This window comes from Artibeus jamaicensis, unplaced genomic scaffold (genome assembly GCF_021234435.1).
Source record: "Artibeus jamaicensis isolate MK-2021 breed Jamaican fruit bat unplaced genomic scaffold, CSHL_Jam_final contig_490, whole genome shotgun sequence".
Lineage (NCBI taxonomy): Eukaryota > Metazoa > Chordata > Mammalia > Chiroptera > Phyllostomidae > Artibeus > Artibeus jamaicensis.
In genome coordinates, this window is record NW_026521861.1 from 2,891,718 (window position 1) to 2,963,806 (window position 72,089).

The 72,089-nt window shown below is 41.6% G+C and overlaps 2 protein-coding genes and 1 pseudogene across 2 annotated transcripts; 1 reads left to right on the top strand and 2 right to left on the bottom strand.

Moving 5' to 3' along the window:
* The first annotated feature begins 7,884 nt into the window (after positions 1–7,884).
* On the top strand, positions 7,885–19,862 carry INA (internexin neuronal intermediate filament protein alpha). Its single transcript, XM_037159352.2, has 3 exons — positions 7,885–9,021; positions 16,188–16,312; positions 17,872–19,862. The coding sequence occupies exons 1-3, from the start codon at positions 7,957–7,959 to the stop codon at positions 18,185–18,187; spliced, it is 1,506 nt and encodes a 501-aa protein (XP_037015247.2). The 5' UTR covers positions 7,885–7,956; the 3' UTR covers positions 18,188–19,862.
* Positions 19,863–30,960: 11,098 nt separating this feature from the next.
* PCGF6 (polycomb group ring finger 6) lies at positions 30,961–53,234 on the bottom strand. The gene is made up of 10 exons (XM_037159494.2): positions 52,797–53,234; positions 52,038–52,137; positions 51,843–51,939; positions 51,008–51,063; positions 50,848–50,907; positions 49,642–49,750; positions 43,477–43,504; positions 41,004–41,102; positions 35,175–35,261; positions 30,961–32,169 (listed from the first exon to the last, which is right to left on the bottom strand). Exons 1-10 carry the CDS (start codon positions 53,157–53,159, stop codon positions 32,113–32,115), a joined length of 1,056 nt encoding a protein of 351 aa, XP_037015389.1. The 5' UTR covers positions 53,160–53,234; the 3' UTR covers positions 30,961–32,112.
* Positions 43,678–46,762, bottom strand: LOC119059695 (40S ribosomal protein S12-like; annotated as a pseudogene).
* Positions 53,235–72,089: the final 18,855 nt, after the last annotated feature.

Below are 72,089 nucleotides of genomic sequence, written 5' to 3' on the forward strand. Positions count from 1 at the left end.
CCATGAAAAGAAATTAAGTTCTAGTGAATGCTGCAGCATGGATGACCCTCAGAAACATTATGCTGAATAAAATAAGCCAGGCACAAAAGAGCAATTGTGTGATTCCACTTACATAAGGTACCTACAATTGTCAAAATCAAACAGATAGAATGTAGGATAGAAGTTACCAGGAGCTGGGGGGACAGGGGCGTTATTAATGTATGAAGAGTTTCTGTTTGGGATGACAAAGAACTTTTAGCAATAAATAGTGGTGATGATTACACAGCACTGTGAATGTGCTTAATGTAAATGAACTGCATGCTTTAAAATGGTTAAAATAGTAAAAATCACATTTGTATATTTTACCACACACCCAAAGGCCCTATTAGGGGTACAGCATGATGAAAAGAACACCAGCTTGGAATGAGAGAGACTGGGTTCAAGACCCAGCGCTGCCACTTTGTAGCTGTGTCACTTGAGGCAAGTTACTTAGCCTCTCAGTGTCTCCAGTTTACTCATTTGGAAATCAGATAATAAAACCCTAGGTTTGTTGTGAGAAACAAAGATAAAGCATACCGAATCATTACATAAACATCTTTTGAAAGTGAGTCTAATGACTCTTGCTATGTGTATGTGGAAGAGGAGACATTAGGCCTCTGTGCTCTCGTTTTAGGAGAGTCTGAGGCTTCTCCTTTGCCTGTGTGCTGAGGACACACGATGTGACTGCCTGCAGAGTCCCCAGACTGCCCCGAAGGCTTCTCCTCTCCACTTCATCCAGTCATTCCCTCCTCTGCCCTCGCTGGGCCCCCCTGCTCTGGAGCCCTCTTCTCCTCTAGTCCCCTGGAGACAACCCCTTAGCAGAGATTCTTTCCTCATTCAAACTGGAGTCCCCTTGATACTTTTCTCAGAGCAGTATCTGTAGTTAGGCAGTTCTCTCACCAGGGAAGAGAAAACTTGATTTATATAAGTATGCTGAGTTGAACTGAAGGTCTTGTTAGGGATGGGCCGACACGTAGGTGCAGGAAACGCTGGGGCTAAGGAAGCCCTCTGATTTCTTTCTGTCTCCCACAGCCAGGCAGTTCATAATACTGGAATATTTGCTGACTGGAATCCTTTCTCTGGGCGTCAGCAAAAGGCAGGGGGTTGACCGAATGGTTTCTCAAATTAAATTTCATTCGGACATTTTGTGAAGTCTAAAAAGTAGGCGCCTACTCTAGGGAGGCTGGGAGCTGTCCACGGTCCTGAAATGTGGCTGAGCCGGCACACCTTCCCGTTTCCCCTAATTCTGGAGCACTGGCAACTGCAGTTCAGCAGAGATAATTCTGGGAAGGCTAAAAGCATAGAAAGAGAGAGAAGCACACCAATACACAGAGCTTTCTGGATGAGCTTAATAATGCTAAGGCCAAAGCATAGAAACTTTTGTTTCGATTTTATTTTTAAATAGGAATGGTCACCAAGAAACCCAAATCAAATGCCCTCAGGAAAAATATGGAATAAAGAGGAGGAAGGTCTATGCATTAAACAACACAATGCAAAATTGTGTAAATACAAACTTGTGAGCGAAACTACAACCACATGGATTGATGGGTCACCATGAACCGTGCCATAGCAAAGGGCTCATGGCTCTTTATTTTTATCTTCTGTGTAGATAGAAACAGTTTGATTTTTATGGAAAAAGGACAAACAGGAGTATGACTTAGCTTGATTTCATGTTCTTTTATGTGTCTTTTAAAAAAACATCCTGCCTATGTTCATTGCAGCATTATTTACAATTGCCAAGATTTGGAAGCAGCCCAAGTGTCCATCAGTAGATGAGTGGATAAAACAACTATGGGACATTTTGGAATGTCCCATATACAATGGAATACCTCTCGGCTGTCAAAAAGAAAAGAAAATTTTACCTTTTGTAATGGTATAAGTGGGTGTGGTGAAATAAGCTGGTCAGAGAAAGACAAATACCATATGATTTCACTCATATGTAGACTCTAATGAATAAACTGAACTAACAAGCAAAACAGAGACAGACTCATAGACAGAGAGCAGTATGACAGGTTTGGGGTGGAGGAATTCAGCAAAAAAGAAAAAGGACTCATAGACATGGACAACAGTGTGGTGATTGTGGGGGTGGGAGGGGGAGGGTGGAGGTAGAATAGGATATAAGGGGGATAAATGGTAATGGGAAAATACAATTAAAAATTATAATTAAAAAATAAAAATAAAATATTCCCCTCTCTGTAGAAAGTTTGGGGCATGATTCTCCCCATCCCCATCTTAATGATATGTCCATGCAAGCATCTTTTAGTGGAGGCTAAAGAAACTTGGCTGAAAAAAATAAGTAATCTAAAACAGAGTATTTAGCATACATGGTGAGCAATCACATACACGCTGCCTTAAGTTGGGTGTGTTAGGTGGTCCTTAAGTTAGGACCTCAAGTTAGCCATAACTCTTCAAGTAATTGTAAGCCACCTTAAGGATGGTGACCATTTCTCAGGCCTTCTCTCACACAAACAACATCAAACATCCAGTAGCTGTTCAATAAATGTTGGCTGATTGATTAAGGCAAACTAGAGATTAAGTCTGGATTTCACTCAGGTAATGTGTTTTCTTTTTTAAAAAATTAGGGTGCCTGCCCATTAGGGAAAATTTAGAAATACGCAAAGTCCAACAAGAAATTGATTTAACAAATTGTGGCACATCCGTACAACTGAATACTGCACTGAATTATAAAAATAAGTAAACATATCTATATTACTGATGTGGCAAAATGGCTACAATTTATGGAGTGAAAAAAGAAAGTTCAAACCACTATAAATAGTATATAAAATACATATGAACTTACATTTGTAAAAAAAAATTAATCGAGAAAGTGACACTTTTTATCACTCCTATTCTCATTACAGTAATCCTAGCTAGCTGTCATGAAGCTAGGGTGCAGTAAATGCTCCCTGACTATGGTAACACCGAGGACTTGGAATAGCACTTAAAATGTTCCCAACAGAGTGTGAATTCTGACCTTATTCTGTTACTCTAGAGCAAGCAGGATTTTCCTGTTGTTGGAAGGGAGGAAGGGAGAGAGGACTTCACGATTAGCCAGAGTTAAGAGAGGTTAAATGTCATTGAGTCAATCCCAGATTTGGGTAATACTTTCTTTTTTTTTTTTCCCCTTACTTTACCAATTTACCTATATACCTATATATTAATACATTTTCCCAATTTTTCAGTTTGCAAATTTCAAACCTAGAGAAAAGTTGTAAGACAAAGATAATAAACATCTGTATTCACTGTTAATTTTTTGCCAAAGTTGCTTGATCTCCCCCTCTCTTTGTGTGTATACTTTTTTTGCCAAAATATCTGAGAGTAAGTTATATAAATCATGATATTGCAATACTATGTAGTTTGGTATGTATCTCCAAAGAATATTTGCCTATATATATATATATATATATATATTTTTTCAAAGAATTATTTCTTACTTTGAAAATTCACAAGAAGTTGCAAAAATAGCACAGAAAGTTTCCAGGTATCATTCACTCAGCTCCACTCTCCATGACAACATCTTATACAACCATATTACATTATCAAAATGACACTAATACAACAAACAAATTCAAGTACAGACCTTATTTGAATTTGTATTGTTACTAGGTTTTTCTCTCTGGCTTTCTCTCTAGTTCTATTAATTTTTATCACATATGTATATTTGAGTAACAGAATTTTCCATTTTCCCCACATGGAAAACTCATGTTGTCCCTTTAGAGTCACATCCTCTCCACAACCCTCACCCATTAACCATTGATATGTCCTCTTATCACTAGAATTTTGTCACTTCTAGGACATTACACAAATGGAGCCACATAGTACATAACATCCTGAGATTAGTTTTTTCACTCAGTAGAAAGCCCTTGCAATTCATCCAAGTTGTTGTAAATTATTCATCAATAGTTCATTGCTTTTAATACTGGATGTATCACAATTTGCTTATCCATTCACTTATTGAAGGTTATTTCCTATTTTTTTGCTATTTATAAAAAAGCTGCTATGAACATTCATGTGCAGATTCTTGTGTAAACATAGATTTTCATTTTTCTAGACTAAATACTGAGGAGTGAGATTACTGGGTCATGCAGTAAATGTATGTTTAACTTTATAAGAAACTGCCCAAGTGTTTTCCAGAGTGGCTATACCACTTTACAATCCCACCAGCAATAAATAGGAGATCCAGATGCTCTGAATCCTCGTAAGCACTTGGTATTGTCAGTATTTTGTTTTAACCACTCTAGTAGGTACATAGTGCATATAATTTTACTTTTAATTTGTATTTTCCTAATGGTTGGTGATGTCAAATGTATTTTCATATGCTTATTTGGCATCTGTATATCCCCCTTGGTAAAATATCTCAATTCTTTTGCCCATTTCCAAATTGGAATATTTGTTTTCTTACTGCTGTGCTTAGAAGTCTTTATATATTTTGGATGCAAATCCTTTGTTGGACGTGCAATTTGCAAACATTTTCTCCCAGTATGTGGTTTGTCTTTTCATTTTCTCAACAGTCTTTTAAAAAAAGATTTTATTTATTTATTTTTAGAGAAAGGCAAAGGGAAGTGGAGAAATATCAATGTGTGGTTGCCTCTCATAGGCCCCCTACTGTAGCCCTGGCCTGCAACCCAGGCATGTGCCCTGATGGAAAATTGAACTGGTGACCCTTTGTTTACCAGGCTGGTGCTCAGCCCACTGAGCCACATCAGCCAAGGCTCATCTTCTCATCAGTTGTGTGCAGAGGAAAAGATTAAAAATTTTTGATGAAGTCAAGTGTATTAATTTATTTTATGGATTGCATCTTTGGTGTCACACATACCAAAGACTTTTCCCAAGTGGCTGTCTAGGAAGTAATTAAGTAATTTTGACCTTTTTTTCTTTAACTAACATGTATTTTATAGCATGATAGATGCTGATAGAGATATAGAGATGTAGAAGAACTGTGGTCAAGGAGCTTCCAGTTCAGTTTAGAGAAGCACATACATAATTACAGCAGAAAACGGTAGGTAACTCTAAGCTATTTAGGGCTATGGGTGGGAGGAGAAGCGTTCATGGGAGGGAAGGATCACTTTACATTGGAAATGGCAGGGGAGGCTTCACGAAAGGAGGGGCACTTGAACTTTAACAATTTCAACAGGTGAAGTAGGGGCAGAGGAGAAAATTCCAGGAAGAAATAATTGCAGGAGCAAAGGAACAGGGATGGGACAGAAAAGTCAAGATCAAGAAGGGAGCTGGAGAGGCTAGATAATTCACTTTTGGATATTAAGTATTTGAACATCAGCGAGCATTCACGAAGAGATACCCAACAGACAGCTGGACATGTGAGTTCAGAGCTGGAAACTGGGAAAAGAGATTGGGGAACACCCACAGGTCGGACCGTGTGCTATACACATGCATCTCACAGCAGTGAGTACCCTCCTACAGAGCACTCGTCAAAATCATAATTAACAATGAGCTGTGTAATTAGTGGTTTAACCTCTCACTGTCTTGCTAGAATGCCAGACTCATGGAGGCAGAGTCCACATCTGCCTTATTCCCAGCACCTAATCCAGTGTCTTGCACTCAGTAAATATTAATATTGAATAGATAAAATAAGGTGATACTTCTAAGAGCCATCATTTATTGAGCATGCGCATGGCAGGCACTGTGATACGCTTTCTTTGCACGCATAAGTAATTTCATTTAAACATCACTGAATCTCCTGAGAGGTATGTCAGGGGTTCTCAAACGTACGTTCAGTGGAGCTGGGATAAGGCCGGAGAATCTGAATTTAAGTTCCTAGGTGCTTCTAATGAACAGTCAGGATGAAAACCACTCGGGTGGATGGTTTTATTGAAAGATTACAGATGAAGAAACTGAGGTTCAGAAAACAACAGTGATTCATTCAAAGTCCCATGGCGAGGAAGAACGATGAGGCAAAGCTGGATCTCTTAGGAAGAGGACTTTACCACAAAGCCTCCCTGACTCTGGGAGACCTAAAACTAAAAAAAAGGTTTATGAGAGAAGAGCAGAAGGCTGAAAACTGAGTTCTCAAAACAAAGGAGAGTGGTGAGCACGGTCCAATGCCACAGAGTGGCCACAGAGGATGTGGTACGAGGGGGAACCTGGTAATGACACACTAATGTGTCTGCAGTGCCTGAGTCTGATGTCAGAGGAAGGCAAAGACAGGGCAACCCCTCAGGAAACCTGGCCAGCTGGAAGCCTTTGTGGTTTGATGCTTCGCCAAGATCACTCCTTTGTAGTGCAGCTTTGTCTAAAATCATTAAAGCAAAACATCTTGGGCCTGTGGAGTGGGTTGCCAAGAAGTCTTACGAGGGAATCTCAGTTGGGAATGTCGAATAAGCTATTCAGAAAATGCAAACTGCACCCCACTCTGGGTTGTCCAGGGACACCACCCCTCTATTGGATCATTTGAGTCTTTTTTATTCTTTCTTCTGTTCTGTGCTCTGCCTTTGCAGTCCTGCTTCTGTTGATCAATGGAAAGAAAAAGAAAGGTGAAACTCCAACCAGGGCATTTTGTTGATTTCTAGTAGGCCTGAATAACATGGCTGCAATGAGATTGAACTACAGCCCAGAAGTAAGATCTTCTAATTATCTGTGGTTGTTACCACATGGCAGTGGGACACCTGCAAGCCACAATCACACTTGCCCCTCGAACTGTATTCTCTCTCCCCAAAACCAGCCCATACAAGGATGCGGTGGATAGTTTTCTACAATCCCATCACTAAATCCAACTCTTATCCTGTTGTCAGTGTGTGTGAAGCAGTGGCCCCTTTGTCTGAAAGAAGACAATAAAGGCAGTAGCCCCTGATGCTTTTCCAGCTCACAAAGCACCCCCCCACACACATCGACTAAATCCTCCACGACCTTGGGGAGGTAGGTGTTGTTTCTCCACATGCTGAGTAAGAGGCAGAAGCCACGATTCAAACCCATCGCCTTTGACTGTGGGTCCGATGTTCATTCCATTACAGACTAGTCTGCTAGTTTGTTACCCGCCCAAACGCTTCTGAAACCCACTTAGCCTTTTGTCCAAAAAGAGATCTCCACAGGAAGAGGTTCCCACAAACCAGATGATGATTTACACAGACCGAAATCTCAAATGCCTACAGGGCCGACAGGTAAAGAGAGGGGATTAAGAAGGTGGGGGTCACAACGGAGAGTGGTGGGGACCGCGTTGAACCAGAGAGCACACTCACACGAATGGCAGGGGCACCTCATCTGCGCCCACTGCGGCCATCCTGGCTCTTTCCTCCGCTGCTTTCTACTCTGCAACTCGGGCCCACGCGCACTTTATCTGCCTCCCATCTTCTCCCGGGGTTGTCGCAGGCTTTCTGCGCAGCGTCCCACCCCTGACGGTCCCGGGAGCTGCAGAGGAACAGCTGACGAGATGCTCGCTGACGCAGACCCACTTTTCCCCTGGGAACCCCAAACGGGCTAAGGGAGGGTACAAAGCTTCGCCCCACGGGTTCCTACTCTAACTGGTGAAAAGGCCTCACTCCTCAGAAGCTCCGGGGTGAGAATAAGCGTACGGACACCTCCCAGAAAACCCTAGGATGGGGTCAAAGGACGCGATGGAACCCTGTGATTTCCAGACGGTCGTTTAGGCAACCCCGAGTTCAAGGTATTTCCAAACGAGACGATTCTTTGGGAGGGACACTGAGGACAGGAAGCGACTCCTACGCAAACGACTTTATCCGGGCGCCCTAGGTCCGTCACTCGCGCAGCTGCGGTAGTCACTGCGCTTCCCCACCCCGATCCTGTGCCCCCCCTACTTCCCTCTCCGAGCCAGACCCGAGCTGGAGCTCCGCCCCGAGCGCGCCGCCCCAACCTCCCGCGCCTTAAAACCCAGCACACACCGCCCCGCCGCGCCCCGTCTGGCGCACCTCTCTTCTCCTTTGTATCTATAGCCGCGGTCGTTCTCCCGGCCCTGGTCCCGGCACCATGAGCTTCGGCTCAGAGCACTACCTGTGCGGCCCCTCCTCCTACCGCAAGGTGTTCGGAGATGGCTCTCGTCTGTCTTCGCGCCTTTCTGGGGCTGGCGGCGCTGGCGGCTACCGCTCTCAGTCGTTGTCCCGCTGCAATGTGGCTTCCTCGGCTGCCTGCTCCTCGGTCACTTCGCTTGGCCTGGGCCTGGCCTACCGCCGGCCTCCGGCTTCCGACGGGCTGGACTTGAGCCAGGCGGCGGCGCGCACCAACGAGTACAAGATCATCCGCACCAACGAGAAGGAGCAGCTGCAGGGCCTCAACGACCGCTTCGCTGTGTTCATCGAGAAGGTGCATCAGCTGGAGACGCAGAACCGCGCGCTCGAGGCAGAGCTGGCCGCGCTGCGGCAGCGCCAGGCTGAGCCGTCGCGCGTTGGCGAGCTCTTCCAGCGCGAGCTGCGGGACCTGCGCGCGCAGCTGGAGGAGGCGAGCTCGGCTCGCGCACAGGCCCTGCTGGAGCGCGACGGGCTGGCGGAGGAGGTGCAGCGGCTGCGGGCGCGCTGCGAGGAGGAGAGCCGCGGGCGCGAAGGCGCAGAGCGCGCCCTGAAGGCGCAGCAGCGCGACGTGGACGGCGCCACGCTGGCCCGCCTGGACCTGGAGAAGAAGGTGGAGTCGCTTTTGGATGAGCTGGCCTTCGTGCGCCAGGTGCACGACGAGGAGGTGGCGGAGCTGCTGGCCACGCTGCAGGCGTCGTCTCAGGCTGCGGCCGAGGTGGACGTGGCTGTGGCTAAACCAGACCTGAGTTCTGCGCTGAGGGAGATCCGCGCCCAGTATGAGTCTCTGGCTGCTAAGAATCTCCAGTCAGCCGAGGAATGGTACAAGTCCAAGTTTGCCAACCTGAACGAGCAGGCAGCGCGCAGCACCGAAGCCATTCGGGCCAGCCGCGAAGAGATTCACGAGTACCGGCGTCAGCTGCAGGCACGCACCATCGAGATTGAGGGCCTGCGTGGAGCCAATGAGTCCTTGGAGAGGCAGATACTGGAGCTGGAGGAGCGACACTGTGCTGAAGTGGCTAGCTACCAGGTAAGGAGTGCAGTGTAGGGAGTGGCATCCTGTCCCCTCCCACGCATACCCTCACTTTCCCCCACAGTTGTGGCTCAAGGAACTGGGGAGGGGAAAGAAGAGAAGAGCGAAAGCCTTGACTAGAGGCCTTGGCAAACAAAAAGCTCTGGGCTCTCCACTGATAATTTTAGGGGCCTGAACGCTCTTTTTCTGCCCCTCATTTAGGTCCCTTTCCAAAGCCCTTCTAACAAAGAAACCCTTTGCTTCTCTCCTTCAGAGTCCGAAAATCTAACTTGTGCCTATGTGATAGCAAGTGGGAATAAACACACTTAAGACCTGAAGAACAGTTAGTTCCCCACCCAGAGTAGGAATGTGCCCAATGGGGGTGGGTTACACCCTCTCCGGGTTTGGCAGTGCTGTGTCGACTCTCTGGCTTCTTTTGTTGACTTTGAAAGGCTTTCTGTGTACCCTAGAATCTTATTTATAGGGTATGGTCAGCCCTGGTGTTGGGGGAAGAATGCTGAATTGAACTGGGAAGGGTTCCACCCCATTTTCTTGACTTTCATCCTCAAGCGAGTAGAGATTGGGAACCAGGGAGATGGGTGATTGGGCTGGTATAATTGCCAGGCTCTTGCTAGACCCCTCCCCCACACACACACACACACACACACACACACACACACACACACACACACACACACACACACACGGTTTCCTAGTTGACAGACCATTGATGATACTTCTTCCTAAAGAAAGCTTTCAGCGGTTAGCAAACAGAATGGCTGGGGCGCTGTCCTCGGTGCTGATCCTGAGTTCCTCACATCTCATAAATGTGTCTCCCGTCGCATGTCCCAGTTATGACTCTCGAGGCAATTAACTGCTTTGATTTTTTTCTTCTGCAACACCAACACATCAGTCTTGGCTACCTGCAGTCAAAGGTCACCTTATGGACAGGATCAATTTTCATTTTCATGGATGGTTTAGCACTTAACAAAAAAGAATCTGCTCAGCAGCAGTGAGGTCCCACTGGAAAATGCCCATTTTCTTAACATTTTTCCAATCTAAGTGCATGTGATAAATCAAAAAGATGGATTCTGGCTTTCTACAGACCACTTATTTTCATCTCTGCTTATGCTGTAAGCTTCTTTGATTGGCACTTTCCTCCTTTATTTCTCCAAACAAAGGCCACTGCCTCTTCATTTTTGCAATAGCAAAGGTTCTGGGCTTCTGACCACAAGGGCACAGGGGCAGGAAGACAATGTAGAAAATAATCTAAACAGTGCAGTTCGGATTAAAGGTACCAAAAAAGCTCCTATGGGTAAAAGCTAATAATTCAGGAACTTGCAATAATTCATTCTGGCCAAGAACAAAGTTTATATTTGATTAAATTAATAAGGTTTGGGGAACATTAATAAAATACAAGAAAGGAGTGAAACGTCAAAAGTACGATGTTAGCCTGGAGATAAAGAATAATTATTGGTGTGCAAGTATTTGTTATTTACTATAAATGACTTCCTTTGATAAAGGAAGAAAGCTTGCTTGGATCATTTGTTTTATTTAGTTAGCAGTTACAGCACTATTCAAATAAAGACTTCTATTCTGCTTCACAATCTGTAACTTGAACTTTTCACTATGTGGCCCAGCCCCTGAATGTCTGTGTTAATCATATTTAGTTAATGGAAGCTTCACAGGATAAATTAGGTGATCTTCTGCAGGGCTAGCCCAATGTTTCTCCAAAAAGAATAGCTTACCCACAACTGCCACCTGAACTGGGCTTTGCCGTGTCCTCTGTTTGCTCGTCATAGCCCCTTCATTCTGTGCGTGAGGTGGTGACAGTATTGTCTGCCTTGTTTTGTTTGCATTGGAAGCCTTTCAGTGTCAGACAACAGTAGGGTCGTGTAGACGTAGTGCACAAGAAAAAAGAGAAGCAGCAGAAACTGCGGCACGTCTGCAGCTCTGCAGTGCTGCCCCCATCAGCGTTAGCTTTCAGGGCCTCGGTGGACCTGCTGATGGAGTGGAAGAGGTCAGATGACAGCTATTTCCTGCCTTTTGGGACCTAAGACTGAGGAGGGGCTCACGTCCTTAACCTGCAGATCCCAAAGGCCTGAAGCCACATGGGTGTGTAATTCTGGCTGTTCCAACAGTATTGGCAGTGCTGATGAAGATGAAAAGCTTCCTTCTCCACAATGAGATTCAGCCATTGTTTTCTTGCCCTCTCACCCCCTTCCTCCTCCCCTTTCACTGCAGTAACGAGAGGCTGTTCTCTTTGTTCTGCTTCAGTGATTAGTAGTAGGCCCACTTTCCTTTGCAAGCTTGCCACCGTCCAAGAGGCAGAGGAAGGCTCCATGAAAGTCACGTTTTCCCTGCCCCAGCGAGCCGGCAGCCTATTTGAGGAGAGAAAGCTTATTGCACTTTGAAAGGGGAAAGAATGATTCAAGGTGACATAGTAAATACACAATGGTGCATGAGAGGTCCAAATCAGGCAGCAGGAGAAGTGATGAAGAACTAAGGATTTTATCTTCAAAAGCCAAATGCAGCCACCTTCTTCAGCTGGAGCCTTTTCCATTTCTAAAACAGGGCAGTTCAGGTTCCTGCTTCACCACCATTAGGGCCCCCATTCTTCCAAAGATATCTAAGGACATTTTTGAAGGGTACTGGAGCCCCTGACCCTGCACTATGGTCAGTCTTCGAAAGCTAAAGCTTTCCTTGAAGGACCTTGCTGAACAATCAAGATCACCAGTATTTAATGCTCTCCAGGGAGAGGAGCCAAGTTTGCCCTCTTCTCTCCACTGTGAGATTGGAACACAGCCTAATTAAATAGCAGGCAGGGGCTAGTCCCTTGGAAATGGGGGTGGCAGTGCCTGCATGTAAATCTATAGCATTTGATAGATACATTTTGAAGTTAGAATTCAAGAAAAAAGCCACATGTAGTCTTTAACCCTTCCATGTGCTTTTGTTTTGTTCTTGCCCCTCCCTACCTCACTGGATTACAGTCAGTTGGGCCAGCACGGTAGCTCCTGTGCAAAAATAAATGGAAACTAGTGGTTCCTAAATCCACTAGTTTCAAAAGGTCACTTGAGGGTTAAAAAAAAAGATTCTCAAGCCCACTCCTGACAATATGGACTCAGTAGTCTGAGTAGGTGTGGTCCAAGGATAAGCATTGTCAATAGAAAAAAAAAAAAGCACTGCATCTTGTTGTTCCTCAGATTGATTTTGGGGTGCACAGACCTAAACCACATCTCCCAGTATAAACAAGTTCAAAAAGTGCAAGATTTTAAAGTATGGTAGGGGCAAAAAAAATGTGGGACTAAAACAAAGACAGGAGGGAGTATAAGGCATATGGGGAGGTCACATATTAAAAATCCTCTCTCCCCACCTATGTTTATTATGCAGAATAGGAATTCTGGATGGCTGCAGTCACTACTCAGCCAGGCTGAGAGTCCCCAAAAGTGATGAAATCCCCAGCTGTTTGTCGTTCCCCTTGGCTGCAGTAGCGTAGCCAGTTTTCTCTTAGCCCCAGCCCACATCCTTCCAGCCCTGAAGAAGATGCTCAGCACCTGTTTTATCTGTTCCAGGAGAGACCCCGGCTGGAGCTGGGAGTGCCCCTCCCCCGTTCCCTCCGGCTAAGCCAGCGGTAGGGGTGTGGTTGGGGGGAGGGGCAGACTGCAGCGCTCTGCTCAGACGTCGTGAGCAGGAAGCCATCTTTGGCAGAGCTTTTGAAGGGCGAGGCAAGACAGCCTGGTATAGGGAAACAAAGAGCGCAAACAAAGAGACGAGGCATTGAAGAGCAGTGATCAGCAGTCAGCATGCTTCCTTGTGAAAGGAGCAAAGTCATGCTTTGTGTTTACACAAAATAGACATGTGAAATGTGCAACATAGAAACTCAGGGAAATCTCATCCATCTAGAACTCAGCTCCCCAATAACCTCTTTTTCAGAAAACACAGCTGTGAAACAAAAATAATTTTTTTAAAAAGGACCTAATTAACGTGCTGATGAAACAAAAATATTTATCTCTAAATCACATAATAGGGAGTCAGCCCCTCTGGTGCCCCAGTCTGCTCATTCTTACTTCACAGGACTGTAAATCACCTTGTCTGGATTTCCAGCCAACAGCATGATGGAGAAGAAGGGGCCACTGGAGTCAGGCATTTCGAGGTGGGGAAGCAGCAGATCAGTTCTTGCAGGACAAAGAAAACCGATGAGTGGGAAACACTAATTCAAACGCTGCTCTTTGGGGTCATTCAGGGCAGAAATTAACACATGGGTATACCTCAGTTGACCTAAAAAATAAAAGACATCACAGAATTATAGGAAAATAATTGGATCATTATCATAACCCACAATTACTGAGAAAGGTTGAATTATGTTTAATGTCTTAATTAAGAGTGGTACAGCCCACTTCAGAAAGGCTTTTATTCAGACTTGTTATTTTTTGAAAAAAGTGAGTGCTCTTACCATTCAAGTTGTATTATACATTGCTTTCCTAGTTATCTAAGGGGTTCTAGGGAGGGCTCATGATTAATTTGTCCATATGATTTAAAAGGTAGAGAGTCACATGGTATGATATTAACAATAATAAAAGCCACTAACATTTATTCAGCAGTTCCTATTTGACAAGTGCTGTTCTAATGCCTGTTATCTAATGTAATGGATAATGGAAGCATACAATAATGTGAGGTGCATTAAATTGGAATCCCAAATTGAGAATCTCAGAACACCTCAGCAAAGAATAAATATTGTCATCTTCCATATGCAGAAATGGAAGTTTGAAAGAAACTAAAATAGAAAATGAACTGAGGCATGTTAGATATTTGTGGTAGGACAAGAAATGCAACCCAAAGACCCCGGTGAAATCCTTCTTTCCTCATGTATTTCTCCTACTTCTTTTTATCATCAGAACACTTCTTTCTTTTTCTCCTTTTTCCCTCATCCTAGACTCTTTCCCCCTTACCACAGTTACTGTAGATTCTTTTACTCCTGATCCTTCGCTGGTACACTTGCTTACATGTAAGTTTTACTTTGAATAGCAACCATCAAGTAAAATTTCTTGGTAAAAGGCCTTTTAAACCCCCATGATCCCTTAACACACTTTGGAACATCTCCATTGCTGTCCAGTATAATATGTATTTTCCCCACTGCTCATCACTCCTTGCTCTGTAGCTGTCATTTAATCAAATCTCTCCTTGCAGCATTCCTGTCAATATTTATAGAACAGGTAGGTGGTACGAATTTTAATTTTTCCTGCAGATTCTCTCGATTTGGAAGTTGGCACCACCCGATGTCTGAACCCTGCCTGTCACCAAGGCTTTATCATCCTTACACAAGGGCCCTCAGCACTTTCTTTCTTGAGGGTTCCGATAAGTTTATCTGCATCACTGTTTCATAAAGTAGCTCTCAGTCACTATGCTCCTCAGGTCGACAACGTTGCCACTGAATGACATGGGTCATCTGCCCACACCTCTTCAGGTTGTGAGGGAAGAAGCGTTCACGTGGCACCATTTAGCAGTTGTTCCTGGAGCATGCGCAGTGTGCGTCGTGCTGGGCTTGGCTTCCAGGGGAGAACCGGACAGAAGGGTCCCCGCCTCCAAGTAAATCACATTCTAGAGCAGGAGTTCTCGAGGAGGATCCGTGTGTCCCCAGGGGATGTTAGCACTGTCTGGAGGCGTCTCTAGTCGGCACCATCGGGAGGGAGAGTGTGCTGCTGGCATCTGTGGGCAGAGGCCCCGGATGCTGCTAAACACCCTGCAAGTCACAGCACAGTCCCCACAGCAAAGCATTGTCCAGCCCAAATTGTCAACGGGGCCCAGGCTAAAAAACCCTGAGATAGAGGAAGGTGACAGATTAAATTAGTAAACCAGTAAATGAAGAGGAGAAAATTTCAAATGATAAGAGCCAAGAGCACAGCAGCCACTTTGAAGTGGGTGATTTTTTAGAAAATTTGTCCTCCCACTGGTGGTAATTTTTCTTAAATATTCATATTAATATTATTGTTATTGTTATTATTATTTAGAGAAAGGGAAAGGGAAGGAGAGGCAGGGAAACATCAGTGTGAGAGAAACATTGATCTGTTGCCTCTTGTGCTCCAAACCCACAGCCTACCCCTGCGCCCTGACGGGGAATCGAACCAGTGACGTTTCACTTTGTGGAATGACACCCAACCAACTGAGCCACACCGGTCAGGGCACTTTTTCTAATTGTACAATGTTCCTACATGGGCTAGCAGCTGCCCTGGCTTGAGGTAAAGTAATGTGCAAGATCAGTGTGGAGAGAGTACTTAAGTTGGATATCAGGAAGAACTGTCTGAGTAGAGGACATTTGAAACTGAGTTTTGTGTGACATGGAGTGGGCCATGTAGACACTCCAGAACATTCCAAACAGAGGAAATAGGTAGCCTAAGGGGCCTGGGACAGTAACTTAGTAAGTCTAAGGAGCAACAGAAGGCCAGGCAGGGTCGCTGAAATATGCTGAGCAAGGGGGAGATGCTGAGCTTTAACTACTGTTGAGCTTTAACTATTCCACAGGCACTGGAGGATTTTAAGCAGGTAAACAGGGTTTGCTGTGTTGTTAAGAAATCCTTCTGGCTGCTCCAGAATCACAAATGTAAAGCTAGTATTTTCTATGCCTGGGTTTGCACCCAGAAGAATGTGGGGCAAAACTATTACATAAATGTAGTTTCTTTAAAAAAAACCATTATAATTTCAATCTGCCGTGTGGATAGAATTTTTTTTCTGGTGTATTTCTTCTTTCTCCTTATCTGTCATGTATAATGTTTTCAGTCAAGTGATCGAGCAGCAGACTTCTGGGAAACCATCAAAACGAATGGAGGCAGAGAAGACTTTTGTCCTCTCTGTGCTTCCTACATTTGGAATTTTCTGAATCTAAGTTCCTAGAGGGAGACTTTGGGTTATGGAAAGGACGTACAAGTGAGTTAGCACCAAATACAGTGAGCAAGGGAGGAATGGTAAGCATGTGCCCTCTCACCAAATCTCCTGGGGACCATTATGAAAAACTGCAGGTGCTGGGACCCCACCTCAGAACAAATGAATCAGATTCCGGGCTGGGTGGGGTGGGGTGGGGGGAGGTCTGGATGCTTTAATACGTGCTCAGGGTTGAGAATCCTCGCCTTGGAAATCTCAGTGAATTTCAGCCGATTTGGCCTAAACGTATTGGATATGTCACTTTACAGGATAGCATCGGGCAACTGGAGAGTGATCTGAGGAACACCAAGAGTGAGATGGCGCGCCACCTTCGGGAATACCAGGACTTGCTCAATGTCAAAATGGCTCTTGACATTGAGATAGCCGCTTACAGGTACTTCAAAGGGCATGCTCACCCGAGCAAATGCAGTCACCTGGGGCAGGGTGACCCAAACAAGTGGCTCTAATCTTTCCTGTTTTTAAAATATGTGTTGATTCTAGAGAGAGAGAGAGAGGGAGAGAGAGAGAGAAACACTCATCCATGCATTCACTAGTTGCATCTTATTTGTGCCCTGACTGGGAATTGAACCCACAACCTTGGTATATTTGGACGATGCTCCAACCAACTGAGCTACCTGGCCAGGGCTGGTCTTTCCTATTTCTTACAGGTGAGGGAGAGTGAGGAAAGATCACTGGCCCCTTGTGGGTGAGCTGACCCCTCTGTCCCTTGACTTGGTTATATCCCAGCTGCTCCTTACTGGTCCTGGTTTTTCGACTTACCTCTGCTAGGATTTGAGGGAATAAGGTGAGTACATAGAGTTGAAATAAACCCACCAGACTAACTTTAAAAGCAGGGTTTATTACAACATAGAAAGTCCTAACAGGTGAGGTATCCACCCGATTCCTACTCAAGGCAATATTCATGTGAACATTTACCTTTAAAAAATGTAATAACAGCAGCTAATAAAAGTTTTCAACTGACTACTATGAGGCAGGCATTCTATTAGGTACTGCATTATAAATGGTCCGGGGCTCAGGTCTTATCGTTCCCATTCTGCAGATGAGGAAACTTGAACCGTGGACTGTGTCAGTTGCTCATAGTCACCATGCTGGTAAATGGAAGAGCTCAGGTACAACCCTGGTAAATGGAAGAGCTCAGGTGCAACCCCGAGATCTGTCTGAGCATTTTTTCTTCTCTGCTTCTTTACACTATGTATACTACTCCAAAGCAAAGCTCCAAGAGTATTTGATAGTGTCCTGAGTTTCTGATTTTAAAGAAAGGATGCTAAAAAACTATTAGTTTTGAGAAACAAGGTGTTAGGGTCACTCTTTTGTGATGCCATGTACGTGATGCTAGCCTGCGAAAAGTCTGGCATCTGAAGCAGGTTCACTCACTGGTCTTTGACATCACTGGTTCCACTCTGTCTGTGCTCCCATGCACTGAAGAAGTGCAGGTCTCACGTTCAGGCTCCTTTAGGCACCTCTTCCCCCTCTGCGAACTTCACACCTCCTTGTTCCCTTTGCACGTACGATGGTGATTAGCAAAATTACTTTTCTCTGGAGCTTCGTACACGCTAAGTGCCAAAAATGGGGGTGACGAGGCCAAGGGGGATCATAGGTTTTTCCTTACTTAATTCACTTGTTTTAAGATGTAGGGTAGGTTCTCCTTTGACAGTGCTTTGAACACAGCTGGTGTGGAAGACGTGTGTGTGTATGTGTGTGTGTGTTGTGTACGAGTGAGCGTGCACGCACGTGCTGGGTAACTCCAAGTCTTTGAGCCTTGGAATTCAGTATTTATTCATTGCATCACAGTTACTCAATCTCATGAGTAACTGTGAAGTCTTTTAGAATCTCTCTGAAGTGAACAGGAGCTGCAGGGTTAATCAAGTTCTTTCTTTTAGAAAATTGCGAGTTGCCCTCCTGAGATTTTTTTTTTCTCTGTTCGGTTTACAGGAAACTGCTGGAAGGTGAAGAGACGCGGTTCAGCACCAGCGGATCAAGCATTTCAGGGCTGAATCCACTTCCTAATCCAGGTTATCTGCTCCCACCCAGAATCCTCAGTTCTACCACCACCAAAGTGTCATCCACTGGGCTGTCTCTTAAGAAAGAGGAGGAGGAAGAGGAGGAGGAGGCTTCTAAGGTAGCCTCTAAGAAAACCTCCCAGATAGGGGAAAGTTTTGAAGAAATATTGGAGGAGACAGTAATATCTACTAAAAAAACCGAGAAATCAACTATAGAAGAAAGTACCACTTCAAGCCAAAAAATATAATTCTGTTGCTTAAAAAGAGTTCATGCTTAAGAGGGGATAAATTGCATTTGACTTGTTAAACAGCCTATTCCTGAACCAAAACACCTATCGCCACTCTAAAATGTCTACAAGGCTTCAGTCTCACATTTAGCATCGAATACTTACAGTCTCTAATAAGAAAACCACCCCTTAGATCGGAGCAAACTGCAGTTCTAGAGCCATCCCAGAGGTGTTATCTAAGAACACGGCTTTCTCACCTAAAGCTCAGACTTTAAAGTGATAGAGGATTCAGGGACAGAGGAAGTACAAACTAAGGTGCTAAATCTGTGATCATCATCATTTGCTGTGAATTGAAATTAAAACCTAATTCACTCACTATAACCTGCCATGACCCAGCTATATAATCTCATTCTAGATACATAAAATATAAGATCACTGCCAAAGATAAACTCATGGTCCACACCCAACACCACTCACGCTAATGGAACCATTTCACAAATGATAGGTGTTTGTTTACTGGACACTTCTCCCGTCCCCACTCAATTCCATAGATCCTTCTATTCAGAAAAAAGAAAAAGGCTATTGTAGTATTTTTCCCTTTTAAACACATTTAGGTTCTTGTCAAAAGAACTTACCTGCTTTAGCTCTCTTTGCTGAATGGGTAAAATTTAGATGCATGTTGACCATATCTATGATCATATCTTTCCAATTCTGTAGGTTGAAGAAAAATGGCAGTGATAAATTTGAAGGGTTGCCCCCAGCGCATAAAATAATAAAGACTCCCTAGATTTTAGGCTTTTCAGCTCATCAAATCCACTTAATTAGGAAAAAAGAAAATCCTACTCAACTGAGAATGTAGCTTTTCACCTTAATGTTAGAAACGCAGTAATAGTTACCCCAAGATGTGATTAAGGTGACCTTAGATTTAGTAATAGAAGCTAGAAGAGGTGAGTATTTGTATGAATGGAAAGGTGAAGGTCTCACTTGTCTGTGTCAGTTCGTTTGTGGTGATAGAGTTAGCTGTTTCATGCCCTTGCCTTTAGACAGAACTCTCGTGTTCCCCTCCCACTGGTCTAGGTCCTGAAAAGGCCTTGTTTTCACTCTCCCACGCCTTTTGAAAGTGTTAAGTGTGGGTTACGTCATCACCAGGACACAATGCTACTGCCCCAAAGCAAAAGAAGTTTATTCTGGTCAATCAACACCACCAGCAAATACGAAAAGAAATCTTTCATTTTTCTAAACGAGTCTCGCCCAACAGTTTTCCCACTGCTGCGCGGTTGGTGGGCTGTCCCCCTGCTGTAGAAAGAGACACTCAGACCGAAGAAGGTGCACGCATGCTCCTGCCCACATGCTAGGAAGCCGACTCGAGCACCCACTTCTCATGTGCCCGGCTGTGTAGCAGCTGCCTTGCCCAGTCTTCCACACGTGCCAAGTCTGATGCAGAGCTAGTTCTCTGCCAGCAGCCACGTCACCAGAGCTACAGAGTAGCCATGTATGTCTGTCACACTTCTCCATTAAGAGCTCTGTGGTGATAAGGACATGATGCTTTTACGAACTTCCTCACGCTAGCACACGCTTCCATAGTTCAAGGAACTTGAAAGATACTTCTCTTCCTCCTTTCCCTTACTCCATCCCTGTCTTTACTCGCCACACTTACTGTAAAACGTAGTAAATTAAGAATTAAAAGTCACATGAATCCCAGCAATGTAATTTGTGTGTTGTGGTTTCTGCAGCTTCGACTGTGAAAAGCACTGTTTTGATGCAGCGAGACAACTGCCCTCCCCAAATAATTCGGAAACCTTCCCTTCTCTGTTCTGTGCGTCCGCCTGTAGTTGTCTCCCCGCCCCTGCCAAAGCCTGGGGGCTACAGGCTGCGCGAGCTTCAGGCTGGTCCGAAACACGATGCACTGGGTGAACAGTTCATGGCGGGGAGTGGGGAAATCAAATGCTGAAGGACACTGCATTCTGCGCCTGGATGACGCTTTCACTAGCTTACCTTGGTGACATTTCCGAGAACAGACTGGCAGAACACACACGTGATACAAAGTCCTTCAAAACAGTTAAGAATCTTGTTTCTTTGGAAAGGGGGTTATAGTTCTGCAGAACTCAGATATTTAGGTAGAACATGGGTAGCAATACTAGAATCTTCCTCTACTCTAATGGTTCTTAACCTACTTGGGATTGTGGACCCCTTGGAGAAAGTTATGAACCCTTTTCCCAGAAAAAATACACACACGAATTTTGTATAGATCAAGGAGCTTGTGACTCCTCCAGGACTATCTGTTCCTGGTGCCCAGAAGTCTGTGGACGCCAAGCTGAGATTCCCTAAAGCCGCGCCAGGTTCCAGGACAGAGACTGCAATGAGATGGATGAGTGTAACTCAGCAGATGCTCACAGGTGAGGCTGAAGCTTGCTGAATCCTGAACCGTACTGTTGTTCTCGGTCCACCCAGCTCAGGCACTTCCGGGCCACTCACAGATGCATTACTGGTGCTGCTGCCAAAAGGGGATGTTAGTCGTGCACTAACAACGAGGGTTTTATTGTAATCGAAACATCTTTTAGGGCCTATTGAAGAACAATAGTTGCATCAATACTTGGGTTTGCAATATAGGCATTGGTTGTTGCTTCTAAGAATACTATTTAGTTAATGAATCCTTCTCTCTGCCAAACCTGAGTCCCTTCATTACATTTATATAATCTCTGGCTCCAGTTAATTTGTATCTCCTGTTGTGAATGAGTTGCCACTAATTGTCTTGAGCTTATTTAAAAAAAATAAATAAAAGCATCTTTTAAGAGAAAGACATTAGAAGTATTTTAAAAGAAAGACATTAAAATTGGAACATTTACAGTAATAGGGAAACATGAGGCAGGGAGAAGGGAAGGAAAGCAAGTGATACCACCTGTTACAACAGAACAGGACAATGAAGTGAGCCAATGAGATTGCGAGGAGGCCTGTCTGCAAAGCACATTAATGATATCCAAACATGGCTTTAGAGTCATTGGATAATGAGAGTTTTAGATTCATTAGATTCATTATATGAAAAGAATGGTTACTTGGGCCCTGGCAGGTGTGGACAGTGGATAAAGTGCTGGCCTGCAAACCAAAGGGTCACCGGTTTGATTCTCAGTCAGGTCACATGCCCGGGTTGCAGGCCAGGTCCCCAGTTGGGGGTGCATGAGAGGCAACCACATATTGATGTTTCTCCCTCTCTCTTTCTCTTTCCCTTCACCTCTCTCTAAAAATAAATAAATAAGATCTTTTTAAAAATGGTTACTTCATAGATCAAAGGACTTCTGTCGACCTCCTAGAAGATTATTAGATTGCCCTCATGTTTTATGCTGATGCTGTACAGGCTTAATAGATGGGGGTTGGGACTAGCTAAAATTTATAAATTCTTACAATCTTGAGACTTACTTATAAACTATAATCACAGTTATAATTTATTCAGTAACTACTTATGTATCAGATACTGTACTAGGCAATGAACATAGAATTATCTCATTTAAAACTCACAACCAGCCCTGGCTGGTGTAGCTCAGTGGATTGAGCGCAGGCCTGCGAATCAAAGGATTGTGGTTCGATTCCCAGTCAGAGCACATGCCTGGGTTGCAGGCCAGGTCCCCAATGTGGGGCATGCAAGAGGCAACTCATCAATGTTTCTCTTGGACATTGATGTTTCTCTCCCTCTCTTCCTTCCTCCTTTCCCCTCTCTCTAAAAGCAAATAAATAAAATTTTTTCTTAAAAAAGGAATAGAGACTTGGAATGACAAGGTTAGCACCTTCCCGATGCCACACAGCAGGGAACAAAGCTGGGATTTGAACCTTGGTTTTCTGCAGGGTTTGCTCTTCTTGCCTATGATGCCTCTTTATGTAAAAGGAAGTCCCCTCACTTGAGGGAATAGAAATATTTTCATCTTCTTTTTCCCCCTTCCCCACCAGGTTTCACTGACGGCTTCTCAGCCTCAGAAACCCTGGCAGCACCGGGTCCCGCGGGCGAACTGCTGTGCTTCGCCGACTTCCTGGGCCTGCTGCTCCCTGCACTGCGTTGCAGTGGTGGCAGCTCAGAATGGGGCTCTGCACCCACCCAGCTGAGAGTCCCCTCTGCTCCTGCCAAGAGTTAAATTGAATTGGGGGCTAGTTACCTAATTTTTTAAGTTTAAAAAATAATTTTGCAAGAAATTCTGTAACTTGTTATCAAAGGGCCAAGAGCGAACAATTCCTCAAGAGGTAATAAATCCAGGATACTTGAAATTCATTTCACTGTACTGGCTAAGGGTGGGGAGGGCAAGATTTGAGCAATTGTCTGGAAACTAGATTCCAAATTTTATACCCAGAGGTAATGCAGATCACATATAGTCCTGGGGGTAAGCTCCTGGGACTTAACTGTGGACACAAACAAGAAGCCCAGAGCCATGGCTCTAACGGCAAGCATGAAACAGTTTTCTATGAGTGGGAGAACCCCCCCTCCAAACTGGAATTATCTTCTGGAGGGCAGGACCCTTATATTATAGGCTCTCTCCACTAGGTGAGAGTTCTAGAAACCCATCTGTATCAGTGTACCAGCTGGCGTTGTTGTGAGAGGCTGCATTTGGCTTCAGTGAATTTTTCCTTCGAAGACAGTGTGTTCGTCCATTCCATAATGGACGATTTACAAGCACCTCTGCCCACACTGTGCTGAGTGTTCAGCAGTGTTTGACCAGAACTGCCACGGCCCCTGTGGCCCACCCTCCCTACTTGCCTGATCTCACTCCAAATGACTTAAAAAGTCCTCAAAGGAAAATGTTTTGCAGATGTGAAAGAGATGAAACAAAAAGTGGCAGAAGGACTAAAAGGCATCAAAGTCAACGAGTTCAAACACTGTTTTGAGCATTGGGAAAAAGGCCTCAATAGGTGTATTACATGAAACACAGAGAACTTTGAAGGTGACTGAAGTTTACACATGTAAAAATATATACACAATTTTTAATACACAAATTCCGGGGCTTTAGGGGGTCCCCCCTGGTAAATGTATTGAATACTTTTCAATCCATTGGAACAGAAGGCAGAAGGGCAGTGCCAGGGCCAAGGGGGGAATGGGGAGTTACTGTTCAAAGGGAAGGGAGCTTGACTGCGAAGTGATGGAGATGTTTTAGACCTAGACAGAGGTGGTGGCTCTACAACCTTATAAATGTACTAACTGCCACTGAATTATTCACTTTAAAGTGATGAATATTCTGACATGTACATTTACCTCAATTAAAAAAATCCATTGATAGAGAATTTATGGGACCATCAGAAAAATATAATTACAAGGTCTACTCTACCTTCTGCTCCAGCTGAGACCATTACGCACAGCCACCCTGGGTCAATTCCAGCTAGAAGCAATTCCATTAGGACAACAGAAGCCAGAGCTAATAAGAATATTGATTTCAAAACAAAGCCTGAAGAAAAAGTCCAAAATCTCCTTGAGCATAAGTCACTTATGGGTATCCACCACTGATTTCCAACCAATATTATTTTTATTATAAAATCATCAGAAATCTCTAAGGTTCTGAAAAACATCTGAATCATAAGAATGCATTTTTAAAAAATCACATAAATTAGTGTACCTGAAAGCACGACAATTTAAAATGAAAATAACCGAGGGGCTTTGCAAGCTCTTAAAATAGAGCTTGTGTGTGAAATTGTATTTTTCTTTATAGAATACACATGACTGGCTTTGCTGCAGGTTCGACTTTCAGGTACAGGTGAGACTGATGTCATTGGGCCTTTTGCGATCTTCAGATATCTCACACGAATTTGCCATTTGCAGATGGGTGAGTGCTCCTGAACCAGTCCAACAAAGGACTGCAATCACTACATGACCGTGCCCATTAAAGGGTGAAAAGAATGGGTACTTCATAGATCAAAAGACTTCTCTTCTCTTCTATTGATCTCCTAGAAGATTAGATTGGCCTCATGCTGTATGCTGATATTGTACAAGCTTATGAGGTGGGGGTTGGGACTAGCTAAAATGTATAAATTCTTTCTTACAGTCTCTTGAAAAACACACCCACACACATACTCACACCAGGATTGTAACAAAACAGAGTGAGTCACACTGCAGACATTTAAAGATTTACATTTTTACAATGCTTCAGTAATTCTGAATAAAACTAAATAGAGAAAGTTCAGGCCACAAAGAAAACTGAAGATTGATCTTAGAGGGGTCTCCAGGCTCGCTTGCTCATTGATTAATTACTGCAGATCACCACATGGCTGCTCCTCTCCCCTAATGAGGCGAGTGGTCTTTGTTCTGTGTGAGTCTGAGACATTTCATTCAAGCTCTATCACGTGCTCTTAGAGGTTATAGAAGGCTCAGCAGAGTGCAACCAAAATCATTAGTATAAGCTCCGAGTTTGTGAATACAAACGGGAGCAGGTTCCAGTCACTGCTGGTTATTAAACAGGGCTACAAAGCATTTCCCCTTAGAAGGTCTTATTTAAAATTTTTAACTCACTAAAGTTCATCTGTTTTGCTATAAATATAAACAAATGAGAGATATAACTTCTATCTCTCATGATTTCCTGGCATAAAGATTCACACATGACATACAGAATTTCTGATGTCCTTCAGGGTGAGACAATCTTTTATCTCTATCTTGAGCCAGATTTGAGCTCAACAGAAGAAACTCCTTTCTGCCCATGTGTTCCCCAGTCTGCAAAGTAGAAGCGGCTGTGTCAAGATTAGAACTGGGGTCAAAGTGCCCTGGCTGGTGTAGCTCAGCAGACTGAGCACTGGCCTGTGAACTAAAGGTTTGATTCCCAGTCAGGGCACATGCTTGGGTTGGGGGCCAGGTCACCAGTGGGGGGCACTCAAGAGGCAACCACACATTGATTTTTCTCTCTTTTTCCCCTTCTCTTCCCCTCTCTCTAAAAATAAATAAATAAAGTCTTTAAAAAATTGATTACAAACGCCAGCCACTATTCTAAGTGTTTACATATTCATTAATTCTCATAATAAGCATTCGAGTTAGGTATCATCGCCATCTTTTCAGGTAAAAAAAAAAACTAAAGAGAAGTTACGTAATATGTCTAAGATCACATACGTAGCTTGCAAGAGGTGATGCTGGGAGTCAAAGCTGTGCAGTCATGTTCTTAATCACTACACAGTGCTGCCTCCCTGTCTTTTTTCAGGAAAAAACTCAGTTCATGATGACATTTGTCTTCTCCATCTTATTCAACCAGCTTTTCTCTTGGGAAAAATGTTATCTTAGAAACATCAGAAGAGAAAAAAAATCTTTTCTCATTTACTTGAAAATAGTATTACACTAAGAACCCTTGTAAAAACCACAGACACCATCAGAACAAAATAAAAATGCAGTTAAGCTCAAACCATAATATCCACTTTATGTAAGTAAGTTCTTGGCAAGCTTTTGGATCAATATGGCATTTCATTTGTGAGTGGACTATTAATCTCTAGAGGTAACAGAAGTTAGATTTCATCAGTCCAGTTTTGAAAAGAGGCCAATAACCAAATTCATGTACTCAACAACATATGTAAAAAGGATAAAAATGAAAACCCACTCTGAGCCACAGTCTACTGAAGAACACAGAGGTCAACATTCAAGGCACGTAAAGAAAACAAAAATATACAATGTCATCCTAAATACCATTCAGAAAAACTTGATTTGTACAAACATTAATATGTATGTTTCCTATACTCTTTGAAACCTTAATCTAATTTTTAAAAATTTTGGGAAAAGCCATGCTCATAATGAATAATGTACAACCACTGTAATGAATGAGTAAAGTAATGGCCCTCGCTGGGTGGCTCAGTTGGTTGGCTGCCATCCCACACATCAAAATGCTGTGTGTTCAATTCCCAGTCAGGGCACACACCTAGGCTGTGGGTTCAAGTCCTCGGGAGGGGCACGTAAGAGAGGAAATTGATTGATGTTTCTTTTACATCAATTTTTCTTTCTCTTTCTTCTCTCTCTAAAATCGATAAACATATCCTCAGGGGAGGATTAAAAAAAAAAAAGTAATGGCACAGAAAGTTCTTCACAATGTATTAAGTGAAAGGGAGTTACAAATTACTAGGTGTATTACAGTTCCATAGTTGCAAAAATATAATCATGCAGGTTAGAAAGTTAAACCACAAAATATACTAAATGTTAACAATTTTCTCTGGGTTCTTTTTGTTTTCTTCTTTCAAGCTCCTTTATATTTTCTTTAAATATGAATAGCTTTGTGATAAGAAATGTTGAATTAAAAACATGGTTTTTCCCCCCACATTTTCTGTTGTTCAGTAGTTGTCTCCACTTTCCTCCCACCCCAGTCACCCCCACCTCCCGCCCTTGATCCTACCCCACTTGGGTTTTGTCCATGTGTCCTTTATGCATGTCCCTGAAAACACTCCCCATTTTTTCTTTATTGATTTTAAAGAGGAAGGAGCAGAGAGAGGAACAAAGAGTTATTGTCCCACTTGTTAATGCACTCATCGGCTGATTCTTGTATGCGCCTTGACTGGAGGTAACCCTTACCCAAACCCCAACCAAACCCACAACCTTGGTGTATCTGGACGACACTCTAATCAGATGAGCTGCCTGGCCAGAGCACAGAAACATGCATATGTAAAAATCTGGAATTATGAATAAATATTTAAAAAATTCCTAAAATTTCATCAATTGGAAGCAATAAAACATCAACATCTATCTGGGTGCAAAACAACAACAAAAAAATGATGAAATTTAGAATCAGCATCTGCTAAAAAATTCCATTACCAGGGGTTTCCAAGATAAGAAAATATACCATAGAGGCTGCAACAATTATAACTCTAAAGGGAAAAAAATTGTTAATTAGTCACACATCTGACAAGCAATTATAACCTGGCGATTCTGCAAGAATATTCATCTAGGATTGAATCACAGAGTACACACTTCTGGCAAGCTGAACAGGACAAATAAATGGGTCAGAGGTGTTACTTCCAAGAATTCAGTCACTTTGGGAGAGTGACTGTGAGTGTGTGCCAGGCCTGTTAGCTCAGAATCCAGAGGAGGAATGGTCGGAGACTAGGTAAGAATGTATCTGACTCCATCATGCTAGAAGGGCAATGCCATGCAAACAGAGAAGCTCAGTGAAGCCCAAGAGCAAAGGAAACGGCTTGGGCTTCTACTGGAGAGACAAGTTGGAATGACGCTTGAGAGGAACTGAAAAACCTGCCACACATGCATCTTGTCAAACTACAACTGCCACAAACTACCCCTGCGGGCATCATCTCAGAGGGGGCTTACGCAAAACCCGAGGCCCTCAATCTGTGCCAGTCAAATCTCGCTTTAACCACTGAAGTTGGGCTCTGGAATCTGCACTTCATATACTCTCAGTTGTGCAGATTTGGGAATTCAGTTTCGTTTCTGCTGATGTTCCTAGTAAAGATTCCTTTTGAAAAAACTGACCTTATCTCAGTTAAACTAAATGCATGTTGCTAGCGGCCCAGCAAGGCTAACACAAAGCAAGACAGGGCATTTGTTTGTTCTTGCTTGTGCTTTTCCCTCATCTTAGTCTTCAACCCTCTAGCTCTTTAAAGACAACTACCAAGTATTGCCTCCTCACCCCTAAGTTTTCACTTCTTCAGGTAAACCAGAAGCAACTGCTCAACACTTGCTCTTGGTTTTTGGTGTCCGGGTCTCTCCCTCTCTCACTGCTCCCTAACTCACCTTTGAAGGGTGCTTCCCAGTACTGGACCTGAGGCACTGGAGACTGGAGGCAGGAAGTTCCTTCTTCTGAAACTGTATTTGTTGATACAGCCCAAGATCACACTGATTCGAAGATACAGATTTGTAAATCAATCAGCATTCTCGCTTAGTTCGCTGCCTGGTCGTTAACAACAGGCCAGATCCAACCAGTTATAAGCTGAGATTCTTGAAGGTCAAGTCCAGGATGGGGGTGGGGAAAGGGTAACCTTTTTTTGTGACTCTTATTTATCAGTAATGGCCTTTTGTTAAGATTCTGAGATGGGACTTCCGCCAAGGTGGAGGCATAGGTGGATGTGCCGTGCCTTCTCACACAACCAAGTTTAGAGACAACTAAATATTAGCAACAGAAAACACAGCCAGAACACGGAAAATTGAACTTTTCGGAAGTCCGTTAACAACAAATTCTTCAGCCTGACCGGTAAGGGGCGAAACCAGTGGCTGGTGAAGCGGGGTAGCACAGGAAAACTCGGTCAGACGGACTCAGGCGCGGAATCCAGACGTGCGGAATCCAGGCACGGGGTTGGACCTAGTGAGCGACCAAGTGAGCAACCGACCGAGCGACCAGGCGAGCAACCAGGCGAGCAACCGCGGAGGAGACAGCGGGGGAGCGGGGCTGCGTGTTGATTGTGGTCGCGCATTTGTGCGCCGGTGGACAGGCGAGGGAGTGGGCGGTTGGACGGGGCCGGTGGGTTGCCCCTGGCATGCGGCAGGGAGAGCGCCGCCATTTCCCTGCTCTGACCCCACCTCCACATACAGCATCATAACCCAGCCACTCTGAGTGGCCCAGCCCAGGCGAACCGCCTAAGGCGCTGCTCCTCACCCATCTGTGAGAAACAGCAGAGGGGGTCGCCATTTCTCCGCTCTGACCACGCCCCCACATAAGCGTCACAACCCAGCGACCAGGGAGTCCAAGGCGCTGCTTCTCACACTTAACGGTCGCAAACAGACCAAAAATGGCTCAAGAAGATCTCAAAGCCCCAGAACCTATAGATCTAAGCGATGAAGAAATAGCAAAACTCTCAGACGCACAGTTTAAAACACTAGTCATCAGGATCCTCACAGAACTGGTTGATTATAGCCACAAATTAGACAAATATATGAAGGCGAAACTAATTGAAATGAATGGAATTGCACAGGACACCAATAGCAATGAAAAGGAAACTGGGTCTCAAATCAATGGAGTGGACCAGAAGAAAGCAAATAATGGCCAAACAGAAAAGAGTCAAGAAGCAAGAATTCAAAGAAATGAGGAGAGTCTTAGGAACCTCCAGGACATCTTTAAACGCTCCAACATCCAAATTATAGGGGTACCAGAAGGGGGAAAGGCACAGCCACCAGTGGAAAACTTATTTGAACAAATAATAAAAGGAGAATTTCCCCAATCTGGCAAAGGAAATAGACTTCCAGGAAATCCAGGAAGCTCAAGAGTACCAAAGAAGTTGGACCCAAGAAGGAACACACCAAGGCACATCATAATTACATTAGCCAAAATTAAAATGGAGGAGAATCCTAGAAGCAGCAAGAGCTAAGGGGACAGTCACCTACAAAGGAGTCCCCATCAGACTGTCAGCAGATTTCTCAAAAGAGACCTTACAGGCAAGAAGGGGCTGGAAAGAGGTATTCCAAGTCATGAAATCCAAAGACCTACAACCAAGATTGCTCTATCCAGCAAAACTTTCATTTAGAATGGAAGGACAGATAAAGTGCTTCTCAGATAAGATTAAATTCAAGGAGTTCATCATCACCAAGCCCTTATTATCTGAAATGTTAAAGGGACTTATCTAAGAAAAAGAAGTTAAAAAACCATGAACAGTGAAAGGACAGCAAACTCACAGTTATTAACCACCACACCTAAAACAAAAGCAAACTAAAAGGACAGCTAGATCAGGAGTGGAAACATAGAAATGAAGATCTCAGGCAGGGTTAGCAACGGGAGTGGGAGGAAGAGAAGAGGGGAGAAGGTATAGAAAATAAGTAGCATAGACAGTAGATAGAAAATAGAAGGGGGGGAAAGAATAGCATGGGAAATGTAGAATCTAAAGGACTTGAGACACATGGTCATAAACTAAAGGGGGGGTAATGGTGGGGATGGGGGTAGGGTGGAGGGGAATGAAAGGGGGAATAGAACAACTGTAACAGCATAATCAATAAAAAAATTTAAAAAAACAGATTAGAACAGGAAAAAAAATTTTTTTTAAATCAAGAAAAAAAAAGATTCTGAGATGTGCAACACAAAGGCTATGAGCTTGAAGGAATTCTCCTTTCATTTTCATCTTGTCCACAATGTCTAATAAGTGATAAATTCTGACTTGTTCATTGCAGTTTATCAAATAATTATTTAATATTCTATTTAAAAAACAAGTATTTCCCATGTTACTGTAATTCATAAGGCCCGAGCCCTATCTTTGTATGCTGAGAACTTGGGCCACACCAGAAAGTTTATGCTAACACTGATTTATGGCGAATGCTTGTTTTCTTATACCTGGGGCCCTAAGACATGCTGTCAGTTTGACCACTGGGCAAGTGCTGCGGTCTCAAAGGCTGAATCAATCCCATGTGCACCACACGCTAAGGCTCTAAGGCTCAGGTGAACTTTCTCGGTTGGCGACACCTCATGCACGTCACACACAACTGCTGCATCTTCACTGGGAGAGGGCAACTGGAGCCTGTGCCTGGATGCTCTTAGACTCTGCCCTGTACAGCTCTTTCATTTGCTGATTTTGATCTGTATCCTTTTACTGTAACAGACTGTACATATGAATGTAATATGTTTTCTGGGTCTTATGGGACCTTCTATGAACCACTGAACCTGAGGGTGGTCTTAGGTATCCCTAACACGTTAAATGGGACAGGTATAAAAATATTAACTACTTGTGCAAGAAATAGTTAAGAAGCAATGAATTCCATAGTTGCCATTCTGTCCATTGTCAAATAACAGCATCTAGTATAATTACTTGAGGTAAAGATGCTTATAAAATATCTTATTTGAATGCAAAGTTTAACTTTAATTCAAACCTCCATCTCTTAAAGAGTTTTGGTTATTTTTAAAAAATCCCCAATAAGCACAAACATTTCAAAATAGGTTAAAATAAATTTTTATTAAAATTTTGTATTAAATGTTAGAAGAGATTAATACACAATTAACAAATCCTTTATAAAACAATTGCCAATTTTTACCCAATTGTAATTGTTTCTATGCAGACTTGGAAATAGAGTCTACAAAATATTTCTTTCAGAAAGCTATCAAAATGCTATTCTTAGGCAAAATAATGTTTAAAACTGAAGTCTCTGTGTGTAAGTGAGTGAGGTCTCAAGCACCCGTATTCTTTATCCCAGTGACAAAGTAATGGAAAAATGAACATTGAACTGACTGAGGAAACAATGATTAAGTATTCTGTAAACTTCTCAAATTTTTTATTACTTTCAGAAGCAGTGTCATTACAAGGTATCAATAATCATACTATGTACTCAAATAAAATGAATGTTAATGAAATTAACATTCTAGAAATAAAAATATTGTTGCAAAGAGGCACCCCTTGCTGTGAGATATGTTAAAGGGGTCTTTATTACGCTGAAGGCTCATGGTTTGGGCCGTAAAGCATACAGGAGACAGTCTCTTTACACAGAGTAATGATAACTTATCCCTTTTAGAAGTTAGTAACATCTGTTTAGTAGTGTTGCTGGTAAAAAAAAAAAAAAAGGAAAGATTCAAGTTCAAGTTCAACATATGATGGCAACACACAAAGTGGCCAACAGTTTTGGTCTTTGTGTGCAGGGGTGCCATCTACACAGTTTAACAAAGACTGACTTTTAATCTTCACTTCAAAAACCCACTTCTTTCCTGCCCAGCTAATACCACTCTAGAGAGTAGAATCCCAACCACCAACTTAAAAGTGATATGGCTCAATGAAGAAAATAGTAACTGATTTACATCAAAGATCTGGAAGCAAAATCAGTATCAAAGTATTTGAAATCACAAGGAATTTAAAAATACTTTGCAAATTTCGCCCTGAGCTGTGGATACTTTTGATATACAGCTGCTAGTAAAACAGATGCATCCCATCATTCCAAGTTGTACTTGTAAATGTTTATGATGCTTAGTGCTGAAAACAGGCAAGTTATGTCTCCCAACAAAGTGGTAGCAATTATGTTTCATGAAAATCTTTGGTGAGATGCAATCCTGCAGAAGCCACCTTGGTTTGCTTCTCCCCTCCTAATGCTCCTAGAATCTTCAAGTAATTTTCAGAGGGGAAACCACAAGACCATAATGAAGGACCAGAAGACCATCCTGCAAAGAAAGAAGTGTTTTGCAGTTATTTGAAAACTTGTTATATAAATAATCAAGTCAAAAAAATGGTCTGTTTTTCATAACCCAACACTAATGTGAAACTCTTGAAAAACAAAAAGGGTCCAACATAAATAAACTTGCTTTTTCACTCACCTCATCACCAAACACTCCCTGTCAACATGCCTTTTTAATAACTCTCAGGAGACAATTCTGAAACCACCAGGTACCCATAGTTAGTTCGGGTTGTTTATGGTTAAACAGCTGTCCAAAAAGAACTAGAAGAGATACACTTTTCTTTCTGCACAGACTACTTAACAGACCATCTAGGCATTAGGCTTCCCTAAAAAAAGACTCAATTATTATAAAGCATCATGGATCATCTGCTAAGAAATGAAATACTTACTTCCACATAAATGCAGCCCACTACCATTCTAAGTGAGAAAACTTTAGAACTCTTACCCATTTAATATACTATAATTTTATTTCCCTCTTAAAGACTGCTCAGTACAATTTACCTTTTGCTATGCAGAGTCATCACTATAAACAGTAAGTACACTGTATTGTAACACAGTGATGTCCTCAGTCAGGGATTGTTAGGCAACTTAAACCTATACTAAATGACTGCAGATTCCATACTTCTGAGTTTTTTTGCCTGTTTTTTTGTGGTCTATCCCCTATCTTGATATCAGGTCTTAATTCTCTGTGCTCTCACCAAGGCTGCATCCAGCAAGCAGTCCACCTTTTTAAGGTACTATTTCCTAATCTGTTATGAAACTAGCTTTAAAGAAAGACTCACTGGGGAAGTGTGCCACTAGCAACTGGCCTACATTGGGCAACAAAGAAGAGGAGTGAGGGTACGCATGCCCTGCAGTTCCAATCTGCCCTAACTATCCCTCATTTCCTTCTTTGCTAAGCCTTCCTGTGGCTCTACTTCCTCATTTCTCACTCACTACTCAACTCATTGCAATCTGGCTTCTGTCCCAGGCAACTCCAGTGAAAACTCACCAGAATTCTAGAAAAAGGTTCATAAATTCAAATGCCCACAAAGGCTAGGAAAGTAACATAAATGAACATGTTTATGAACATGTGTGTCAGGTATATAAATCAATATGTACTATTGAACATGTGCGTCAGGTATATAAATCAGTATGTACTATTGAGACCAGAAGGAAACCAGAACACATGCGTAGTTAAGAAATTTTAACTCAATTTAAAACACAGAATAGGTCAAATAAAGCATAATTCCATATCACGTTTGGTGCATGGACCATCAGATCTGTTCTGGACCAAGTAGCCTAATCAAAGTAAATGAACTTGTGATATGAAACAAATAGGATGATTCTATTAGCAATTTTAAATGATGACAAATTACATTTTAGATAATACTTTTTGCACACAGTTATATTTCAGAAAGGAACCCATCATTTGCAAAACAACATATTGATATGCAGAGATATAAAGCATAGTTTACAAGCTGTTTCAAAACCAAGGCCATATACAGCAAGCAATCAATCCACCTTTTTAAGGTACTATTTATACTTTATAAAATCAACTTTAATACATTTATAGAATCACATTTTATCATTTATAATTCAAATCTATATCTATATGTCTATTATATTTCTATCCCATAGACATATATGGAATATAAATCCATATTCTATCCATCTCCCGTTTGGTCTTCCTCCTTTCCTGCGACCTTCTATTTTCCCCAGCACCACTGTCTTTTCCAAAGAACCCCGCCTGCTCATGATGTATCTGAAGTAGGACAGCTTCAGTTTTGTCATTTTTGCCTCCAGTGATGTTTCAGGCTTAATTTGCTCGAGGGCCCACTTGCTGGTCTTTCTGGAAGTCCAGGGTATCCACAGAACTCTCCTCCAATACCACACTTCAAATGAATCAATTTTTTTCCTATCAGCCTTCCTCACTGGCCAACTCTCACATCTGTACATACTAACTGGGAACATGAGGGTGTGAATGACCTTAGCCTTGGTCTCTAATGATGCTGTGCTCCAGTGATCTTTCCTAATTCTTCCATTGCTGCCTTTCTGAGACTTAGCCTTCTCTTAAACATTGAATTTCCATACAATGGAATATTATTCATCCATAAAAGGAACAAGATTCTGATACATGCTAAACATAAATAAAGTTTGAAAACATTATGCTAAGTAAAAGCCAGTCACAAAAGACCACATATTGTATGATTCCATTTATATGAAATGTCCTCAATAGATAAATTCAGAGACAGAAGGTAGAGCACTGGTTGAGAGGCTGGAGGATGGAGTTTCATGGACAATGAATACTAACAGATACAGATATGGAGTTTCTTTCTGGGGTGATAAAAATGGTCTAGCCCTGGCCTGTGTGGCTTAGTTGGTTGGAGCATCATCCCATAAACCAAAGGGTCATGGTCAGGGCTCACACCTGGGTTGTGGGTTCAGTCCCTGGTTGGTGCACATTCAGGAGGCATCCTATGTTTCTTCTTGCATTGATGTTTCTCTCTCTCCCTCTGTCCCTCCCTTCCCCTCTCTCTAAGGTCAATGGGAATGTCCTCGGGTGAGGATTTAAAAGAAAAAAATATTTAAATTGATTGGATGATACTCTGACAACTCTGTAAATACAGTAAAATTTACTTTTTTAAATTTGTTTTTTAAAGATTAAAAAATTTTATTTTATTATCTTTTAGAGAGAGGGGAGGGGAGGAAGAAAGAGAGGGAGAGAAACATCAATGTGTAGAGAAACATCAATTGGTTGCCTCACACATGCTCCCAACTAGGGACCTGGCCTGCAACCCAGGCATGTGCCCTGACTGGAAATCAAACCAGCGACCCTTTGGTTTGCAGGCCGGGACTCGGTCCACTGAGCCACACCAGCCAGGGCTAGTTCGGGTAATTTTAAGAAAATTGAAGAACATTTATTAAAATTTCATTGATAACATGGAACTTTTTAATTTCACCAAGTAACATGCCTGTTGGGCACTAAGTAGGATCAAGTCTGAGCCCCACCTGCATCGCCGCATCCCCCAGTGCACGGCGGACCTCCCTCAGAGTCTGGTACCGCTCCAGCAAGTGATCGCCACAGATGATATCCACCTACAGGCACAAGGAGCACCAGATGCTTTAGTACCGCAAAACCCATGTGAAAAATCAAGAAAAATCAACATAATTATTTCCAATCTATGTTTTGGTATTTTACTTTATACTGATGAAACACTCTGAGGAAAGATTTTAGAAACTTCACAGGAGTAAATGACGTAAGCTGGAAAGAGCAGTGGAGGAGCAGGACACCAGCACAGTACGGCCAATATTTGAAATGATTTCCTTGAAACTCTGAGTACAAGTTAAATCACATTTGATGTATTTAGCGTAAGAAGGTGCAGAAAAGTATGTTTTTTAAAAATGTTTCAAGATAGAATGATTAAAAGGGTATACAGTGCTTAAAAAGGCAATTCTTACTTATTTGGTCTTTTTTTTTTTTTTTTTATCAATGTATGGTTGCCCTTTGTTCGTCCCCTGCTGGGAACTGGCCTGCAGGGAACCAGCCTACAACCCAGGCATGTGCCCTGACTGGGAATAGAACCGCGATTGTCTGGTTCGCAGGCCCGCGCTCAATCCACTGAGCTACACCAGCCAGGAATTCTTACTTATTTGAACAGTGCTCTTACAGGGTATATCCATTTTTCAATAGTGGAAGTCTGACAGTGGCAGAGTACATACTAAGGGAACTGTTTCATGGATGGAATAATCTTAATAAGGTCTTTTTAGCCCGTCAGTAATGCCAAAGCTCTAAGATAAATCTGCTGTTATATAAAATGCTCTAGAAAGAATGGTACTGTTATACAGTTGTATAGTATAATGTAGTAAGATTCCAGTATACTTTCTTGCTGGAAAAAAAAGCAAATTTTTAATCTTTTTTTGTCTTTCACTGAGTGCTTCTGTCCCATTGCCTTAAAATGGGATCAGGTCCTCAGTACTCTTACTACTACATATCCCTCCATTTGCTCCACCTCCTAAAGTCCGTACTTAGTTTGTGGCATGACACGTCCCCTTGTCCTCTAAACCACAGTGCCACCGCTGACTCTGATTTTTCCTTTTCCTTCCTTCTCACATGCAATCAGTTACTGTGTCCTGATGCTTCTTAGCTCATAATACCCTAGGCTTAAATCACCTCTTAACCAGATTTCCTACCTTCAAATTCTGTTTACTCTAAAAATTCTACACACTGTCAGCATGGTTGGGGAAGAATAACAAAAACAGGTGCATTTCACTGGACAGCCACTATGTACACCATATGTTATACTATGCATTTGACATGCTATCTCATGTAGCCTTTACTTTCCTGTGAGCTAGGTATCACAATTCCCATTTTACAGATAAGAGTACTAATAGGTGAAGGCATTAAACTTTCCTAAGGTCACAAAGCTAGTCAGTAGCAAAATCCGGACCTGAACCCAGGTCTATTTTTCTCCAAAGCCTAAGTGTCTGTCAGATGTCAGCAAACTTTCTGTAGAGGGCTAGGAAACAAGTATTTTAGGCTTTGTGGGCCACAGGATCTGTCGCATCTACTCAGTGTTGCCACTGCAGCATGAAAATCTGTGTACGGCTGTGTTCAAATTAAATTTTATGGATAAAAACAGGCTAGATTTGGCCCATGGGTCACAGTTTATCAACTCCTATGCTATCTCATAATGCACAATCCCCAATCAATAACAACTTTTGTGTATGCTTACCAGCTTTAAAATAGGCAGAATAAATAACCTGTTTGTAAAATGACTTGAAGGCAATGATAGATCTTTCACACAGATCCATGAAAAATCAAAGAATTTGGAAACTCTCATGCTTTTATTAAGTATTCAGCAATGCAGAGACCACTGCTCTTAGAAGACTTCACCACATAGTACACATTTATGATTTACTATATTTTTTTCAACTTCATTTTAACCTCCAAAGGTTGGCCAGTTACTGAAGTTTGATATGTATGGTTCCAGATGCTATGTGTGCATGCTGAGTTTTTTGTTTAAAAAATAGGATTATGCCACATATTATTATTCTACCAATCCCCCCTTTTTATTATTGTCTTTTCTGACAGTTGTCCCAATTTTCCCCCTTTGCCCTCCTCCACCCAGCCTACTCCAACCCCTACTCTCACAGGCAATCCCCACACCACTGTCCATGTCCATGGGTCATTCATACATGTTCTTTGACTAACCCTTTCCCCTTTTTTCCACCAGTCCTCTCCTCCCCCTGCCTCTGGCAACTGTCAGTGTATTCCATATCTCTAGTTCCATTTTGCTTGTTAGTTTATTTCGTTCCTCTTATAGGTGAGATCATATGGTATTTGTCTTTCACCAACTAGCTTTTTGCACTTCGAATAATAGTCTCCAGTTCCATCCATGCTGTTGCAAAAAGGTAGGAACTCCTTCTTTCTTTCTGCTGCATAGTAAGTAGTCCATTGTGTTAAGTGTACCACAATTTTTTAATCCACTCATCTACTGATGGGCACTTAGACTGTTTGCAAATCTTGGCTATTGCAAATAATGCTGCTATGAACATAGGGGTGCATAAGGTCTTCTGAATTGGTGTTTCAGGATCTTAGGGTATAGTCCCAGCAGTGGAATCACTGAGTCAAAGGCTAGTTCCATTTTTAATTTTTGAGGAAATCCCATACTGTTTTCTACAGTGACTGCACCAGACTGCATACCTGCAACAGTGCACTAGATTTCCTTTTCTCTGCATCCTCGCCAGCACGTTTGCTGATTCATAAATGACAGCCATTCTAGTTGGTGTGAGGTGGTACCTCATTGTCTCTGATGGCTAGTGATGTTGGCCATCAGATGTTGGCCATTCTATGGGCCATCTGTACGTCCTCCTTGGAAAAGTGTCTAGTCATGTCCTTTACCCATTTTTTAATTGGGTAAAGACTGTTTGTCTTCCTGGTGTTCATTCATCTGAGTTCTTCACATATTTTAGAGATTAAACCCTTGTCTGATATATCATTAGCAAATACGTTCTCCCATAGTCAGTTCCCTTTTCAAAATTCTCTATTTTTAAAAATAAAACTTTGCCCTGGTTGGTGTGGCTCAGTAGACTGAGTGTTGGCCTGCAAACCAAAGGGTCACCCGTTTAATTCCCTGTCAGGCACATGCCTGGGCTTTGGGTAAGGTTGTCATTAGGGGACACACGAGAGGCAACCACATACTGATGTTTCTCTCCATCTTTTTCTCCCTCCCTTCCCTTCTCTCTAAAAATAAGTAAAATCTTTAAAAAAACAACCCTTAATATACCATGAACATCTTTTGGAGTACACAGTTAGCTTTCTTTTTAGTAGCTACACAGTGTTTCACTGATTAGGAGTTAATATCCAAAATTTATAAAGAACTTATAAAACTCTACACTGAAAAAACAAATAATCCAATTAAAAAATGGCCAAAGGACCTGAATAGACATTTCACCAAAGACGACATACAGATGGCCAATAGACATGTGAAAAGATGCTCAACATCACTAATCATCAGAGGAATGCAGATTAAGACCACAATGAGATACCACCTCACACCTGTCAGAACGGCCACCATCAGTAAGTCAACAAACAACAAACACTGACAAGGACGTGGAGAAAGGGGACCCCTTCTGCACTGTTGGTGCAAATGCAGCCTGGTGCAGCTGCTGTGGAAAGCAGTATGGAGATCCCTCAAAAAATCAAAAATGGATCTGCCTTTTGACCTTGTAATCCCACTTCTGGGAATATAGCTGAAGAAACCCAAAATACTAATTCAAAAGAACTTAAGGACCCCTATGTTTATTGCAGGATTATTTACCATCACCAAGATATGAATGAAAGCAGCCTGACTGTCCATCAGTAGATGAGTGGATAAAACAACTATGGGACATTTACACAATGAAATACTACTTGGCCATAAAAAAGAAGAAAATTTTACCCTTTGTGACAGTGTGGGTGGACCCGGAGAACATTATGCTGGATGAAATAAGCCAGGCACAGCAAGACAAATACCATATGATTTCATCTACATGTGGACTCTAACCAACAAACTAAACAAGCAAAACAGAGACAGACTCATAGATGGAGAGCAGGATGACAGCTATGGGAAGGGTGGTTAGGGGGTGGAGGAATAGAGCAAAAAGGAAAAAGGACTCATGGACATGGACAACAGTGTGGTGATTGCAGGAGGGAGGCAGGTATAAGGGGGTTAAATGGTAATGATAAAATATAATAAAAAATTTTTTTAAAGAAACATTTACCTAGAGAGCCAAGAGTTGACAAAGAAAATTAAAGGTTGAAATAAACTTTTTATTGCTTTATTTCAAAATGCTAAAAGCCTTAAATTCTATGATATGAGAAAAAAATAAACCCATGTCTTTACACAATAAATTCAATTTAGAGCTCTGGCAACCAAATTTCTTAGAACACTAAATGTGAAACTTGTACATGATAATTGTGCTCTGATCAATATCTAGCCAGAAGATGTAATCTACAGCCTAGAAAAAGCCCTTTTGGGTGCTACTTTGGTTATTCTATATAATCAGGTTCAAGTCTTGTGACTTCTGCTTTTAGAAATAGTAGACTGTTAGGGGATCATTCCAAATTCTTTGTCCAGGAGTCTCTAAACAGTTACTTACTTTTTTTTTTTTAAAGATTTTATTTATTTAGTTTTAGAGAGAAGGGAAGGAAGAGAGAATGTTTCTCTCCCTCCCTCCCTGGAGAAACACTGATGTGCAAGAGATATATTGAACAGATGCCTCTTGCACACCCCCAAGTGGGGACCTGGCCCACAACCCAGGCATGTACCCTGACTGGGAAGTGAACCAATGACTTTACGGTTCACAGGCTGGCACTCAATCTACTGAGCCACACCAGCCAGGGTACAAACAGTTATCTACTTCTAAACAGAGAACTAAGAATAACCACGTGTATGTTATGGTTACAAGGTGATAGAAAAGTCGTATCTACTTTTCAGATGCCACAGATACAGCTAGCATTATGTAAAAGGAGTTACATTTTATTGGATTTAATAGATATTTAGTATCAGTAGAAATCGGTACTAAAAACACCAGCAAAACTTCAACCAACTTTAAAATATCTCTTAACTTACTAAACAGCAAATAGGTATTTTAAATAAAAATTATTCTATGAAATTTACACATGATGAATAATAAGAATCCCTTTTTATCCTGGCTGGTGTGGCTCAGTAGGTTGAGTGCCAGCCTGCAAACCAAAAAGGTTGCCAGTTCAATGCCCAGTCAGGGCACATACCCAGGTTGCGGGCCAAGTCCCCAGTTGGGGGAGTATGAGGCAACCAATAAATATATCTCTCATACATCAATGCTCCTCTCTCTCCCTTCCCCTCTTTCTAAAAATAAATAAAATCCTTTAAAAACCTTCTTAATTTGACTAGTGAAAAAGTAAAATTATATAAATGTGCAATTTCACTGGCCCATATTTCTAGACCTATGATTATATTTATAGTTTGTGTTAAAAAATACACGAGGGTTGAGGTTTTCAATAAGAAAATATTACATAAATTGAATGGGAGACTGTTTTTCAATCCTTAAAAGACTAACAGGGTCTACAATAGAGAGATCTACACTTTCCTAGGTGTCCTGTAGATGGTCATCAATGGCAGTGAGATAGACAGTGAGTCAACCGTGACTGAAGGTGGGGTGGGCATCCCTGTGCACCAATATCAATGAGCATAAACAGTATCATAATATGGTACGACCAAAGCCACTGCATGAAATCCTAGAGAGAATCCTTGCTTTACTATGCTAAAGGTAATCTTGCAACTTCACCTGTCCTTTTACACACATGTACCCTACCTGACAAGCTGGATCAAGATCCATCTTTCTTCTGAGAAATTTTTCTACATGCCCAATAGTTGCTTCTCCTGAAACTCGGACAAACTTCTTTTCCAGTGGCTACAAAAATAAACAAACAAATAAATAAGTATTTTCAGATTAAATATACACAAAATGTATAAACCTTAAAGCAAATTTTATAGCAAAGATGATTTCACAGATTTATGAAAAAACTACTATACAATTTGAGTTAGCTATTAAAGATTTCCTGCTTAGCTTAACCTCTCTGAAAAGTATGTTAACAATTTTTTAATAGAAAGGCTTACTGGTTTATTTTACTACCTCATCAAAAAATAAAACAGAATAAAATTTATTAACAGACTATTCAAAATTAAATGTCTAAAGCCTGGTTGCTACAACCAAAAAAATCTGAGAAAAAAAAAAACGGAGGAGGAATTGCTAAACAAAAAAGAATGTAAGGGCTATAAATAAGAGGTGTATCAACCAATTATAACATATGGATCTTATCTGGATCCTGATTTAAACTAACCTATAGAACAACTTTTACAAGACAATGTAAGAAATGTAAATAGTATATAGATATTTGATTAAGGTATTACTGCTAATTTTTAAAAATTTAGTTTCACTATTATGTCTGTGAAAAGTCCTTATCTTTTAGAAGCAAATGGAGTAATTTACTGAGATGTGCTTCAAAAATACATGGGAAGAAGAGACGTGGTGAAGGCAGAGATGAAATGACATTGGCCATGAGTTTATAGTTGAGTGATGTGGATGTACATGGGCACTCATTTTACTGTTCTGTCCACTCTTGTGTGAGTCAGAAATTTTCTATAAGAGGACTTTCTTTTTTAGGTGGAAAATAAAAAGAGTAACATCCAGCCTGGAATGCTACTCTATGTGGCTGGAATCTGATCTAATGGTCTGAGGTAACAGGTGGAGAGGCCACAGGGTTTTTAAGTAGAAACTAATGCTTATCCAGCCACACTGAGAAAATTTTAAGAATACTATCAAATGCACAAGAAAAGCTGGGGTGATTAGAGATAAAAGGGTATCCTTTAGAAAAACTTGAGCAGTGTTTTCCTAGCACTACCAGAGAGGGAACCTAGAATGGCTACCAAGAGGACCGAGGTGGGTGAGCCACATGCATTTTCCATGTAACAGTGCTCAGCTTCCTTAGCTGGAATTTGGTTTCTGAAGATCTTTCCGGACAACAGAGCTATCCCGTATCACCACAGCATAGCAGCTACGACAAATGTTACATGCACGTGCTCCAGAGACAAGCAGACTGCCTGGGTTTACAGTCAGTTCTGTCCTTTTCTAGCCGCAAGTCTTTGGGCGAGTTGAGCAAGTCTTTCCGTCTCCACATTTCTGTTTGTAAAACAGGAACCTTCCTTATAGAATTATCTTAGGAGAGTAATATGATGTATGTAAATAGCTATTAATACTTCCTGGCACACAGTGAGCACTAAGAGTTGTTGCTAATGAAAGACCATACACTGCATTTTATTGTCATGTTTCTGTCACCCCCTTTAATCTAGAACAGCTCTGACACTTTATTTTTGTTTCATGATACTGACATTTGGTATGACACGTGGCCATGAAAGACATCTTTTAAGAATACTGAAATATTTGCAGATGAGGTAGAAAAATGACAGGGATTTGTTTCAAAATACTGGAAGTGAGTAGATGAGGATATAAGACAAAATGAAACTGGCCATTAGTTTATTGGTAAAACTAAGTGATGGATACATGAAGGTTCTGTCTACTTTTCAGTATGTTTAAAGTTTTTCATAATTAAAAAGTTTTAAGGATGACTCCCAGGAAAACTTTTTAGGACTAAATTACTGCTTTGTGAAATGCTTTTAAACTAAATAAATAGGGTTTTTGATTTTCATGCTACAGATCTACATGGTGAAAAGTTTAGTAACCAGGAATCATTCTAGTCAGATATATTTATTTAAACTCAAAGATAAGGTATAAACACAGCTTTTTAAGTAGTAGAGAATACTGAGCTATAACATCAAAATCTGTAACCAGAACTCCATAAAAAGTACAAAATTAAAAGGAAAACAATAAGCTTGCCAAGTAACAAGTTGGGGCAGGTTAACCTGAGCTAAAAATGTTACATGAAAATAAAATTTTAAGCTCACATTTAACTCTAAATGCCAACTATACAAAAAATGCTTTGAAACATTTCTTATCACCAATTAACATAGCTTTTAGCTTTAGACTTTTTAAAGTTACCCACCTATTCTTCCTTAGACTACTGTTCTGAATTAATAACAAATCCCTACTTAATAACTATTTTCTCATAAAGCTATTTTATGAGATTAAATGTACTTCATATTTCAACAATTTTTATTTATAAAACACTATTTAATGGAAGACAATCTCCATATGAATGCTAATCTGATTCTTAAATGTGTGTTACAGGGTCCTCTCGTAAAGTAAGTGAAAACTAAAAGTAAAATACCTTAAAATGTCCCGTGCCTTCATTAGCACTAAAAAATAAAAGCAAAATTAATCAACAAACTATTTCAAACTATATATGAAATCACATAACACAGAAAAATAACATGAATACAAACATTTGAAGAATATCAATTTAATTTTAAAACATAGTCATCTAACACTTTAGAAAATAAACAAATGTAGTTAATTGTAATTTCTGCCACCTAGTGGTAAAGAAGACAGTAGTATTTTATAATACTTTGTGTATTTCAGTAATTTCTTTTCTTTTTTGGTTGCCTTTTATTGGAAAAAAATCATTCCATAATCTGTTCATTTTCTGGCAAAGATGTTAGAACTTGCAATAGTTTTTTGGTATAGGAGTTTCTAATTTCAGAAGTATTAAAAGGTGTAAGGTTTGGGCATTATCAAAACTGCCATATGTTCTTGCACGGGACCTGGTTAACGATGAAGCTTTGCACGGTGCACTGACAGCTTTGGGGAAGTCATGGTTACTTATTAGAATCTTCTTAACTTTTCAGTATATTCTTCTTTTTCTTTTTAATCCTCACCCAAGGACATATTTATTATAGATGCTACAGAAAGAAGTGGGGATCAAACCCACAACCTAGTTATGTGCCCTGACTGCGGACTGAACCTGCAACCTTTTGGTGCATGGGACGATGCTTGGCCAGGGCAGAATATTCTTAATATTTAGATTTCCCCACATGTAGCAATCTAACTTTTTCCAGGTTCACAATTAATGTGTTTTTTCTCTATAGTAACCTTTATAAGATAGTTTTAAAAAAAAAGCCAAGTTTATGTATTTATTTCTTGCATTTGAAATACTCAATGACACCCTTGGCCTGAGACTCTTTGCCATAGTCCTTAACTACCACACAACTGCAACCAACCACTTTACAAAGTTTTCCCTCTGTTGATTTTACAAAGGTTGACCAATTCCGCTGGTTTCTTGTTGTCATCAACCTTAATTAGGCTGATCTGGTGTTCAGCACAAAGGGTCTCCACCAATTTGACATATAGAAGCTCATCAGAGTTGGAGGCAAGCACACAGAGGTGCATCTAAGGCTTTGGCAGCTCGGGGAGCCAGGCCACAGCGGGCGAGGGTGGTCTTCAGCACAGCAGCTCTTGTAAAGCAGTCCTGACATCCACCACGCCTCCAGCAGCAATGCCTTTCCTAGGCCATGGCAGTGGGTTATGGGTGGAGCTGAATCTTGACCACACCCAAGCCTCCACCTCCATGCAATCCCAGAGTGGCAGAGAAAAATGTACAAGATAGATTTATAATTTTCATATAGTGACAATAGTTTAGACATGTTAGGACTACCACATGTTGATTCTTACAACAATCCTGGGAGTTGCTATTAAAACCCCCAATTTAGAAATATGGAAACTGATGATCACAGAAGTTAAGCTATATCCCAAGAATTATATACCTTGAGTTAGATTCTTCAAAGCCTATATTCTTTCTATACACACTCTACTGCCTTTTTGAAGTCATTGCTTTTTATAGTCTTCTACTTTAAACATAGAAAGTGAAGAAGAGAAAGAAGTGCAAGACTATCTTAAGATCACAAGACGTGCATACCCAATTTAGCAGGGAAATCTAATTTCACATTCCAGTAGTTGAAAAATCACTGTCCACAGGCTCAACCTACCTCAGCTGTTTTGATCTTCCAGTTCCAGTAGGGTCACCAGCTGGACCAAATGTGCACTTGTACTTATATCAGGTTAAAATTCATCTGCCACCTGTCCCCTGCCCTGAAAGAACTTCCTATGGGTTACCCTTAGTAGCCTGATTTTTATGGTAAAAACATGGAGATTTAATCTGGGGACTGGGGACTTCAAAAGGACTCTTTGCCAAATGAAGCTCTTTCAAAAGGACTCCCTGTTGCACTGAAAGCTTTTTTTCCCTTGATCATTTGAAAACAGATAAAGGACTATAATAAAAGGCAGACTGACTACCCACCATAATCACCAAGTTTAATTCTACTGTTTCACAGATAGGGAAGCTGAAGCTCTGGGAAGTTAAAAGTTCCATGAGGAAAAGGGTCATGGCTGACTTATTCAAACTATATTCCCAGCAGCTAGTAGAATGCTATGCTGGTACATGGCAGGACCTTAGTAAATATCTTGTGAATAAACAAAATGCAATTCGTCTAAGTTTACAAAGGTAGGTAACAGAGGAGCTAGAACTGAATTCTAGATCTCCTTATTCCTACTGAGGGCCCTTTTTTTCTTTTTTCAGGGCACGTGTCAATCATGTAACAACTTGGGCAAATGGTAATGACCACCCTGAACACAGTGGTCAAGTCTCCCTCATTAGGAAAGCCTGTAATGCTTAATTATTGGTTTCTGCTGTGAGCAAAGACAAAGAATGGTGGCACAACTGGCACATATTTGCCATGTTTGCATTACTGCCACTTTTCCAAAGTACATCTCTGCTACTGTTCAAAAAAGGTATACAAATACTGATTGTCCGTACCTATTGTGTATTAGTGAAGATTACATTTCCCCAAAATAATTTTTTAGAAATAGAAATTCCTTTCAATTTTCAAATTTTCCTTAGCCTTATGAAAATCAAGTTACATGGTAAAAATGCAAATGCAATGAAAAGTAAAACTTCCTTATTCTAGACGCAGGCTCCAGTGACCTTTCCTAGAAGCAACTGCCATTAACATTTTCCTACTGTCCTTTCGGAAATGATCTATGCATTTTAAAAAAAGGACTCTCACCACCCTTTGTATAAAAACATAAATCGGCACATGCAACATATTCTCTTCTGTATCTTGCTTTTTCACTTAAGACACTTTATAATCATCCCATGTCAGCACATATATTATTACTACATGGCACATATTCACATGCTATATATCACTGTTTAGCTTCTTTTTGGACATTTAGATTGAAACACATTTTTTAAAAAGATTTTATTTATTCATTTTTAGAGATAGGGGAAGGGAGAGGATCATCAATGTGTGGTTGCCTCTGGCACACCCCCTACTAGGGACCTGGCCCACAACCCAAGCATGTGCCCTGACTATGAATTGAACCAGCAACCCTTTGGTTCGCAGGCAAGTGCTCAATCCACTGAGCCATATCAGCCAGGGCACAAGATCATTGGTGATGACCAAAACAGTGTAAGCCATAGTTATGAAGTATCTATTACAATGAAAAATCCCATAGTGCCACAATTCCCCACTGGCCAAAGGAAAATGTTGTCTTAAACAAAGAGTGACTATTTGACAAAGGGACAAGTGTCAGATAATGCTTACCACTTTTGGGGTCATTTTTCTTTTTTTTAAAGTATATTTTATTGATTTTGCCATTACAGTTGTCCCATTCCCCCCTTCATTCCCCTCCACCTTGCACACCCCCCTCCCACCCACATTCCCCCCCTTTAGTTCATGTCCATGTGTCTTAAGTTCTTTAGCTTCTACATTTCCCACACTACTCTTGCCCTCCCCCTATTTTCTCCCCATTGTCTATGCTACTTATTCTCTGTACCTTCTCCCCCTCTCTCCTCCTCCCACTCCCCTGTTGCTAATCTTCCGGGTGATCTCCATTTCTGTGGCTCCATTACTGTTTTAGGTATCCGCTTAGTTTGCTTTTGTTTTAGGTAGTAACTGTGAGTTTGCTGTCCTTTCACTGTTCATATTTCTTATTTTCTTTTTCTTAGATAAGTCCCTTTAACACTTCATATAATAAGAGCTTGGTGATGATGAACTCCGTGAACTTGACCTTATCTGAAAAGCACTTCATCTAACCTTCCATTCTAAATGAAAGTTTTGCTGGAGAGAGCAATCTTGGATGTAGGTCCTTGCATTTCATGACTTGGAATACTTCTTTCCAGCCCCTTCTTGCCTGTGAGGTCTCTTTTGAGAAATCAGCTGATAATCTGATGGGAACTCCTTTGTAGGGGACTGTCCCCTTATCTCTTGCTGCTTCTAGGATTCTCTCCTTCACTTTTATCTTGGCTAATATAATTATGATGTGCCTTGGCGTTCCTGGACTTCCTGGAAGTCTATTTCCTTTGCCAGACTGGGGAAGTTCTCCTTTATTATTTGTTCAAATAAGTTTTCCACTTGTTGCTGTTTCTCTTCCCCTTCTGGTACCCCTATAATTCGGATGTTGGAACACTTAAAGATGTCCTAGAGGTTCCTAAGCCTCTCCTCATTTTTTTGAATTGTTTCCTCATTCTTTTGTTTGTTTGTTTCTTTCTTTTTTCTGGTCCACTCCATTGATCTGAGTCCCAGTTTTCTTTCCATCACTATTGGTTCCCTGCGCATTTTCCTTAGTGTAGCCTTCATTTTTTCATCTAATTTGCGACCAAAATCAACCAGTTCTGTGAGCATACTGATCACTAGAGTTTTGAACTGTGCATCTGATAGATTGGCTATCTTTTGGTCACTTAAAAGTACTGTCTCTGGGGTTTTCATTTATTCTTCCGATTGAGCCATTTTGGGGCAGGTCGAGCCTGTTATGTATGAGGGGTGGAGTCTTAGGTGTTCACCGGGGCAGGTCAACCCAGTTGCTGGGTTGTGATGCTGTATATGGGGGCGGGGCTAGAGAGGGAACTATGGTGCCTGTTCTGCTCTCCGTCGGATTTCAGTCCCCTCTACTGCTTCCCACAAGCTCGCACCTTTTCAATTGGTGCTTTTAGGCTTTATTCCCTGTCCCTGGGGCCCTGGGTTGTGCAGTCTGTCTTGCTGCCCTTTCTTGCCTAGTTTATCTGCGTGCAAATGTGTGACCACAGTCAGCACTGCTCCGCCTAAGCTCCCAGTTCTGGCTGCCACTGCCTTTTCCTGCCAAGATCCCTCTCCCCCAGGTGCCTACTCCGCCCCTCTTACCGGTCTGGTTGAATGGTTATTGGACTTACCTACAGTTCAATTTTCTGTCTGTTCTGGTTGTGTTTTTGTTTCTAAATTTGTTGTCCTTAATTTTGGTTGTGTGAGGAAGCACAATGTTTCCACCTATGCTTCCATCTTGGCCGGAAATCAAAACACATTCTTTAATTAACTAAAATTGCTGGTTTAAAGTTTGGTATTACATGGTTTCTTCTCTTTCCTTCAAAGAGATCTTTGTTTCATCATATCAACCACTATTATGTGGGCTTTGTGGTTTTTTGCCTCTTAGAAGTTCTTGATTTCAGTTGAGAAAACAGGCTAAATACATAAATAGATAAGTACAACACAGCACAAGCTACATACTAATTAAATGATACAGGCAACCAAAACTTATAAGGAGGAAGACACTGAGAAGTAAAAGTCACCAGTGACATAAAATGGGAAAATCTAGATTTTCCAAAAAGACATCTTAATTTACGCTGCAAACTGATGCAGGTATGTTGAAAACTACAGTTTGATATGTGCCAAACGGTCATGATGGTGTGACAATGGTACACTACCACGGTGCACGCCATGCACCACAGTGTTTAAATGACACAATCTGGATGAATTAGAAAGATGTCCAACTGCTCTAGAAATCAATCTGGCAAAACCAAGTAAAGTTGAAGACAAACATACCATAAGATTCAGAAAATCTACGTAAACTCTTAGAAAACTAGCTCATATATATGCAAGGATATATGTACAAAAATATTTAAAGTAACATTGTTTACAATAGCAAAAATCCCCTGGGAACAACTTAAAAATTCAACAATACAAGAAAAGATAAATTATGGCATGTTTAAGGAAACACGAGGCAATGAACTAAACATTTCAACATGGATAAATCACACAATGCTAAGTGAAAAGGGCAAGTTGGAAAACACTGTGATACCGTTTCAAGTTTTTTAATTAACAAAAAAACAATTCTACATATTGCTTAGGAAGAAATACTTTTGGCAAATATATATATATATTAAAAATGCAGGGGAATGACAATCACTACTTTTAGGAGTGTGGTTATTAAACTCTAAGGGAAGGAAGGGTGAACAGGCAGAGGTAGCCAAAACGCATCTGCAAGATTAGCATGGTTTATTTCTTAAGTCAGATGGTAAACATGCAAGTGGTTACTAGACCTTTTTCTAAGTCTTAAATATTTCATAGTACTTTTTTCAAAGGAAATCAGAAAAATTTGATATTACTTGAGTTCAGGAGGATTTCATAACAGTTGGGACTCTAAACATTCTTTAAGATTAAGAAGTAGAGAGATTTAGGGTACTCACCCAATGAACTCTAATAATAAAGACATATCAAGTTCAGGTGGAATCCGAAACACTGATTCTAAGACTTTCTTAGATCTTCCTTTGCTTGAAGGGACTGGCTGTGGAACAGCTATTTGGTAGCCAAACAAAAAAGCTGAGTCAGAATAAAAATTTTTATAAATTGAGACCTTTGAAAAATAATTACATGGATATTATAATTACGTTGACCACTTAAAAGATCATAAGCACTCAATCTCCTTTTCTTTAAGAGCATCAGCTAACCTGTCACAGCCAGTGAAATAAGAGGCAAGCCTGGGGACTGCTCCACGATGGAAGGCAGATGCGTGTGGCTGGCTCATCAGGGCCACAGAGAAGGCTCATCGTAACAGTGCACAGCTGTAGATGACCCTTAACAAGCATGATGTGCCAGGGAGCTCAGAAGCACGTTCAGCACTTTACATGCATCATCTCATTTAGTCCTTGTTGTAATCCCATGACATAGGTACTACTGCTGCTTTTTGTAACTGTCTTTAAAGAAACTGAGATTACAGTTTAGTGAGGTTAGGCAATTTGCCTAAACTTATCCACACTGCAAATAGAAGAACCAGGATTTAAACCCTAATCTAACTTCCATACTGTGACATCATCATAAAAACTAATGTTTGAACCCTGGCTGGTGTGGCTCAGTGGATTGAGCACTGACCTGCGAACCAAAAGGTAGCTGGTTCAAAACCCAGTCAGGGCACATGTCTGGGTTGCCAGCCAGGTCCCCAGTTGGGGGTATACGAGAGGCAACTGATAGATGATGGACATGTCTCTTGCACAGTGATGTTTTTCTCCCTCTCTTTCTCCCTCCTTTCCACTTTCTTTCTAAAAATCAATCAATCTTAAAAAACAAACAACAAAAAACTAATGTTTGAGCAGTTACTATGTTCCAGGCACTGTTTTAAGTGCTTTGTATCGAGGAAGCTGAGACAGTGAAGTAATGTGTCAAAGTCACAGAGCTCAAGTGGTGGCCAGAGTCAAACTCAGACAATCAGCTCCAGAGCCTGTACTCCTTACTTCTTATGAACAATAAACTGGATTACACTTCAAAATTCGAATACCTTCAAAACCTTTCTCTCTGATCATAAAACAACCATTACCAAAAAGAACCCCAAAGGGAGTAAGTTTTATTGTTAGTGTTCTTTAATCTATAAATATATTATAGTACACACCCAAACTTACCAGGTTTAGGTACTTCTAGACCTCTTTCTTTATAGAAATCATGCATTTGCTTTTTTTCTCCTAAAAAATGATAAAACACAAACTAAATTATACTTAAAATGTAACTAGGAGAGTCAGCAGAGATTCTGGGGTTCACAACTATGTAATAAAATAAACTTACTTTCCTCTAGATTGATCACTAATTTGTACACTATGTCTTGTAACTGTCGGTCCAACCTAATAAAAGGAAAGGATGGAGAATACCTCAGAATTCAGAAAAATGCATTTGGTACAGAGTGAATGATACTCTTTGTAAGTACTGTTTTCTCTTGGAAGTGGATACTTCTCAGAGGCAAGTTACTTTTAGGTAGCACTCATGGTTCTCATCTAAGAGAACCTCAAGGTATATGCAATCAAAAGCAATCAGAGATCCTCCCACGGTTTGCTTAATTGTTCCACACGTGCTGTTTTTATTCCCTTAATAAGAATGTGAGTTTAAGGGCAGATACTGTTTTTTGAACTTCTGTGTATCATCTGCAAAGCACTTGTTTATAAAGGAAGTAAAAACATAGCAGTATTTGCTGAACAAATACTAAATTACGGCAATTCGTGTTTAATATCTTTCTCTCCTTAGGAAACTGAGCATGAACTGAAAATCTGATTAATAAGCCACAATGACCTAAGAGACTATTCTAAAGAGGCCAGTTGTTTTAGGTATTACTTGTAGAAAATAGAATTCTAAATATACTGAAAATGACAAGCCTAAACTGGCCTCATTAACTTGAATGATAGAATTAAAATCCTCAGGAAAAAAGAACTGTGTCTTTTTTAAAGTCCCCAGCAGATATCACAGTGCCTGGTACACGGTAAGTACTCCATATGCATTTTTTTAAAAGAATAGGTAGCTACCTTTCTTATAATATTGAGATAGGTCAGGCATTTAATCCCCAAGACACCACTTCAAGCTTTCAGAAAAAGTATACTTAAAATATAAATTGTACTTATATTCCTCTTACCTTATGTTATAAAGCGGTTGTGTCTGATGTACTACTATGTTGCATTTTGGACATCTGTTGCTATAGTAAAAATGTCTTACAATGCAGCTTTTACAAACTGTTGAAAAAGAAGATGTTTAAATCAGGATGTTTTCGAGACATTTCAAAATTTTAATTATTCATAATGTGAATAATAAATGTGAACTGTATGCTTACATGTATGAAGACATTCTGTAATGGTCGTTGCATCTATTAAGTAACCTTTGCAAATGGAACACAAGATGTATGGGGTCAGCTCAGAGAGATTAATCAGGCGCTGCAAATGCAATGGGAAGAGTTTTAAAACACAAGTCCTTGCCTTCTCAAAATTTAAAGCCAGAATCCCAAGACTTCATTATAACCAATATGTGACTTAATCTGCATCAGGAGAACATATTACGGTACCGCCAACCCTTCAAAATACTGCTGGAAAATACAACAGCACGACATAAATCGATGTTTCAGATACATCCCATTCTTTTGGATATAGTGCATATTGCCAGATGACGAGCATCTTACTTTATAAATTACTTTAAGAAATGGGCCAACTTTCCAGATAATGGTTCTTAAGTTTATTAGTTCTGACTGGCTATGTGCATTACTACCCAAGTCGATGAAGTGTGCACTGCCACATCCAAAAAAGGAATCTTCCCAATAAGAGACTAACTCGGTGGCAGGAGCACGGGACCCTCGGAGCCTGCTCGCCCGGCAGGCAGTAGCTCCAGTTCAATAATCATCTGGAAAACCAGTCGGTCCGGCCCGGACAGCCTCGGGGATCTGCAGGAACCTCACAAAACGACTCCGCGAGGAATCCGGGCGGGACGCAAGGCCAGCGCGCGCCACCCGCCGAGGCGGGCGAGGTGCGGGGAGGCGGGGCGCGACGCCGGCGCCGCAGTTCGAGCGGGGCCCCGGCGCGGTCGGCAGGGTTACCAGTACCTCTTCCTCGTCCTCTGATTCCGGCCGGCACCCCTCCAGCCTCAGCGAGAAGTGGCTCATCTCTTCCTCCTCCTCCTCCTCCTCGTCTTCCTCCAGCTCCTCATCCTCCTCCAACTCCTCGTCCTCGTCCTCGAAGCGGCCCCTCAAGCGGCCCAGGCTGCGCTCCGGCTCCAGGTCGGGGGGCCGGGAGCCGGAGCAGCCCGGAGCCCCCGCCTCGGGCAAAGGCGACGGACCCTCCTCGCCCGCTGAGAGCGCTGGGGTGAGGGCAGGCGGGGAGACTGGAGGCAGGGGCGGCGCGGCTGCGGCTTCCTCCACCCTGGCGGCGGCCGCGCTAGCCCTCGTCAGCACCGGGACCCCCTCCATGCCCGGGTCAGTGGCCAGGCGAGGTGCGACCAGGCGGCTGGATAGCGCGGGAGTTCCTCCTGCCACCTCCGGCGCCACGCGCAGGCGCGGGAGCGCTGCAGGGCCCGCTGGGAAATGTGGTTCGCAGGCCTCGGCTCAGACTCCCGCGGGGCCGCTCAGGTGTGTAGGGGCGGAGCTTGCGGGCCGCAGCTGGGACAAATCTAACCCAGTTTTTCTTTTGACAGGCTGGAGTCCTCTTCACTGCCTTTTGAAAACAATGAAATTGGCACCATTTCAGACAGCAATATTCGTCTGAATCGACTGATGGGCAGAGCACTGAACTAGGTGCTAAAATCATGTTGCATTACGAATAATGATTTCGATTTGAGTGCCAATTAGGCGTTTCTTCCCTCCAAGTTTATTTCCATTAGGGAGTATGAAGGTTGTATTTCGAAATATGTTAAGTGTATTTACTTGGAGGAATTAAATCTTGTATTGCCGTAGGATGGAAATTTAATCACCGTTCCAAGACCATCCGTGATTCCCCATCACATAAAGGAAGCTCAATTTAGTTCAGCAAACATTGATCAAGGGTCTACTGTAGCAGGAACTGAGAGCTACCCGCGCACCCCATCCTCACCCCCGCAATTTCATTAAGAGAGAGATTTGGAGTTGGTGAACTTGATCCCTGCTGACTAAAATAGTGCTAGCTAATAACACGATGCTTGCAAGCCAGCTTCCGCGATGCGTGGAAGCCATCGTGGCTTCCACGATGAAGTGCAAGCCACTTCATGAGTGAAGTGTTCCTTAATGAAATAATGCTGAGGGCGGCAGCGGGGGGTGGGAAAACATTTGAGAGAGAAAGTGTTGTCGCTGAGTAAAATTCATGCTAATCTGGGAGTGATATACATACTTCTTAGGGAACTGATGGGGAAAGCAAGTCTCTATGTTTGTTCCCGGGACACTGCCCCTGGACTAGACCCGAACTCTTCCTCTGCAGTCCCTAAAGCCTGGTAAAACCTGAGATACTAAAGGTGGCAAGATCCGAGAAGAAATGGAAGGAAGAAAATGTCTCCTACATAGAGCATTGTAGATCCTGAAGAGTGGGGAATGGGAATGGGACTGCGTATTGAAAAGTTGGTGGGAGAGAGAAATTGAGACAGACCAGACACCTAAGATACTCTCCTAGAAAGGCCTAAAACAGGAAGAGCCTGTATTAATTGGGAGGAACTGAGTCTTGTATTACATCAGATAAAGTCACAGCTTCTAATCTCTCAACACTGTAAGAGCTACATGATAAAAGAATTGCTTGTGCTGTGCATTGTAATTATATAATTTTGAAGTCATGAGGTGAACATATTAATAATATTACTAAAGTGTTTTATGTACAGAATGTGAAATATTGAAAATCCCCAATTTTTTAAACAAAATCTAGAATTGCGTATTTTCAAAGCTGGCGAGCTAATTGATCTATGAACTTTCAGTACTGCTACTGGGTGGTGGCAGTTTACTCAGTGAACAGAACTATCATCAGGCTTTGTCAGTCCTGTGTTGTGATGACTAGTTTTAATGTTAACTTGACTACATTCAATCACACATTTACTGGGTATTGCTGTGAAGGTATTTTGTAGATGTGATTGACATCTACAGTCAACTGACTTTCAGTAAAAGATATTATCCTCTACAACTTGGGCAGAACTCATGCAATCAGTTGAGTAAAATGCAGCATCAGCTCTTGCCCAAGAGTTTCCAGGCTGTAGGCCTGCCCTGCAGATGGCAGACCTGCCTAGCAATCCCCCACAACTGTGTAAGGCAATTCCTTGCAATAAATCTCTGAATAAATAAGTAAATCCTACTGGTTCTTCTCTCTGGTAGAACTCTGACTGATACATATGGTAGATGGTGTAATTATGTGATGTTTGCAATACGTGAGGCCTTGCAGCTTGCATCTCTTCCATAAAATGAGAATTTCTTGTATCTCCATTGAGATCCACATGTGTTACAATATTCAGGTTGTATTTTGGGGCACTTACCATGGATTTTTACATTTTGACAAGGCACCCGAATTGAGTCATGCCCTAGATTGAGCCAGACTTTTTAGCCTGGATGCTAACTTATTAGAAGATAAAACAGCAAAAGTGGATCTAGCACAACCAGCAATTGTACCCCACATATCATGATTAGACTGAGAGAGATGCTGTAGAACAGGAGAAACATCAGTAGTAGAGATATTTGGGGTGGGGGAGCTGTTTTGATACTTCAAACAAAGTCATATCTAAAAATTATTGTGTAAAGTTCACACACCAATTCACTATCTCCTTATTAGTGAATATGAAATAAGAGGGGATAGCTGAGATTGGTTGACTGTGAAAAATGGGTCTCTGAGCATAACATATAAAAAAAATTTTTACTCTGGCTGGTGTGGCTCAGTGAATTGAGTGCTGGCCTGAGAAACAAAGGGTTACCAGTTGATTCCCCGTCAGGGCAACGTGCCTGGGTTGTGGGCCAGGTCACTAGTTGGGGATGCGCGAGACGCAGCCACACATTGATGTTTCTCTCCCTTGCTTTCTCCCTCCTTTCCCCCCTGTCTAAATATAAATAAAATCTTTTTTAATTTTTAAAAAACATTTTATTGATTATGCCATTACAGTTGTCCTATTTCTCCCCTTCATTTCCCTCCACCCTGCACACCCCTCCCCCACCATTCCCCCCCTTTCGTTTATGTCCACATGTCACAAGTTCTTTAGATTCTATATTTCCCATACTGTTCTTGCCCTCCCCTTTTCTATTTTCTACCTACCGTCTATGCTACTTATTCTCTGTACATTCTGCCCCCTTCTCCCCCTCCTCCTCCTCCCTGTTGCTAATCCTCCATGTGATCTTCATTTCTATGGTTCCACTCCTGATCTAGCTGTCCTCTTAGTTTGTTTTTGTTTTAGGTGTGGTTGTTAATAACTGTGAGTTTACTGTCCTTTCACTGTTCATCTTTTTATCTTCTTTTTCTTAGGTAAGTCCCTTTAACATTTCCTATAAGGGCTTGGTGATGATGAACTCCTTGAATTTGATCTTATCTAAGAAGCACTTTATCTGTCCTTCCATTCTAAATGAAAACTTTGCTGGATAGAGCAATCTTGGTTGTAGGTCTTTGGTTTTCATGACTTGGAATAATTCTTTCCAGCCCCTTCTTGCCTGTAAGGTCTCTTTTGAGAAATCCGCTGACAGTCTGATGGGAACTCCTTTGTAGGGGACTGTCCCCTTATCTCTTGCTGCTTCTAGAATTCTCTTCTTCATTTTAATCTTGGCTAATGTAATTCTGATGTGCCTTGGTGTGTTCCTCCTTGGATCCAACTTCTTTGGGACTCTGATTTTCCTGGATTTCCTGGAAGTCTATTATCTTTGCCAGATTGGGGAAGTTCTCCTTTATTATTTGTTCAAATAAGTTTTCCACTCATGGCCGTTCCTCTTCCCCTTCTGGTACCCCTATAATGCAGATGTTGGAACATTTCAAGATGTCCTGGAGATTCCTAAGCCTTTCCTCATTTTTTTGAATTCTTGTTTATTCATTCTTTTCTATTTGGTCATTTTTTTCTTCCTTCTGGTCCACTCCATTGATTTGAGTACCAGTTTCCTTTCCATCACTATTGGTTTCCTGTGCATTTCCCTTCATTTCAATTAGTTTAGTCTTCATTTGTTCCTCTAATTTGTGACTGAAATCAACCAGTTCTGTGAGCATCCTGATCACCAGTGTTTTGAACTGTGCATCTGATAGGTTGGCTATTTCTTGGTCGCTTAGAATTATTGGCTCTGGGGCTTTGAGTTGTTCTTGAGCCATAATGTTTTGGTCTGTTTGCACCTGTTACATATGAGGAGCGGAGCCTTAGATGTTCACCAGGGCAGGGCCACCCAGGTCGCTGGGTTGTGATGCTGTATGTGGGGGGGGTCACGGAGGGGCAATAGCGGTCCCCTCTGCTGCTTTCTGCAAGCCGCTGGGGCCTGCACAGTCTGTCTCACTGCTCGCTCCTTCACCTGGTTTATCTGCATGCAAATGTGTGACCACGGTCAGCCTGCCACCCTGTGCCCTCACTGGGTCTGCCCATTGCCACCCCGCGCCTGGGATCTGCCAACCACTGCCTGCATGTCTGGGTCGGTCTGGCAGAGTTTTCCTATGCAACCCCGCTCCACCATCTGCTGGCTCCACCCCTCTTACCTGTCTGGCTGAAGGGTTCTTTGTTGTCAGACTTCCATACGGTTAAATTTTCTGTGTTTTGGTTGCGTTTTTGTTACTAAAACTTTGTTGTCTAAACTTGGTTGTGTGAGGAGGCACAATGTTTCCACCTACGCCTCCATCTTGGCCAGAAGTCCTCTTTTTTAACTTTTTAAATAAATAAATATTTTCATTGTTTATGCTATTACAGTTGTCCTAATTTTTCCCTTTTGCCCCTTCCCCTCTGGGCACCACATTTTAAGAGTCTCATGCTCTACCAACTGAGCTAGCCGGGCGACACATTAGGCACCACATTTTCAAAACAGATCCATGACCAATATGATGGGATCAGTTGCAGAATCGAGAAATCCATAAATGTTCCTTGAGACTTGGAGTAATTTCCTGGTACTCTTTGGTTATAAATAAATAATTCATCAAAGATTTAATTTTTTTTAGAATTTATTTACTTATTTTTAGAGAGGGGAAGAGAAAGAGAGAAACATCAGCGTGTGGTTGCCTCTCAAGAGCCCCCTATTGGGGACCTGCCCCACAACCCAGTGTTGTACCCTGACTGGGAAATGAACCAGTGACCCTTTGGTTTGCAGGCAGGCATTCAATTCACTGAGCCACACCAGCCAGGGCCAAAGACTTAACTTTTAAAAATCAGATTAAAAACCAGAGAATTTTATGTTATCAATATTCATTTCAAAAAGTGTTACTAAAACAATTTGAAATCATCAATTGAATATGCTATACAAATAATTACTAATACACCTCTGACCCAAAATACATATTTAAGTCAAGGTCTAGTTTTGATTTCTAGATACTATTTTGTTTTTAAGATTTTTATGTATTTATTTTTAGAGAAAGGGGAAGGGGGGAGAAAAAGAGGGAGAGAAACATCGTTGTATAGTTGCCTCTTGTGCATCCCCAACTGGGTACCTGGCCCACAACCCAGGCATGTGCCCTAACTGGGAATTGAACCAGCAACCCTTCAGTTTGCAGGCCAGCACTCAATCTACTGAGCCAAACCAGCCAGGGATGATTTCTAGATACTATTATTTATATCTATTTATTTTGCTGATCTGCTAACGTAATGAGGGCTCCTGAAACTCACAGCTTTGCCTTGATTTCAAAGGTCATATGGCTGCTGATCTAACATCCTGTTTTTCTTCTTGAGTCCTATGAATCATGTCTTCTGATGTTATACAAGAAGTTGATTTTGTGAACAAAAATCAAACTTCAAATTCCTTTGCAACAAGTCTGATCCAAAGGTTTTAAGCATTGTGGTACAGTTCCCAAACTAGAATGTATTTTTCTCTGTCTTCTCAAATACCTCATCCAAAAATGGCCTCCTTTGAGAATTCCATTAGAGAGGTTTATAAGAACCATACTAAATCTGATTAAAGGAAGTGGATGAATACACTCATTTCTTTTGTGTTAAAAATAAAATCTGACCCAGATTTTAAGGGGGGAAATGCAGAGAAAGAAGAACAGGTTCCTTAGCCCTGAAAAACACCAATGTTTAAAAGCCAGATGGGTAGAGCAATTCTACTTGTGATTGCACACCCAAAATCATTGAACACAGGATCTAGCAAAGATGACCATGGTCACAACAGCATTATCCATAATAACCTAAAGGTGGAAGCAACCCAAGTGTCCACTGATGGATGGTGGGAGAAAAATGTGGTATATGCATACAGTGGGATATTATTCTGCCTCAAAAATGAAGGACTGCCTTTTAAACATTGCTTCAATGTGCTACATGCTAAAACATGGGTGAACCTTGAGGACATTATGCCAAATGAAAAAAGCCAGGCACAAAAGAACAAATGCTGTATGACTCCACTAAGATGTATAACTCTATTACTCCACCTAGAGAAGTCAAATTTCCAGAGATAGGAAGTAGGAGGGTCATTTCTAGGGGCTGGGGAGTAGGGAAGAAAGGGGAGCTGTCATGTACTTGGTATGGAATTTCACTTGGGAAAGATGCAAACAGCCTTGGAGATGGTTATACAACAGTGTAAATGTACTAAATGCCACTTCACTACATACACATAAAATGATGAAAATGGTAAATTTCATGTTATTATATTACCACAATTAAAAATATATGGTCGCTCAACACAGAGTGTACACAGTAAAATACAGAATCCTTCTCCATGATCACCCTCTGCATGGACTTGGACATACTTATGCTTATAAGATACCTGGTATTCCACAGTCATGTTCTTCAGTGGACATCCTTGAACATGCCATACCAGATGGTTATTCCCATAATTCTAACTGTGAAATTTGTGGGTCACAAGGTATGAACATTTACATTTTGATCACATGTTGAAATGGACAAGTTATTTTACTTTTAAAGATTTTATTTATTTATTTTTGGAGAGAGGGGAAAGAAGGGAGAAACATCGTTTTATGAGAGATACATGGATCAGTTGCCTCTTGCATGTCCCTAGTTGGAGACCTGGCCTGCAACCCACCCATGTACCCTGACAGGGAATCAAACCAGCGACATTTTGCTGTGCAGGCCACTGTTCAATTCAATGAGCCACACCAGCCATGGCTGGACAAGTTATTTTATTCTAAGCCATGGTGTACAGTGAAGAATAAGGGTGCACTGAAAATAGGCCCTTTTATTGATGGTGACAATTCAATTAGTACAACCTTAAAGGAAGCAATTTATGAACCTTTTTTCTTATAACAATTTCACTCTGGGAGTCTCGTAAATAAATAAATAAATAAATAAATAAATAAATAAATAAATAAGCAAGCAAGCAAGCAGTATTTGGCATGACTTACAGGAGCCAAGATCTGGGCATAACTTAAACATTCTTCAGTAAAGAAATAAGTAGGTCGAGAAAAAATTGTGACCAACTCCCTGTTGGAATAGTATACAGTCATTAAAAATGATTATGAAGACTGTAATGATACAAAGGAAATAGAACTATATTTACAATAGTATAAGAAACAATAACAAAATGGTATCAGTAATTATGTTAGACTATTCAGATTAAGGTGGTTTTTCTTTGTCATTCTTTCTGTAATGTGGTTTATTTTTCTAGAAAAAGTAGTATTTGTTTAAAGGTTGAAAAAGAAAAAACTTTTTTTAATTTCCTTTATTGAATCAAAGGAAAAAAAGCCAGATAGAAACAAGCTTCTTCGTGGAAACAGACATATTGATACTAAATTTCATATTGAAAAATAAACATTCGAGAATAGCCAGGAAAACACTAGAAAAGAAATCTACAGGGATAGAAATCTCTACAAACATTAAGTATACAAAAAAGCCCTTAAATAAAAATGCTGTACTACTGAATGAAAAAAAAAACCAGAAAAACCAGCAATTGAATAGAAAAGCCAGAAATAGATCCAACATATAGAACTTCAATATATAATAAAAGTGGCATCTCAAATCACTGAGGCAATGGTAGCACCTTTCATAAAGGTGCTTAGGAAAATTGGTTAGTCATTTTGTGAAAAAAGAGTTAAAATAACTGTGAGTTTGTTGTCCTTTCACTGTTCTTGTTTTTTTAATTTATTTTTCTTTGATAAGTCCCTTTAGCATTTCATATAATAAGGGCTTGGTGATGATGAACTCCTTGAATTTGATCTTATCTGAGAAGCACTTTATCTGTCCTTCCATTTTAAATGAAAGTTTTGCTGGATAGAGCAATCTTGGTTGTAGGTCTTTGGATTTCATGACTTGGAATAATTCTTTCCAGCCCCTTCTTGCCTGTAAGGTCTCTTTTGAGAAATCCGCTGACAGTCTGATGGGAAACAAAAGCAAACTAAAAGGACAGCTAGATCAGGAGTGGAAACATAGAAATGAAGATCTCAAGGAGGGTTAGCAACAGGGGAGTGGGAGGAGGAGAAGGGGGGAGAAGGTACAGAAAATAAGTAGCATAGACAGTAGGTAGAAAATAGACAGGGGGGAGAGTAAGAATAGTATGGGAAATATAGAACCTAAGGAACTTGAGACACATGGTCATAAACTAAAGGGGGGTAATGGTGGGGACGGGGGGTAGGGTGGAGGGGAATGAAGGGGGGAATAGAACAACTGTAACAGCATAATCAATAAAAAATAAATTTAAAAAAAGAGTTAAAATAGCAGGTCTGGTTGCTTTTTCCTTCTTGTCCTCAAGGGAACCAAAAACCATGATTGACCATTGGTCGACCCCTGGGAGTAGGGCCCTCAGAATGTTTTCTTGTCAGTGATTAATGATTTTGCTGTGTATACCTGGGGCAATGAACCGTCTCAACCCAGCTTGTCAGATGGCTTTGCACAAACACCAAGACTAATGATTTGCATTCACCTGACTTCACTACTGGGGACCTGAACTTGCGTTGCCATGGTTTGCTTTGTAGCAGAATGTGCCTCCCATATGACCAGCACTCCCCTCCCTCAAAGACTCAGATCCTAAAACTCAAAACAAGATTTTCTGGGCAGAGACATACCGCGTACATCTCTGTAGTTTGATACTGGAAAGAAAGTATGTACTCTGTGGATGAAAAAAAGATGCAGAGCCTCTGATTGGACTCTGGACTCAGCCAATGTTCACCTTTTTCCTTCTGCTTTTGAGCTGAATCTTTTGCTGTAATCAACCTTAGCCTTGAGTACAAACTGCAATCGAGTCTTCCAATTTTGGTGTATGCACTGTAGAAGTGAGCACTGCAACTGAGGGTTTTTATAATTTGCTGATTTTGTGAGAGAGAGAGGTGGATCAATTTGTTGTTAGGCTTATCGGTGCATTCATTGGTTGCTCCTTGGGTGCGCCGACCAAAGACTGAACCTGCAACCTTGGCAAATGGGGACAACACTCTTAGCAGGTGAGCTACCCAGCTAGGCCCTGCAGTTGAGTCTTGTGAATACTTTCAGTGAACTGCCAAACTTGAGGAGGTTGTGAGGCTTTTTGAGACACTTCTGAAAAAGATAAAGTTGTACCCATGTCTCAGACCATTGTTGATGAAAGAATGTCCAGCCTAAAAGTCTTAAGAGTTTGAGCTAAACTGATGACAATTTCCAGAAAGCAAAATCTCAATCTATTAAGAAAATGCTCTGGAGAGTGGCAGTTTTGTGGCTCATTTTATACATTAGCATCAAAGAAGGAGATATAGGGAGGGTTACATGAAATTCACTGGTGGTAGATTAGGGAGGCAGGAGAAAGCAAAGCAGGAACATTTCTGAGACTGGATAAAAAGTAAAACAACGTGACACTACTTCTTTTACATCGGTGGGTACAGGACAGTTAATAACAGACATTTACAGCACATAGAGATGGTATGCGGACAACAAGATAACAGTGTGGTCTGTCCCCTGCTTTGGTGCCAGTGGTTGTGCCTGTGAGGGGTCTGAAAAAGAGAATCACTCTGACCTTTCAAAGGTATGTTATCTTAGATGCACAAAGGCAACAGACAATTCCAAAGATAAAGATTGACTTTTGTCAAGGCCTATCATGTGACTACCCACTATGACCTGCTTTTAGCTAGGACTTTTTATGTTCAGACCACTTTGGTCTGGGTTTGCAAGGCCTACCGGGTAGGCTAAGCTTGTCAGGTTTAGTATGTGGCTCCTTTTTTGTCCATTATGTTGATAAGATTAGGGAGCCAACTGTAAACTATATAGACTCTAGAAGAAAACATGAGTGAATTATTCTTTAACTTGGGTGAAAGGCTTTCTACCTATGATTCAAAATCGTGTTGTAATACAGTAAAGATGGACAAGTTTAACTTCATACAAAAAGTTCTGTCTGGTTCCCAAATTATAAATAATATGTAAACACAGTGAACAAACTGGAAGAGAATATTTGCAACACATATCTGATAAAGAACCTAACATATAAAAAAACTTAAAAATCATGGGGAAAAGATAGAACTTAATCCACCAAAGTAATAATATAAAAATAGTTCCAAAATATGGAAAGATGTTCCAACTCTCTGGTAAGAGAAAATATAAATTAAAATGTCACTGATATAATCCCTAGCTAGTGCAGCCCAGTGGATTGAGCATGGGCCTGTGGACCAGAGGATAGAGGTTCGATTCCCAGTCAGGGCACATACCTGGGTTGCAGGCCAGCTCCCAGCAGGGGATGCATAAGAGGCAACCATACATTAATATTTCTCTCCCTCTCTCCTTCCCTTCCCATCTAAAGATAAATAAAATCTTTAAAAATAATAATAATAATAAATAAAGTGACCTTATCTAAAAAAATGTCACTGATATTATAGGGTTCTGGTCAAGATAAAAAGTACTTTATTCTGGCCCTGGCTGGTATGGCTTGGTTGGACCGTTGTCCTGTAACCAGAAGGTTTTGGGTTCGAGTCCCAATCAGGGTGTTACCATACAGTGGCCTGGTCCTGAGTAGGTCTGTCTAGGGCCAGTTGTAGTGTGTGGGTCCTTGACTTCGTGTAGGAAAGATGTCACCACATGAATCCAGGCTCCTGTGAAGATACATGAAAGCTGGGGGCCTGGGGGCGGGTAAACAAGGAAGGGCGTGGCACAGAAGCAACAGGAGAGCCTGGGCTGGGCCGCCTCTGCTCACTGGGACGTCAGAGAGAAGTCGACCTTGGGACGGTTCGGGGATCAGCCTGGGACGAGCTGCCAGACGCCAACTGCCTTAGAGGCACGTGCCTGTGGGAAAGAAGTGGGGGGAGAAAAAAAGGGAATGGCACCATGTAACCCAGAGAGGGAGGGCACACAGTCCATGAGTTTTTTGTCTCTAGGTGGGACATCTTTCTTGCAGGTGGGAATCTTAGGGGAGGTCTCAAGGGAGACTTTCAAGGGAGAATTTTAGAATATTCACCAGTTCTCCAGGTGTGCCCTTTCAGGGTCATGGTCTCACTGATTGGGCAGTGACAGGGCAGAAAATCTTAGGTCACTGCAGGAGGTCCTGGCATTGCCCACCTGGTTTTGCTGCTTTTCTGGGCCTGGAGCTGAAATACAACTGAGGCCTAGATGTTATCTCCAGGAGTAAAGGTTACTGCCCTGGGGTCAGGATCCTTGGTTTCCCACTTTTGCCCCTGCCAGGCCCTGGTGACCGACTGCATCTGGCACTAAGTTGCTTGGCCAGTTTGTTCAACTGCCTGTCCCATTTTCCTTATTCCACTTGCCAAGGAATTTTCCTAGCTTCTTACTATCCTGTCTCAAACCCGAGCTGCCATGGAGAGGGTGGCAGTGGAAGCCAGGCAGTCACCTACAGCTCTGAGAGGAGAGCTCTGCTTTCAAGGGTGAGAGAAGATCCCCATTGCTGTTTTCACTGCACAGCCTCTGGCCTCTTGGTCCCAAGGAAATTGCAGTTGCAGTGAGTGCAATGCACAGCAAGGAAATTAAATCCAGCTTCTGCCCCAGATGGGGCTGCTCAGTGGATTGAGCGCAGGCCTGGGAACCAAAGGGTCTCCTGTCTGATTCCCAGTCAGGGCACATGCCTGGGGTGCAGATCAGGTCCCCAGTAGGGGGCGTGTGAGAGGCAACCACGCACTGATGTTTCTTTCCCTTTCTCCTTCACTTTCCTTCTCCCTAAAAATAAATAAATAAGATCTTTAAAAATAAATAAAACAAATCCTCTTCTAGTCAGAGGACCAGAAAGGGAAGTGTTCAGAGATTAAGGAGGTTAATAAAAAGGTCCCATAAAGTTATGTATGAACTTCTGTGTATTCTGTTTTGCCTATTAAGCAGCCTAGAAGCAATGACATACCTCGCCCCCTATCACTGGTTCCTAATATCACTAAAAGGAACAAGTTTTCCTTGGAGAAATGGCTGATTCCAGCTCTGAAGCCAGGAGAATGGAGGAGGACCTAGAACCTCTTATTGTGCTAAAAAGTAAGGAAATGCTCAAATAATGGGCTGTGTCAAAATAACATGGAAGCCAATTTGAAGGCACTTCTAATGGCTAAATGTGGGATAAAATGGACATCAAATAAAAATGACAATAACAACAGGTGGTAATTTATTGACTATATTAAGAATCTATGAGTCCGAGACAATATGACTAAATAAATGGGGAGAAGGGAAAGCTCTTTCTTAATAAACCAACCAGCACATGTAAAAAAAAATGATGGAATTAGAAAAATCACCATTTGGTGACCATCATATTAATAATCGGTACAGGCAAGAGTCATCAATGGATGATAATACTAGTGAGCAAAAGTTTGAGAGGTAACAGGATATTTGCAGTTTCAAAATCTCTCTATCATATGCTTACAGTGGAGAAACCCAGCACTCACCACTCTAAGCAAGTTGCCCAAGTGCAGGTGGATTGTAATGGGAGTAACTCACAGCCACGCGCCTCCTGATGTGATGCACTAAGAACTCAGCACTACTTCTGTAACACCTTTGCCAGAGATGCATAACCTGAATCTACCCATTAGGAAACATGAGGCAAACTCAGATTGAATATTCTACAAATTAACTGGCCTGAAGTCTTCAAAAATATCAGTTATAAATTTTTTTAAAAAGACTCAAAATAAAGGAGACTATAGAGACATGACATCTGCACACAGTGACTAAGCTTGTATTTTCTTTTGCTGTAAAGGATATTGTGGGACAAATGGAAAAATCTGAATAAGGTCTGTAGACAAATTACTGAGACAATATAGTATTGTATCACTTTTATTGATTTTGGTAATTATTAACACACACACACTAAAGTCTTTATTAGTAAAGGGAAATGTCTTCAAATTACTCTTAGCAGCTGAGAAAACAGTTTTCCTGAACTGCTAAGAGTAAGTTGAGTTGAACTAAGTCTGAATCCTACATAGGGTGAGGCAAAAGTAGGTTTACAGCCCTGGCTGCTGTGGCTCAGTGGATTGAATGCTAGCTTGAGAATCGAAAGGGTCATTGGTTCTGTTCCCAGTAAGGACACATGCCTGAGTTGTAGGCCAGTGGTGGATATTCGAAAGGTAGCAGATCAATGTATCTCTCACACATTGATGATTCTCTCCCTTTGTCCCTCCTTTCCCCTCTCTGAAAATAAATAAAATCTTTTTTTTAAGAAAAAGTAGGTTTATGGAGACTTCTGCCAAGATGGAGGCGTAGGTGGAAACACTTTGCTTCCTCACACAACCAAATCTAAAAACAACAAAATTTAACAACAATAAACGCAACCAAACCACAGGAAATCGAACAATTTGGAGTCCAAAAACAATGAACCACTCAGCTAAACCGGTGAGAGGGGCGAAGCCAGTAGCAGAGCTGGTAAAGCAAAAAAGATCCCCCTACCGGGCGGCGCTCAGGCAGCCAAGGGCGCGGATCCCAGGTGCGGGGTAGGTGCGGCAAAGCTGGCTGTCTGCAGTCGCGCATTTGTGCACAGATAAACCAGTGAAGAGACAAGCATTTAGACAGACTGCACAGGCCCCGGTGCAGGGCGCCAGGCTCGCACATTTTTGCTCAGATAAACAGCTGGGGTGAGCGGAGAAAACCGCCATTGTCCCTCTCTGACCCGGCCCCCACATATAGCGTCACAAACCAGTGACCTGGGTGGCCCTGACCTGGTGAACACCTAAGGCGCATCTCCTCAAACATCACAGGCGTAAACAGATCAAAACATGGCTCAAGAACAACTCAGAGCCCCAGAGCCAATAATTCTAAGCGATCGAAAAATTGCCAACCTATCAGAGGCACAATTCAAAACACTGATAATCAGGATGCTCACAGAACTGGTTGATTTTAGCCACAAATTACATGAACATATGAAGGCTAAACTAAGTGAAATGAAGGGAAATGCACAGGAAACCGATAGTAATGGAAAGGAAACTGGGACTCAAATCAAGGGAGCAGACCAGAAGGAAAGAAAAAATGACCAAAAAGAAAATATGAAGAAACAAGAATTCAAAAAAATGAGGAGAGGCTAAGGAACCTCCAGGACATCTTTAAACGCTTCAACATCCGAATTATAGGGGTACCAGAAGGGGAAGAGAAACAGCAAGTGGAAAACTTATTTGAACAAATAATAAAGGAGAACTTCCCCGTTCTGGCAAAGGAAATAGACTTCCAGGAAATCCAGGAAGCTCAGAGAGTCCCAAAGAAGTTGGACCCAAGGAGGAACACACCAAAGCACATCATCATTACATTAGCCAAGATTAAAATGAAGGAGAGAATCCTAGAAGCAGCAAGAGATAAGGGGACAGTCACTTACAAAGGAGTTCCCATCAGACTGTCAGCTGATTTCTCAAAAGAGACCTTACAGGCAAGAAGGGGCTGGAAAGAGGTATTCCAAGTCATGAAATCCGAAGACCTATAACCAAGATTGCTCTATCCAGCAAAGCTTTCATTTGGAATGGAAGGACGGATAAAGTGCTTCTCAGATAAGACCAAATTCAAGGAGTTCATCATCACCAAGCCCTTATTATATGAAATGTTAAAGGGACTTACCTAAGAAAAAGAAGATAAAAAAGATGAACAGTGAAAGGACAGCAAACTCACAGTTATCAACAACCACACCTAAAATAAAAGCAAATTAAGAGGACAGCTAGATCAGGAGTGAACCATAGAAATGAAGATCATGTGGAGGGTTAGCAACAGGGGAGTGGGAGGAGAAGGGAGGAGAAGGTACAGAAAATAAGTAGCATTGACAGTAGATAGAAAATAGATGGGGGGGTAAGAATAGTAGGGGAAATATAGAATCTAAAGAACTTGACACACGTGTTCATTAACTAAAGGGGGGAATGGTGGGGGAGGGGTGTTCAGGGTGGAGGGGAATGAAGGGGGGGAATAGAACAAATGTAATGGCATAATCAATAAAATAAAAAATTTATTTAAATAAATAAATAAGTAGGTTTATAGTTGTCACTACAGAAAAGTTTATCCTTGTATTATTATTCATTAGTTACTGTATTATTTTCAGTACCAATAACTGCAAACCTACTTTTGGCCCACCCTGTATGCATATCTACATACAGAGATATCTGTTTATCTATCTGTACTTATCTATCTACAGAGACACAAGGATAAAGCATGTGAAGTGAATGTTAGCATTTGGGGTGAGTGGGTGAGGGCACCTGAGAATTCTTTATACTATTCTTGCAACTTCCTTGTAAATCTAAAATTGTCAATTAACAGTATAGAGTTTCCTCAGAAAATTAAAAATGAAACGGCCTTTTGACCCAGCAATCCCACTTCTGGGAATATATCCTAGAAATCCCAAAATGCCAATTTGAAAGAAAACATGCACCCATATGTGCATAGCAGAGCTATGTGCAACAGCTAAGATCTGGAGACAGCCCGAGTGCCCGTCAGTGGATGAGCAGATGAAAAGGCTGAGGTACATAACCGAATCCGTGGCTGTAAGGAAAGGACATCTTCTCCTTTGCAACAGCACGGATGGGCCTGGAGGTCACTGTGCTCAGTGAAATAAGCCAGTCCGAGAAAGACAAATACCACATGATCTCACCTACATTTGCAACCTAATGAACAAAATAAAATGACAAACAGGATGGAGACAGAGGCATAGATGCATGGAGCAGACTGACAACTGTCAGAGGGGAGTGGGGAGGGAGGAACTCGATAAAGGGGGTGGTGGCATTGGCCAAAGAAGATCTAAAATGTGAATGGCCCATGGACAGGAACAGCACTGTGGTGGTGGCCGGAGGGAGCGGAGGCAGGGGTGGGGGCTGGGCCTGGGTAGAGGTGGGCAAGGAGCAGGGAGTGGGGACATCTGTAATGGTGTCAACAAGAAAGTTAAAAAAATAAATACAAATAAAAAAATTTAAAAATAAATCTGCAAGAAAACAAGTGAGGTAGAAGTAGTGGCAACGTAGAAGAATCAAGGAGCAGTCAGAGGAAGCAAGAGAGGAAACAAGAAAACGTTTGAATTCCAAAGTTTAGGAGAAAAGGTAATTTCAAGAACATGGGAGCAAGTGGTCCCTGGATTTGTCTTAAATGTAGATGTGCCTCAGCATTATGTTCTGGAACGTCTTCATTTTTTGTCCTGTGCATTTTCTTTGGCAATCTTTGTCAATCATGTGACTTCGACCACCAACCTACATGCTGATTTCCAAGTCTCCATCTCCTGCCCAGGTTTTTCTCCTTACTTCTAAACCATATGTGCTCTGTCTACCGGCCAGCTGCCCTTGAATGACCTCCAGGCACCTCACATTCAACATGTCAAAAACTAAATTCAGAGAGTTCCTCCCTAACCAGGTTGAATTCTCAGGGAATTCTATCACCGTCTTCTCATTCACCCAAGCCAATGCCTAGAAATCACATTTACCACAATCTTTGCCCTCATCTCCCAAATTTAAGTATGAAGTCCTGTGTCTCCAAAACCTATATATTTTATAAATTTATTCACATTCCTTCCCCCAATTATACTTCTACTAATAATGACCTAGTCTGGTTTTCACTTGAAGGTCAATTTAAAATTAGCCCTGGCCAGGTGGCTCAGTTGGTTGGAACATCGTCCCATACCCCAAAAGGTTGTGGGTTCAATTCCCAGGCAAGGCACATGCCTAGGTTTTAGCTCAGTCCCTGGTTGTGGTGCATTTGGGAGGCAGTGAATCGATGTTTCTTTCTCTGAAGTCAATGAATATATCCTCTTTCGAGGATGAAAACAAATTTTTTTTAAATTAATGAAACTAAAACCAAGCAGCGGTGTGAGTTTAAACTTAGGAGCTAAACAAGATGGTAAACTCACACTGGTGGCCGGTTCCTCAACAGTCCCAACCCAAGAGACGGCACAGAAACTGACATATCCGTAGAAGCTGTGAAAACCCTGCATCCACGTGTGTGCTCGTGTGCGCGTTCAGGCTGGCGAGCACGGAGTGATGAAGGCCCGACAGTGACGCCCCGGACTTCCTCCTTGGGGGCCTCCCTCACCCCCTCCCAATGCTGGGCTTTCCGCTCCCTCTGGATATATAAATATTTCTACCAGCCAAGAGAAATGGTAGCCCCAGAGAAATACAAAGTCACAGAGAAAAGTAATGAGATGTAGAAGGGGGTAGAACTCCCATTAAAGTAGGAAAGTGAACAACCTTGACTAGATGAAACATGGAACGCATCAGATGGAAAGGTAATTGAAGATAATACATAGCTTCAAAGAAAAAAAAAAGAGTCCATATTGGTTACATCGGGGTTTGTCGATCTTGGCACTGCTGGCGTTTTGGGACAGACAGTACTTTGCTGTGGTGGGGCTGGGGCTGTTCTATGCATTGCGGGTGTTTAGCAGCTCCCGTTGAATGCCGGTAGCACCACCCGGAGTTGTGACAAACCAAAAGTGTCTCTTGACATCGTCAGATGTCCCTCTAGGGTAGGTGAGGAAGGGGGCAAATTACCCACCTGGATTACGTGAAGCAGGAACAATAAATACTGAAGAATTTAAAATGCTATGAAAAATATAACCGTTGAAATCAATCAATCAATCAATGGGCTCCGTAGCAATATGGATCTAGGACAAGCATGAATTACTGAACCAAACTTTTCTAGGAGGTATCAGGGAAAGGCAAAGATGAAAATATCAAAGCTAACAGACCCAGAGGATGTAAGTAGAAATATAACACCTATATCCCAAGAATCCAAGAAGATGGGAAAAATAAAGGGGAGGATATATTTGTAGATATAATGCTTGTTAAATACCCAAACTAAAAAAAAAAAAAAATCTCAGATTAAATGGGTACATAAAGGGCAAATCATGATAGAAAGAAAAAAAATCTAATTCTAGATACATTAGAGTAAAATGTAAGAACTTCAAAGAGAAAGAGAAACATTCAGATAGAATGAACAGCTCTTCTATTAAGGAACAAGATACAGATTGACACTAGACCTTTAAAACATCCCAAGAAGAAAATAGGAGGAGAATGGGAGTAGGGGTCAGAAAGGAAGGGGAAAACTAAAACTTTATAGTGGGCCTTGCGGACATTCAGTAAACTCATCTCCATGGTAGTGTAACAGAAAAACCACTCTACTTGGGATAAGTAACTTCAGCTGAAGTCACAACCCCAGACTCTTCAGAAAGACAAAGCCAGGAAAAGGTGGACCCCACAGAAAGTGGATGGCTCTAATTTTGTGAGTCTAGTGCCTGGGCTTCAGTTGTACGGGTGGATCCAGTTTCCAGGACCTGATTTCCGAGACACTACTGTATGCACCAGAATGTTAATGTACTATTCATATTGGGGTAAAACATCTATCCAGGGAAGAGTAAACACATCTGGGCTTGTTATTCATGGCACCTCTTATCTAAGTACTCAAATAATTACCAACTATGAACTAGTGAATGCTGCACCAGAAGAATTAGTTGAATGATCCTGAGGAAAAGGATGAATTCTCCCCATCCCATAAGCATGTACCATCAGATTCAGGTTCTCTCTCTCTTCCTCAGTGCTAAGTAAATACTAACCAATTCTTACTCATTTTCCCCTGCCCCATGTTTCATCTTACTTAGTGTATCCAATTAGATAAGTTTTATATTTCAGTCTTGAGATCACCATCAACATCATGATTGGACTTTCTTAACATTTACAGGACACCTTTTTAAAATTTATTTTTATTTACTTATCTTTAGAGGGGAAGGGAAGGAGAGAGGGAGAAAAATATCAATGTATGGTTGCCTCTCATGCATCCCTTGCTGGGAACTGGCCTGCAACCCAGGCATGTGCCCTGACTGGGAATCAAACTGCAATCCTCTGGTTCGCAGGCCAGACATGTAGCTCAATCGACTGAACTACACCAGCCAGGGCTACAGGACACCTTTTAAGATGAAGTAAAAATAACCAATAGATATTTATTATGTGTTAGGTATTGTGTATACATTATC

What these genes read in the sequence shown, in the direction of transcription:
- PCGF6 (XM_037159494.2), bottom strand. Translation starts at nt 53,159, where the DNA reads ATGGAGGGGGTCCCGGTGCTGACGAGGGCTAGCGCGGCCGCCGCCAGG. An exon ending in TACAGAATGTCTTCATACAT is followed by an intron (nt 51,940 to 52,037) that starts GTAAGCATACAG and finishes CTTTTTCAACAG; the next exon opens with TTTGTAAAAGCTGCATTGTA. An exon ending in TCTAGAAGTACCTAAACCTG is followed by an intron (nt 49,751 to 50,847) that starts GTAAGTTTGGGT and finishes GCTACCAAATAG; the next exon opens with CTGTTCCACAGCCAGTCCCT.
- INA (XM_037159352.2), top strand. Translation starts at nt 7,957, where the DNA reads ATGAGCTTCGGCTCAGAGCACTACCTGTGCGGCCCCTCCTCCTACCGC. An exon ending in CTGAAGTGGCTAGCTACCAG is followed by an intron (nt 9,022 to 16,187) that starts GTAAGGAGTGCA and finishes GTCACTTTACAG; the next exon opens with GATAGCATCGGGCAACTGGA. An exon ending in ATTGAGATAGCCGCTTACAG is followed by an intron (nt 16,313 to 17,871) that starts GTACTTCAAAGG and finishes TTCGGTTTACAG; the next exon opens with GAAACTGCTGGAAGGTGAAG.